This window comes from Ambystoma mexicanum, chromosome 12 (genome assembly GCF_040938575.1).
Source record: "Ambystoma mexicanum isolate Mex_15411 chromosome 12, UKY_AmexF1_1, whole genome shotgun sequence".
Classification (NCBI taxonomy): domain Eukaryota; kingdom Metazoa; phylum Chordata; class Amphibia; order Caudata; family Ambystomatidae; genus Ambystoma; species Ambystoma mexicanum.
In genome coordinates this window covers 604,190,626-604,262,714 of record NC_090936.1, presented here as the reverse complement: position 1 = coordinate 604,262,714, position 72,089 = coordinate 604,190,626, and the positions used below count along the sequence as shown (strand labels likewise).

At 45.2% G+C, this 72,089-nt stretch overlaps 1 protein-coding gene across 1 annotated transcript; it reads right to left on the bottom strand.

Moving 5' to 3' along the window:
• Positions 1-29,849: 29,849 nt before the first annotated feature.
• LOC138514623 (mucin-7-like) lies at positions 29,850-30,488 on the bottom strand. Its single transcript, XM_069630070.1, has one exon. It carries the CDS (start codon positions 30,486-30,488, stop codon positions 29,850-29,852), a length of 639 nt encoding a protein of 212 aa, XP_069486171.1.
• Positions 30,489-72,089: the final 41,601 nt, after the last annotated feature.

Here is a 72,089-nt window from a genome sequence, read left to right as displayed (position 1 = left end):
TAGGCAGTCTGAATCACATAAACTCACACAAGTAACCCAAAACAAGGGAAAACGTAAATGTGTGAGGTACATGTAAATGGTCAAGCAAGTATATTACACCCACAGTGGGCTTAGTAAAAATGATAGACCATATCCAGAATAGAATTAAAGAGTGCTGGTAATGGGGACCACACCGATAACATGACAGACATTAAATATACAGGCAGATCATAAATCAGAACCAAATGGGACTTCAGCTGGAAATGCAAACTTCGAAGTGTAGGCAGAGTGGTGCAAGCTCAATGCAGTGTTACAGCAGGTACAACTCATAAATGTACGCAGTTCCTTGAAAAATATAAATATAGCGATATTGAGGCAACATATGGACGTCAGTTAACTAAAGACAACTATCAAATGAGGTTCAAATACATATATAAAAAGCACAGTATTGAAATTACAATGCTAATATGGTCATGATGCATAAGATAAAGTGTAAGTGCGATCAGAGTTATTAGAGATCCAGATATAAAGTGCAAACACAGTGGCATGAATAGCAGTATTTCAGCAAATCTTGTAGTCAAGACGCATGAAATAAAGTGCAAGTGCAATCAGATTTATTGGAACTTCAAGATTAAAGTGCAAACACATTAGCATGAATAGCAGCATATCAGTAGATCTTAGGCACGTCATTTGATGAAAGGTTACAGGTACAATTGTAAAGACTGAACTTCAAGTATAGAATACACATATGATGACATAAATGGTGGCATATCCATAGGTTCATATACTGTCCGCACCATCAAAGAAAAATGACTGGTTGGAATCAAGATGTTAGTAGCAAGATATTAAAGTGCTAGTGCTGTCATAATGTCAGAAAGCGGGCATACCTGAGAAATCCTAAGCAATTAGATTGATAATAAGGTGCAAGTGCAGGACATATTAGTTTGGCTATGAATTTAAAATACATACATAATGGCATGCATGATAACATGTCCATAAATGCACAACAACTAAAAGGACGGTTTGTAGAAAAATAGATGCTGATCGGTATTAACAACATCATACTAGAGTGATGATACAATGAAAACCACTCTATAAAAGAGAATCAACTAATGAAAAAATAAATGCTGATAACAATTAACAGCACCATGCTAAAGTGCTAGTAAAATGGTGAACCCACTGAATTAAAAATAAAGAAGTGACCATAGCTCTACCACCGCACTCCACCAAAGAAGATATTCCCAAATGAACCACCAATCTGCAGTAATATGCTGTGATGAGCAGAGAGTAGACAGTAGAAGGACCAGACAGACAAGGTCAGAAAAAATCCAACCGAAAATCAATGAAGGTGTGTGTTCCCCATATAGTCTAGTCCAAAACAGCCAAGATTCATAAAAATAGAAACAAAAATAAACGTTAAAAGCATAAGGCCAGAACAAGGATATTCCTCCTAAATACCAACAAGTTGTATACTGAATTCTAGGAGGAGTATCATGACTACAGAAATTTAGAAATTAAAGTAGCTAGGAGTAGTTATGTTCCCAAAAACGTATGCAACTCCTCATTCACATTGTGGCCTTTGGGATACTTCGTATCGAAATGAAGCATAAATCTTGTTTGCAATTGACGTAGCTTCAAGATACGATCTCCACCTCGTTGATGGATAGGGACAGGTGCCACCGCAAAGAACGTTAATAGACGAAAATCATTTTCATGTTCTTCCTTAAAGTGTTTGGCCATCGGGTACGCAGGATCAGAATTTTTAATAGCTCTTAAGTCATGTAGGAACCTATGTTTCAGTTTGCATGTAGTATTACTGACGTACCACTTGATGCAAGGACATGAAAGAACATACACAACAAAGGTAGTGTCACAGTTCATTGAATGTTTGATCACATAATTAAGTTTAGTAATAGGGTGTATAAATGATTTCAACACTGTGGCATGTGCACAAGCCTTACATTTTGCACATTTGGTAAATCCTATCGGTGAGCCAGAGAGCCAATTAGTCATGGAAGGGCTCTTATCCATGGGAGGCAAAAAGCTGAAAACCAACCTATCCCTTAGTGACGGTACTCGCTTATAAATCAGTGTTGGACGTTTAGCTAACAAGGGGCAAAGATCCTTGTCCGATGTGATAATGCGCCAATGTCTCTCAACAATTTTGCGAACATTGTTCAAAGCATTATCAAAAGTAACAATGAGCCGAGGTTCATCATTATTGACAGTTTTGTCAATCTTAGTGCCATGCAGAAGTTCTTCCCTGGAAAGTCCATGTGCCCTCATGTAGGCCATTTCAATGGTTCTTTTGTCATAGCCCTGTGTTAGAAAGTCTGCCGCCACCGCAGCACAACAATGATCATATTGGAAAATGTCTGTGCAGTTCTGGTGAAGGCGAATTAATTCGCTGTAGGGAATGCTTTTTTTGCATGAAGGCAGATGACAGCTGCTGGCATGTAGGGACAGGCCTGTGTTAGAGAGTTTTTTGTGTAATTTCGTATGGATGCCTGAAGTATCAAGCATGACAACAACATCAAGGTATACAATTTCAGTATAGCTTGGCATTCAGTGAACCTTAAATTGGCCATATTCACATTGACGCTCTTCACAAATAATAGCCAGTCACTTTTGGTGCCCTTCCAAATTATAAAAAAGTCATCAATGTACCGCCCCCAGTAAAAGATTTGTGTAGGAAAACTTAACAAAAGTAAATCAGATAAGAAAGTTGCCTCCCACCATCCAATCGTTAAATTAGCATACGATGGGGAAAAGGTACTGCCCATGACAGTGCCCCTGACATGCCGAAAGAAAGAACATTCAAATAAGAAAACATTATTGGTCAAATAAAACAATAACATATCCAACATCATAGAACTATGCCCCAAATGATTCAATGATTGAGTGTCCAAAAAATATTTGCATGCTGTTATTCTCACATTATGGTCAATGGAGGTGTATAAGGAAACAACATCAAGATAAGCCCTTCCTCCCAGGGAGTATCAGTGATGTGTCGTAGAAAATCCTTATTATCCCGCAGTACTGAAACAAATGGAAATACATTTTCATCGATAAATTGTGCCAGGTGCTCTAATAGTGAACCACACAAAGTAATATAAAATAGCAGTTGCTAGTAAAATGATGAAGTTTTGCCACATAATTAGATTTTTGCTAAAATTTCACATGAGAACAAATGGGGATTGCAAATGAAGCTGCCATATGTCTGCTCTCTGTAGAGAGAGGCAGGAGTTGGGAGGAGAGAGAAGGGTAACTGTCCAATCCTATTTGCGAGAACCTTTCCAGGGTACTCCCCAGTATTGTAAATTTGATAGTGCCATTGCTGCTATATAAGGTGGAATGCACTATGAGGAAGAGACAGAGCTGCTCAAATTTACCATCGGGGAGAGCTGCAGGGAAGACCGAAAAGCTGACTGGGTCCTATGTGGAGATCGGGATGCTATCCTTCAGAGTGGAGTCACCAGACCCCTGCCCTATCTTTCCAGGGGGTCCTGACATGCAGCTGGTTGTCCTGAACTTTAAACAGAGGTTTTCAATGTAAGTAGACTTGAGCCCTTTGTATTCAAAGGTTGGGGGAATCTGCTGGCCTTAAATCCTTTTCCTTTATAGTGGGTGGGGTCAGCAAAGCTGTGTAGATCCTTAGCCTATTTACCTAAAAATATGAATTCCCTTTGGCAGAACACTACGGGGTGATTTTTGTTAAAATTCAAAATTAACAAAGTTCACTTCCCAGTGTGCACTGAAAAACTATAGCCTATAATTTAATTGGGTAATCCTTTTTGTCCTGTTGACCCCAACTTCTTTAAGGAAGAGGGGTTGCTTTGTTCTTAAATCAGTCCAATCTTTTTGTCCAACTTTCCCCAACATAGGCCTTTCAGTGGAAGGGGATCTGAAATCCAAAATTCTTCAATAATCCTAATTTGTCTGTCAGACTTCCCCAACCCATCCCAAAGTAGGGGGGTCTAAAAACAAACTGCTAAATCAGCCTGCAAATATTTTAAACCAAAGGTGTGGGTGAAATCATAATAGTCATGTGCATTTATCCAAATCTGATAAACCAAACTGCTAGCCTTTTAAGCACGCAGGAAAATCGAAATTGCACAGCACTCCATTTGTAAATTGTGTTCGCTGACCAGCGCTCATTATTTCTTGAAGTGGAACTTGAAGAAAGTAAAGAATTGCGATTTGTGTTCTTTTAACTCACTTGTGGGATTTATTTATGTTGAGAGAAGTTTATTGTTTTGTACAACGGATAAAGTGGTGTTTGACATTTTAGTGTGAGATCCGTAACATCTAATTCAAATAAATATAAATATATTTACTCTACCCTGGCCTGGTTCTTGTCTTGTTGGTAGCTTAGGGGTCGGAATCCAAGGGGCAGGATATGCATGTGAAATAGGACTGAATAAAAGAATCCATTAAACAGTTTGTTGCATGACACCTTGAGTGGGGAGGTAAGGAACTTGCTGTGTTGAGGGTGGCCTTTCAATAAACTGTTACATTTAACTGTGAACAGTGACCTTATAATGCTGATAACATTCATCGATCGATCAATCCCAGTCTTTGCATTCTTCATAGAAAGTTATTATATTCCATCAGCGATTTCTGATCAAGGAACATGTCATTCCATTACAGAGAGGAAATTAGTGGTTTAAATTTCAAATGCAACATTTTCACATCTGCACATTTTCAGAACCTATAGGCTGACATGTTGCTCCTTATTACTGCAACTGCAAAAGGACAGATTGGTGTCTGGCGATTGTCCCAGATAATGGTTATCACAGAGGCGTTGTTGATGATTATTGTCCAATTGCAGTTAAATAAGCCGTCAACCGGTAAGCTGTCCCCATGACAGGCACACATCGGTAAAATTTAACTATGGAAAATCGAGAATGCAAACATATAGTTCAGTACCCAATTTATATATGTAAATACACAGTACATATTTAAGTTAACTATCAATTTAAGTTAAATTAACACATACAATGTCTTTTATTTGCATCAAATTAAACATGAATCCGTCATAACATAAATCATGTAGCATACAGCACACCTAACATCCTCACTTGCATAAATATTATTTAAAACTTTGCTTACATTGCGTCTTGCATTTCCATTCTCTCTATGTGATGGATGGCCAACTACTTCAAAAGACAGATCTCAGTAATAGAAACTTAGCATTCCTACGTTAGCTTTCAATAAAGTAAATCTTATCACTGCCTTGTGGATATTCGACACATTTTGGCCATCAAATTGTTAGTGCGGTGGATTCAAGGACACATAACAATGCGACCCTTCATCCAGTGTTCACAGCGTGTCAGAGGGAGTTTTGTTTTGGGAACACATGCATCAGAATTGAACAATGTTAATGGCAAGCTGTGCAGTGAAAAACAATGAAATATTTCAAGTATCCCACATATGAAAATATTTACTTTCATTTCAACGGTATGAATGCCCCTCGTCCCACAACATGTATGTATTCTTTGAAAGATGACCCTAGGCGAGGTGCAGACATGCCCGGCTTTCTCTATACTTCAATAGGGCAATGACCCAAAAAAAGAAGAAATTAATAGTCTGGGGCAGTTTCTTTTTGCCAAAGTGGGCCACTTCTTTTCTGAAATAAACAGAATCTGAATACAAAAGCAGTTGGTTAATATATAGAGACGGCACAAATGGACAGGGAAGGGGTGGTGAGGCAATTGGCCACCAGGCTGGGTGGACTATTGCAGCCAGGGCAACACGTGCAATGAGCAACAATGAAAAGAAAAAAAGTGTACATCACTAAAATTCCAGCATTCCTGAAATGAGTGCAGTTTTGAAGGGCTTGCTGGCTTCTGTGTATATCTCTTCCAGCAATCATATGGATTCCTGCATTGATGCATGCGCGCTTGGTTGTCCTCCACATGTGTGCATCCGCAGTAAGATGTAAATGCGCAAAGGCCACATGCGTATTTTCACAATGCACATTGGCAAGACATATTCCTCTGCCCGTTATTTCAATGTTGGCTAACACTTTGGCACATAAACCTTTGATCTATTGCTATTTGAAGCCACTTAACATGATTCCTACATTCCAACAAGGTTAGACTTCATTTATTTTATTTATTTATTGGTTATTTGTAAAGCGCCTATACAAAAAATTGTGTTTTAAGGTGCCACAAGACAAAAAAGGGGGGGCAGGGAAGAAAACAATTACGGTCCTACTAGGCCCTGTGTCATTCGGATCATGCAAGAGCAGTAACAAGAAGTGCAGTTGCGAGGCAGTGAAGAGGGGGGAGGTGTAGGATGGGCAGAAGGGAAAATGCTAGGGTAGGAGAGAGGTACGGGGCAAGAGGAGGTATACAAGTGCAGGGGGGAGGAGGAGGAGAAGAAGAGGGCCAATGGGGTTAGGCAAGTGCTATGGGGAGGCCAGGTGGGCAAGTGCTAGGGGAAGCAGCGAGTGTGGAATACATGTGAAGGGTGAGGACGGGGTGGACCAGGCTCGGTAGGGATGTACACCCTGCCATGCTTGCCACGGGGAAAGGGGCCCAGAAGAGAAAATGCAGGTTGTGGGGGGGCAGGAAGACAGGGTACTGGGGTATACTGGGTGAGGACGGCCTGATGCCCTGTGGAGCTGAGAAGGGGCCAGGCAGACAGTTAATGCGACAGAGGGGGGCATCAGCAGGGGGGAATGAAGAAGAGAAAAGTTGAGTTTTGAGAATCTTCTGGAACTTAAGGAGATCAGGCAGAAGCCTGAGAGGGGCAGGGAGGCCATTACAGAGGGATGCTCCTGCCGAGGAAAGAGATGTACCCAACACTCTGTGCTTGCAATAGCTTCTGATCTGCAGAGAATTGCAGCTAGATGACCGAAGGTATCTAAGAGGGAGGTATTTAGGGGAAGAGTCAGATGTAGTGGAGTCCCTGGCCCCAGAATGCCTCGTGGATGATGCAGAAAGACTTGAACTTGACCCTCACAGCCACCATGAGCCAGTGGATATATTTTTGGGCTTGAGAGATGCAGTTCCTGGGCTTGAGGCCAAGGATACATCTTCAAGTCCTATTCTGGATTATTTGAAGAGGGTGAAGAAAGGATTTATGCAGACTGAGGAAGAGGCTGATGCAGTAGTCCAGCTTGGAGAGGAGTAGAGCTTTGGAAACATTGATGTTCTGTATGTCTGCTGCTCCAATTTTCTGCTTAGATTCTTCAAATATTGTGAGTTCATTAGAAACAGGCCTCAAAATTAGGATTGGATAAGCAGGAATTACATGCAATGCCTGGGTATCCAGCAGTAACCAGTCACCAGGAACTACCACTGCAGAACAAGGAGCTAGTTTATAGCGTTACATTAGGTGCCCCGTGTCACGATCCTACTCTCCTGCCACCCAGCACTGCTACATGCGCCTCTGCCTTTCTTTCCTTGTTTTACCGCAGCAGTTTTGGACGTATCTAATTGCATGTTCCATTCCGTCTTTTGGGTTACACCAGCAGATTCATTCTGGGACATGTATGCTGTCTAAAAGGCAGAGGGCTGGAGGAGGCATATTAAATACATTTGTTTGCAGCAAGCTACTAAGATCTGCAGAGGGCCTGATTGCATTCACCTGTTCCAAGCTACTGCAGGCTAGGCTGCAGAGAGCTGGAGAGCACTTGATTAGAAACCACTGCTGCAGGCTACTGAAGCCAGGACTGGGCTTAATTGAACACAGCTGCCAGAGTCTGCAATCAGCTCCACCCTGCTGACCTGCTGGCTGGGAGGGCCTTTATAAGCTCACTTTGAACAGAAGCAGTTGTCAGTCAACTGCTTCCACTGGGAGTTTGTGCTAGTGCTCCAGTTACCAGTTTTTGACCTTTCCTGGAAATCCTCTTTTGGCCTTTGATTCCTGTTGCTGTTGATGCTTGCAGCTCCCTTTCCAGTCTACTGCAGCCTTCTGCCCTTCTCCTCTGGGCTCCCACCTGGCGGCTCTGCCACACTTGGCTGCCTTCCGCTGTGCTCCTCTGGGCTCCCACCTGATGGCTCTGCCGCACTCTGCCGCCTTCCACCCAGCTCCTCTGGGCTCCCACCTGACTGCTCTGCCACACCCTGTTGCCTTCAGCCCTGCTCCTATGGGCTCCCACCTGGTGGCTCTGCCGCACTCTGCCGCCTTCTGCCCTGCTCCTCTGGGCTCCCACCTGGCGGCTCTGCCGCACTCAGCTGCCTTCCGCCCTGCTCCTCTGGGTTCCCACCTGACTGCTCTGCCACACTCTGTTGCCTTCCGGCCTGCTCCTCTGGGCTCCCACCTGGCGGCTCTGCCGCACTCTGCCGCCTTCCGCCCTGCTCCTTTGTGCTCCCACCTGGCAGCTCTGTCGCACTCGGCTGCCTTCCGCCCTGCTCCTCTGGGCTCCCACCTGACGGCTCTGCCACACTCCTTTGCCTTCCGCCCTGCTCCTCTGGTCTCCCACCTGGCAGTTCTGCCCTACTCCACTGCCTTCCGCCCTGCTCCTCTGGGCTCCCACCTGGCGGCTTTGCCACACTCTGCTGCCTTCCGCCCTGCTCCTCTGGGCTCCCACCTGTACCTTCCGCCCTGCTCCTCTGGTCTCCCACCTGGCAGTTCTGCCCTACTCCACTGCCTTCCGCCCTGCTCCTCTGGGCTCCCACCTGGTGGCTTTGCCACACTCTGCTGCCTTCCGCCCTGCTCCTCTGGGCTCCCACCTGTACCTTCTGCCCTGCTCCTCTGGGCTCCTACCTGATGGCTCTGCTGCACTCCGCTGCCTTCCGTCCTGCTCCTCTGGGCTCCCACCTAGCGGCTCTGCCACACTCTGCTGCCTTCCGCTCTGCTCCTCTGGGTTCCCACCTGTACCTTCTGCCCTGCTCCTCTGGGCTCCCACCTGACGGCTCTGCCGCACTCCGCTGCCTTCCGCTCAGCTCCTCTGGGCTCCAGCCTGATGGCTTTGCCACACTCCGCTGCCTTCTGGCCTTCTCCTTTGGGCTTCCCTGCCTGGCAGCCTTGCCACATTCCTCTGCCTTCTGCCCTGTACCTCTGGGCTCCTTGCCTTGCAACCTGCCTGTTCTTACTTCTGATATCCTATCCTGTCCTGTGCCTGGTTATTTCTTTCAACGCTGCTTTCTACTTGTATACATCTTGGTCCACTGTGGTGTCTCCACTTGAATCCGTTTTACAATGTGACCCTGGGTTGGTCTCCGTTCAGATCAGATAAGGGAAGACTTCTGTTGCCTTCACCTAGTCCGTTGAAGTCGTACCTGCCTCAGTATATGGCCTTTCAGTTTTACCCTTGCACTGAGTTCAACAGTTTCCTCGGCATGCCTAAGTCATGACGTTGCTGTATGACTGTTGTTAAGAGTAATCTGCTGGTACCTATCCCAAGGGCTTTCCTTAATCCATTATCATATTCCAGTACACCCTTATTTCTGATCTATCCAAGTTGCCCAGTGTACTTGCTTGTCTTTGCCTTTTCTCTGTCTCTTTGTTTACAGCCTGCTCCTGCAGTTCCTGTGAATACCTGTTTCAACTAACAGCTTGGTATGTACCTTTAATCCGTTATATGCTAACATTGTCTCCAGAATATCCCTTAATCTACTTGCATACAGTGAGAGATAGCCTCTGCCCTGTACTCTCTGCCTAGACTTGTGACACCCCAGGGGAGCAAAAAGTGACTCCTGGTAACTGTTGGTTCTAAGCTAATCAGTCTATTTTACATTTGATTTGGTTTGATTCACATACTTGAAATAATCAGACTGACATGTTATATTGATGGCAATAAATACATATATCAAAGAAAAATAGAACTTGTAAGGCCTATCCAGTGACATTACTTCACAAACAGTAATTAATTAAAAATACATTATTTAACAATTACATCTCAATTGACATACTATTCCATTTATTGTACAATGAAGACAGTTTCCGAACACTGTGCACAGGCTTGAAACTGGTGTTGTTAAACATTGTGAAGAGAGCCACACATCATTTGAATCTTGAGGTCAACCAAATTGCAAAGCATTCAATCTTGAGGTCAGAATCTTGAGGTCAGCAAATTGCAAAGCATTCAATCAACAACCTTGATGTATTTATCACAGAAACACATGCTACAATGAAAATAAACCTTCAGAAAAATGTACTTTGTCACTGAATAACATAGACCCTTTCACTATATGAATGGTATATGTTTTTGCTTATAAACTTTACCTGCTTAGCGAAAAATGTAATTGTTGAAACAAATAACATTAAAATGCATTAAAGAGGCCACAATTTAATCCATTTTTTTTCAGGATGATCTCACACCAACTCCCTGCGACACCTCTGAAGCTTATCAGGTACAGTTTTCAAACAAGTCTTTTTAAAATGTTATATGTACAAATTGTTCGACTTTATCTAAACACTAATTAAAATATTTTAATCAGACGATTAACCATATCTTTTTACACAGTTTAACTTATATTGTAAGGTCGACAATCATTAAATCAACCTTCTCAAGATGTACCTTGTGAGATCAAATATTTTAAAATTGAATTGTTTAACAATTTAATCAATGTTCTTTGAATTTGTTATGTACAAGGAATGTACTACTGAAGTGGTTGAAATTGAAGAAACACATGGACAATAGGTATACATAAGATATTGTAAAATATCAGTTATTATCCATTTTAACTGTAATGTAATATTTAATGTCCTAATGGTTTCCATAGTGACATTTTGTCATATATGTATATATGATTCTTTAAGTGGAAGAGTACATTTCAAGGTGTATACGATTTCAAAATGTTGTTTTTCAGCTTCGTCTGGTGGTTGGCAAATCCAATTTGACTGTTTCAAGGAACATTCGGAAACAAAGGGTACATTACAGAATGTTTTTTAAAATAAGTTGTTTATCAGTTATTTCACTGATCTTATATTTTCATGTTATAGTTCATATATTCTGTATGTGTGCTATAAATTAAGCATTTTATTTTCTCTTCGATTAGAGACCTAGGAAAAAGAGGAGCATAAAGACTCAGACAACTACACAAACTAATGACATCCCTTGCCAAACCGTTGTCACTTGGGAGCAGCTACATTTTAAAGCTCTTCATGGTCCTCGTAAGATTCAATGTCATGATGCAGATATCCAGTGGCTGGAACTTGAATTGAATATCAGCAGTGACCCATGGAAAGTAACCCTGGATCATTGTTACAGCACACGTAACCCAGAAGAAACAGGCAACACAGAAGATGTTTCAGAATTGCTTGCAGTACTGCTTACACAATTCAAACCCTCTAAAACAATGCTATCTAAGAAACAATGTTCCCCATTTCCCCAATAAATGTGGACAAATTGGAAATATCACACACAGAAATAACCAAAGTATCTTCGCTACTGATTGACGATTGTGCTAGTGATGCAGACTTCACTCTTCCTAGTGTTGAGGACTAATGCACCACCATGGAATTACAAACCAGTATACTTCAGGAGGATTGGCTATTAATGGATCAAGATCATGAAAATGATTAAATGTGTTCATAAATTGCATAGGAAGATTTGTGGGGAGCCATTGGTGAAGTTTACTTGTGTAGTCGAAGGCACCAACCTGAAGATTAAGGGTAGCTGTTTACACCACCATAACCCATTTTCATGGTCTGCTCAACCTATACTTGGAAAAGCACCTGCTGGAAATGTACTTTGTTCATCTGCTTTGTTGTTTAGGGGATCAACATACAGTACAATTTGAAGTTTTTCTGACTTTGTGGGACTCAAGTTACTTTAAAAAACTAGTGCTACAAATATCAGAAGGATTTCTTGCTCCCCACTATTAGCCAGGCATGGACACTCAAACAGTTGTCACTGGACAATGCTCTCATTGGCAAAAGGCTCTGGCTTGCTGGTGGTGGACAGTGTGACAGTCCAGGTTTTTCTGATAAATACTGCACTTATCACTTGCAAGACATGTGAACCAAATAGTGAGTTCAGTCATTGTAAAAGTATGTGAATGTACATCTTCTGTTGCTATGGTAAAATATGGTTTCATTAAATCCATTCAACTTCTGCAATCCAGATGAATGCAAATAGACCTGATAGCCATTGGCAGTTATGTTTCAATAGCCAAGGCCATGCAAGACAAGTTCCCAGACATAAAGCATCAATATGATGTATTGCATGTCGCCAAATTGATTTTGAAATAAATTACAGCTGCTGAAAAAAAAGGCTACAGAAAACATTTTAAATGGGTCAGAGTCTATCAGCAACTGTCTTTGGTGGAGCTCCAAAACTTGTGATGGATCTGTAGATATTCTTGAAAATAGCTTTGCAGTGTGCCCTTAATGAATTCTAGTGAACACGTGTTTCGACCCCTATTATTGGAGTAGCGCAATCATTCCAGTAGATGTGAATGTTGATTGTATATTGTTTAATAGGTGTAGGGTAACACCCATATCAAGTGGGTTTACAGCTATCCAAATACACCATGGTAGGTACCAGAGCGCATGTACAAACTGACCATAGCCCATTTGAGTCATTGTTCTAACATACACTCTTGCAAAGAAAATGAACATTTCTACGAATGTGCACATTGTCCTTTGAGCAAGGATCAGGAGTGTAGGAAAAGGAGGTTGGTTCCAGGCTCTCCTCCTCACACGGCACTTGAGAAGATTGTGTACAACAAAACACTTTCAAGAGACATGAGGAGACTCTCCGAGCTCTGCCACACTGAAGATTTGGAGATGTTCCATAATATGTGCCTAAAGTACAGACCTAAAAGGTTGCATTTTGGCATAGACTGGCTGGACTTGCACACAATGGGAACATTGGAAGGGAACAAGCAAAAACTGCAGGAATTTACGCGATGCCTTGTTACAACAAGAAGTTTACCAAAAGAAGAAAACAGTGGGTGGCAAAGCCAACCTTCCAGCAGATGGAATTTGAATTTGTGAAAGATCTGACATTGAATGTGCTGGCCATGCAAATGCATGGAATTGATCCAGATTTTGTTTCCAGGGCCCAGTCAATGCCACGGAACATTACGAAATGGGTTTGCCCAGTATTGCAAATTATCAAAACAATAAGTTATCTTAAATGTAAAAAAGATATTTTAAATCAATAACTATTAGTATACATCAATAAATTATCACTTCTCATATCTCATCCTCCAGACCGGTTGCAGTAGAAGAAAAGTATGCTGATGAAGTTCCAGGCTCCTCCTATATAATAATTGTAAAAAATGACATGTAAAAGATGGTCGATATTGACAAAAAAGCCTACAAGCCAGTTTGTAGCAAAAGCCAATATTATACATAACAATAATCAATATGTTTTAAGTTTTATGGTTTTAGTCGCATCTGATGGAATATTCTAAAAAGATTACTTGAAAGGTGAGTGAGGTTGCTGTTGACTCCAAAATAGTGGTCGATGTAGCATCACAGTCCTTCAATCGATGTATATATTCATACCATTTTTCAAAAGAAAATAAATGGACATTAGTATTATAATTTAGACCACATAAAACTATTTAAAATGTTTGTGTGCAAGTTGCTTGGCCTCACCATAAGGATGTTGGACGTGTCTGCGGTTTCCTCCATGGTAACGGTCTATAATCCATCAGGGTAGTCTACGAAAAAAGACAAATATGGTGATTTTAAAAAATGACCTTTTTGTAAAGGACTGAATGTGATTGTGTATGTTTGAACTATTCAAGTATCTCTGAAGTAGGGATACATAAAATAATCTAAAGGTCAAAATGTACCAAACACAGTACATTGTGTCATGAAGGAAACTTGTGTATTAAAATGTCTATGGAAATATTGCCCAAAAAATGTAAACTGTGCATTATGTTACCTGTTCACAGACTATTTCAATATATTGAGTGGTCATTTATAGGACATATTATACAGGCAAATTTCGAAAATGGTAAAATGCATTTAGAAATCCAGCCTCCACTACTCACGTGGGTCAGCGTGGGCTGAATTTCAGTTGGAACTGCATTGGGAAATAATTTATGAAGGAGTCTGGGGCAATGATTTTTAGTGTACTCTGACTGTTCGTACATATCGTCTGAGAAGTGCATGCTGCAGACACAGAATCAATTGCCTCTCATAGCACCCAAGACATCCTTGGCTCTGCTTTCAATTTCAGACACTGGAAATCCGCAGTTCAAGAGACATTTTCTTATTAAATTTAAATCCTTTGGAAATACATGCAGGACTGTACTTTGACTTTTAGCATGGCTGTTATTAGTGCACCCCAAAACTATACAAGAAGGCATTGCTGGATTGTCCCTATGATCAGTTAAAGAAATATAAATACATATTACTATTTTTTTTTTAAACTTTATTTTTGTATTTTAGTAAACAAATACATATTAATATTTTAAAAAGTATCACAGTGAGAAAATCAAATATCATAATCCTTTGACAATAAAGAAAAATGTACTTTATAAAAAATGGAACCTAAAGCAAACAAGCATTGAAAACATGCAATGCGAAAGATTACATTTGGCAACAATACTCTGCAATGTTATGTGCTAATTACAGAGATAAAAATGCATAAGCTGGTTGATAATGGTGTAGACATTTTTAATCAAATAAAATTAGAATAGGGTGTACATTGAGTATAAAGCAATAGAAAGTGTCCTAGCAGAGAACAATGACACTCCAGAAAACAATACTAAATGTTGACTAACCGTTACTTAGAGGAACAGATGAGTCGACTCAGCAGGCAAGGTAAAAAGTGGAGAACTGGCGATATCCGTTGTCGATCTCACAGATGTTTTCTTGTTAACTCCCACAGTGTTTATAAAGGATTACAGAAGTTGGAGTGTATGTGAATGTATGACATGTTCGTTCACACCCACCAGGCCTCTATGACAATGTTTGACATCCTCAATCCCGCCAGTGCAGCCCCCTTGCGAGCGCATGCCCACAGATGCGAACTGTCATTGATAGCGGAGGGGAGATGGAAGTGGATGAGGCAAGCATGATAGGCCCAGAACATATATAAAGGGCTTAGTCATATGTTGATTGTAGGGACAGGGGTCTTCAAAGGGAAGTCTGGAGACACCAGGTCTGGGGTGGCCATTATGGATAAGGGTCCCCATGCAAAAGAATCCTTTGTAGTGTACATGATATTTGACACCTTGACCGTTCCCACCCTCCCAGCCCCCTGGTGAGCGCACGCCCCCAGGTGCGAACAACCATTCATAGCAGAGGGGGGGTGTGGATGAGGGAAACATGATAGGCCTGAAACACAGTCAAAGGACACAGACATATGTTGATTGCAGGGACAGGGTCTTCAAAGTGAAGTCTGGAGACACCAGGTCTGGGGTTGCCATGTGGATATAGGTCCCCATGCGAAAGAACCCTTTATGGTGTAAATGGTTTTCAGCACCTTGAGGGTTGCCATCCTCCCAGTCCCCTTGCGAGCACATGCCCACAGGTGCGAACAGCCATTGATATCGAAGGCGGGATGGGTGTGGATGAGGGAAACATGATAGGCCCGGAACACAGTCAAAGGATACAGAAATATGCTGATTGCAGAGACAGGGTCTACAAAGTGGAGTCTGTAGACACCGGGTCTGGGGTGGCAATGTGGATAACGGTCCCCATGCAAAAGAACCCTTTGTGGTTTACATGGTCTTCGGCACCTTAAGCGTTGCCATCCTCCCAGCCCCATTGCAAGCACACGCCAACAGGTGCGAACAGTCATTGATATCAGAGGCGGGATGACTGTGGATGAGGGGAGCACAATAGGACAGTAAACTTGTTAAAACACACTAAACTTTTCCAATACTCTTAGATGTTTGGACGTGTTGTGGACTTACAAAAAATGTCTAACAACTGTTCAGATTAACTCCTTTTTTAATTTTTTTATTTAGTTTGGTAAAGTGGATGGCACTGACACTACAAATTATACTGCTGCAGTCGAGAACAGATTAGCCGACTCAGCAAGCAAGTTAAAATGTGGAGAGCTGGCAATATCAGTTGTCGATCTGACAGATGTTTTCTTATTAACTCCCACAGTGTTTATAAAGGATTACAGAAGTGGGAGTGTGTGTGAATGTATGAGTTTTTCGTGCACACCCACTAGGCCTCTATGACAATGTTTGACCTCCTCAATGCCGCCAGTGCAGCCCCCTTGCCAGCGCATGCCCTCAGTTGCTTACTGTCATTGATAGCAGAGGGGGGATGGATGTGGATGAGGGAAGCATGATAGGCCTGGAAGACAGTCTAAGGAAACAGACATATGTTGATTGCAGGGACGGGGTCTTCAAAGGGGAGTGTGGAGACACCAGGTCTGGGGTGGCCATGTGAAAAAGGGTCAAAATGCAAAAGAACCCTTTGTGGTGTACATGGTATTCAGCACGTTGAGCGTTCTCATCCTCCCAGCACCCTTGCGAGCGCACGCCCACAGGTGCGAACAGCCATTGACATCAGAGGCGGGATTTATGTGGATGAGGGGAGCACGATAGGCCAGTAAACATGTGAAGGCACACTAATGTTTTACGATACAAAGAATGTATAACAACTGTTCAGATTAACTCCTTTTTTATTTTTTTTATCTAGTTTGGTAAAGTGGATGGCAATGACACTACAAATTATACTGCTGCGGTTGAGGTGCTATCTGTATAAATCCACTGTATTGTCTGTGGTCACTGGGGAATTCATCGCATGCAGCTATTACTCGTTGAACATGAAATCTGCGTCTTCCACGAATCCACCATGTAAAGTAATAATATGCCACAAGTCTGTACCACCTGTGTAAGAGACAGAAATAGTTTCCTTGAATGAACCCAATAATTGCATTTCTTTTTTGTTTGCTCTACCTTGTAAAACGTAAAGCATTGTTCTGCTTTAAAAAAGTACTTTTCCATGCGAAGTACTGACACTACTTGTGATTTCAAGTAGGGATCAATTAGAAATGTGAATGCACATTCCAGCAAAACGTTTGAGAGAAGTGAAAAGAAACGTAATTGTTTTGGGGTGAATATTTGACAGCACTTTACATGCAATTCTGTTCCGCATTCTGTATGAATCTTGCTTTCCCAGCTGTGACTGTACCCAGAATAAATTGTGTTACTTCTTGCTTGGCATACACTCCTTTTTGGATTACTTTTGTAATTTTTTATTGGCGAGTTCCGAGGCAACCCACAGTACATATGCAAGACACATTTCTCTTAGATTAAGTAAAGGAGTGAATAATTGTGAGGGCCAAGTATTGAACAATCAAAGATGCAGAAAGCACATGCAAGACGGAGAAACTAAGTCTCCAGAGGCTGAGGAGAGTAATAGCACCCAATATAATTGACTCAAGTAGCACTAAACAAAAGGACAGAATGTACAAAATCATGGTCTCCTCACACGTGGTACAAGACCAGAAAACAAGTCCTATTCATAAAGCTCCTGAAGAAGATAGCAATGTAACTTCACTCCCTTTAAGGCTACAAGGAAGAAAACAGTCTGTAAGGTCAACTACAGAGAACAATCAATGGATTGGGGTCTAACTGATAAGAGATGGTAGGCTAATTAGTTAAGGAGGGCAGTTGTCTGACGTTGTTCCCTTGCACTTGGGTTTCATTGCTTGTGTGCTGCTAATGAGCCGAATGTTCAAGGTTGGAATAGAGTGCCAATCAATCATGAGGGCCGATGTAATGGTGGACCATACATTGTTGCAGAAGCCTATCCGCTGCAGTTGCTATGTTATTATCAGTATTTTGCATAGCTAGAGGTTTTTCAAGACGTGCCTACCAGATAAGGGGTAGCCAATGATGATACTAATACTTACATAAACTATAGATAAATATGCTCCCCTAACCAATCCCTCCACCTGGTAGGTGTTTACTGTTTGCCACGTAGGATGACATCATAGCTGGTGTATGTTAAGGTATTCAAACAACAAAGAGGGGAAGAGGGATATACAACCCACAAGCATACCCTCTGAGCTAAAGGGATCGACCCTTGATACTTTGAAACACAAAGCTTGTGGTTGTATTTGGTACCTTGGTATGTTAAGGTATAAAACCTTTCATGCAATTGAAATGCGTTGCAAGTGTGTGAGCTACAATCTGTTTGTTTGCCAGGTTTCCCTTCTTTATTGAACTGATAATGAAGTAGTATTTTGCCATATTCTTTGAGTCTGTCCAGTTATTTGGTCATGAGATCATTAATTTTGGTAATCCAATTCAGCACTTGGAGCGCTCTGGGTGCTACCGCACATTTGGTAACAGTACGTAGTGTTCAGGCACAGACTCTCGGATTCTTGATGTCTTCCACCATTAGCCAGAGGATTGCAGAGTTTCTTGTGGAGAGCGGAGTAATCAGGCATGTAAAACGAGACGATCAGCAGGTGCCTCTTTGAAGAAATTCCTGTCCAGACCCTATGTGCGCCCCGTGGACTAAAGGCGAAGTGGTCAATTGGGGAAGAGTCGATACCGAAGGGCTCGAGCTGAGCAACGGATGTAAGTAGAACATCGAAAGTGACAAATAAAAGGGGAGAGATTGCATTGCATGTGTAAATATATATATACTGGTGAAACAGTAACAGGATTTGTTTAAGAGAGAGAGATACCTTGATACCTATTCTCAGGGAGATACAAGGGAACGCACCACACTCCAAGTTGGGGTATTTTTAAGGGATTCCTTAGGCAAGGCCAATATGAAGGATGCGTTTCACATTCCAAAATGGGGTAAAATGGAAATTAGATACTTCTACTAGTGACAATAAGGAAGACGATTGTAAAAGAAGTTGTTGTGCACATTTGTTTGGGGTTATGAAATTATTAGTGTAAGAATTTGACTTGGTTTAAAAAGACACGTGTCTCTCTTAGTTGTGATTAAATAGTTTGTAAATGAAAAATTGTAATATTTTGACTGTTTGTCAGCTCCTAAAACAAGCAATTGGCGTCAATCATAGGAGGGTAACAGTTGAGGCAAAATATAGCAAATTAAGATTCTTAGATTGCCAATAATAAAATAAACAGGATAACGAGAACTGCCAGAACTATAACAAAGAAGCAAAATGAATATTATTGCGTAGGCTTGAAAATTGGTTGGAGAATTGTTTCTGGGAAATGGGTGGCGATTGATGGTGCTTGCCAAAATTGATTGTCTGATATAATTAATTAAAGTAATAGCAGAATAAAAGGTTTGGTATGTATTGACAGTTAAACATGTCTTGTCATCCTGGAGGACACTCCTCTTCTACACTTGTGCAAAATATTACTGAGTTACACACCTCAAATTATAAAATATCATGCTGAATGGGTAAGAGGCACTGCTGACAAAATGTTCATGCCTTGGCTCAAGAGGGTTCTCTATCAAGAACAGTATTACAACACATGACAAAATACTTACATGCTGTGTACACAGGGAAGAAGTTACAAAAAAGGTTAGCTATTTTAGAGCTATGGAAAATGTATCAGAACGAGAGAGAAGACCCACCCGAGAAGGAGTGGATTCTTAATCAGCATGTAGGGGAGAGAACAATGCCCTCTACTCCGCTTTGTCCTTCTGAAGACTATAATACAACCACTGACAAACTGGGATTTTACCCTCTGAAGGAGTTAAAGCAGCAGCAGGGTGTTTTGATCTGATATATGCACACCCCGCTTATAGTAGTGAAGATAATACAGAAGAAAGTAAGACTAAAGAACGTGAATGTACAGATGCAGTAAATATGAGTAGCAGAATGAGAGAAGGGACAGACTGATAGATATAGAAGAAGAGACCAAGAGACAAAAATGGAGAGAAAGATGAAGCTAGTGAAGAGACAATTGTACAGGATGAGTTGATGGGAGGACACATATTACTTAAATTAGACAGAAAGGGTATCGACAAAGTTAAAGAAAGAGAAGAAAGAGCGGAAAACGAGAGAAAGGAAAAGGAACGAGAAAGGGCATATAAAGATGAGAAGAAAAATAGAGGAACAATGAAAGGAAGAACGAAGAATGTATGAAGTCCAGGTAAAAGAGAGAGAAAAAATTGAGAAAAGAAGAAATGTGAGGAAATAGAAGCCCAGAGATTGAAAGAAAGAAGGTTGCAGAGAAGGCGAGAGGAAGAAGAGAAGAGGGAGAAGAGGGAGATGAGAAGAAGGGAAGCAAAAGGAAATAAGACGGAGCAGGGAAAAAAACAGAGGACAAAATAGATCACATCGTTAATAGATGTGTAATACCAGTTGGAGAATGAGAAGGAAGAGCGAAGGTGGCAACAGCACCACAGGGAGCTGCACACGATACCTAGAGTACTGACATGGGCTGATGAGCATGCAGCATAAGGCATAGGTAAAAGGATTGGGGAATTATATAGACAGATGAGGAAAAAAGAAGGCTATGAAACCAGAGGGAGAATAGAAGGTTCTCCACTCAGAGAAACAAGAGGTAGATTGGATGACATAATGATGGACACACATAGAACTTTGTCCCTAAGTAGATCTTGATGATGAGGAAAGGGATAACAGCCATACCACTTGTGGTATCATGATGTCAGACGAAGAATAGGAAGAAAACAAGAGTGTGTGAGAAGAGCGCACATGTGGCTCTTTGATAGATCCAGGCGTAGGAAAAGGGGTAAAGTGGTCAGATTAAGTAGAACCAGAAGCAAAAATAACAAAACCTATACCATATCCTGAACGACCAAAAGGACGGCTGCATAGTGTAAGGGAAATGTCCCTGCCTTATGTAAGTAGACTAAGGTCATTGCCAGGACAAGGCGAGTAGGCAAATCCGGCCCCACCTGGAAGACTGGAAGACAAGAAGGGTAGGTGGATATGATTGTAAAACAGGCTTCACACAATTCCCATTATTAGAGAAAGGGGGAGGACGACCACAATATGTACCGTAGCCACCGATAGATAAAGATAATTTAAAATGCAAGTTGCCTAGTTTTGACCACTGGAGCAGGTAGAAAGAGTGACAGGGGGAATGACATCAGCAGTGGGTGATGTAAAAGACCTACTAGCAGCTATATTAGGGGAGAAAGCTGAAGACATTTGAGGTGAGCGGGACATGCCAGTGTGAAAGCACAAATCACAAAACACGATGGAGTGCCATTTAATAATTGTAGATCAGACTTACGGAGGGGACCTAGAGTACAGTATCCTAATACGTCAGACACGGGCATGATTATGACATGGAAAATGGGGGAGAACGAAGATCCTGTTGCTTATATTCAGGAGATTCAAGAATGTTGGCGTTTTAAAATGAGAGAATTGTGGGAATAAACAGTAGCATTGTTTTATCATACTTTATGGAAGGGGCTGCCCGAGTCAGTGCAAAGACAGATGAAAAAACAGGTAGGGATGGAAGAGAAGCCATGGCTGGAAATACAGTTGACTATTATACATAATTGTTGATTGTTACAAGAGAGGAATAAGAAAAAAGCAGAGAATAGGAAGTTTGAGGAAGCAAAGATAGTTCAGAAAAAGTTGTGGAAATTTGCTATAGAAGGAGCAGTACTGACGAGGGGCGAAGGAGTGGTTACACAAGAGTTACAGCCTACACAGCCAATCAATGTAAGGTATCCTGTAAATCAGGGTGGGTACAATGTTTGGCCATGTGCTAGAGGGAATGGACCTAAAGGACGAGGAGGCAGATTTTGAAACCCTCAAGGGGGAAGAGGATTTAATGGAGGCCAGCCTCAGCAGTACTGGAATTGAGAGAACAGGACATATTGCCCGAACATACAGAAGTAGAGGGGGCAAGAAGCAAACCTGGCAATGTCCAAGAGGGGGGATGGCTATTTTCCACCTTATAGTAGAGAACAACCAGAGTATTATGGCCAAGATCACAAACAGTATCAGACGCGTGTGCCGCAAATACAGCAAACGCAGCAAATGCAGCAGATTCTGCTGCAATCACAGTCACTGCAAGGGCAACCACAGCAAGCACCTATGCAAACACAACAAGTATAGACCACAGTACACTCTGACACAACAGGTCATGTTACCCCAATGGAATGCAAATACAGGAGCCCCACAATCACCTACAACCAGGATAGAGAGTGTGACAGTGTTTGGAGGAAATCCTTTTACGGGTACAGGAATGAATTTGTATCCACAATAGGAAAGCCCACAGAGCGACCTGATGTGTTCAGTACTATCAGTGACACCAGACCCCCAAGAGGAACCGAGACTCATGTAACGATAGGAGCCAAGACATTTTAGTTTCTTGTTGACACAGGAGCAACTTGTTCCTGTGTTCTGAAGGGAAAGTATCCAATGTCTGGCATTGCAATGAATACGCAGGGCTTCTCTGGGGCAATGAGTTTGGTTCCTTTTACTGTTGAATTACCAATTTCAATAGGAGAACATGACATGTCTATGCCACTATTGTATTCCCAACAGACACCAGTTAATAAATTAGGATGTGACTTGATGACAAAACTTAACATGACAATGGGCCTCATTACTAGTCAGGCGTTAAGGGGTTAACGGTGCCGACCCTTAACGCCTGATTACAAGGTCCCTTAGCGCCATGGTGATTTTAACGCCTGCTTTTTGCAGGCGTTAAAATCCATGGCGCTAAGGGACCATGTTGCTAATTACGCCACCGTAATTTACGGTGGCGTAATTAGCGCCTTCCCCACTCGCATTATGCCCTATGGGGCAAAAATGGGAATGGGGAAGGGTAAAATGGGAAATGGGGATTTACCGCCCCACTCACCTTGGAATGGGGCGGTAAATCCGCCATCCACCATGGTGTAAACATAGTTTACAACATGGTGGTAAGGGTACGACCCAGGCGGTAACTTACCGCCTGGGTCGTAATGAGGTCCAATATAATTTACTGACAAGGGGGTAATATGTTCCACTCCAGGGATACATTACAGGAATGTAAGAGAATATATATTACCATTTACATGCCAAAAAGCATTGAGGGGTGTTCCTTTAGATCCGGAAGTATTTTTGTATGGAGTGAACATTTTGTTGTCATGGCTTCCTGGATTGACAGATAAATTGTTGAGGACACTTGACAAGTTTTTGTTTAGGACAGAAAACATATGGATGATGTGGAAGGGCAGGTTATTCCCATAGAACTAGGGGCAGCAGTGGTAAGAGAGGAAAGGGTGGTTGTTGAGGGGACGGATGATGAAGGGAGAGGATGGAGAACAGTAATAGCTCTTGATGAAGGATATAGACAAACAGACTTGACAGACGAAGAGTTGTTCAGAGATGAGCATTCAGATGATTATTTAGTATTTTTCATAAGTCTTGCATAATGGATAAAAGTTGAGAATAGGGAGAAACCACAAAGAATGGCATTGGCAAGAAAGAAACCACATTCTTTCCTGGAAGATTTAGAAAAAGTGGCAAGCATTTTATGGAGCAACAGTCCATATGACGTGGATCTATTGAGTGGAGCAGGAGCGCTTAAAATAAAGCTTAAATCAGGAGAAATTTTACCATCAGCAAAACAGTACCCTATGTCCAGAGAACCAGATGAAGGTATATTTAAAACAATGTCTGCTTTAGTACAGAAAGGAAGACTGGTACCATCAGACTCCACATGTAGCACAGCTGTGTGCCCAGTAAAGAAACCAATGGGGGTAGGGGGGTCGTGTGGATTTATTCAGGATCTACGCCCCTGAAAAAATATTGTCAAAGCAGAGTTTCCTCTAGTTCTGAACCCAGCTACAAAATTATGTAACATCCCAGCTACAGCTAAATATTTTATAGTAGTAGATTTAAAAAATGATTTCCTTTTAATTCCCCTTCATGAGGCCACCCAAGATTTGACATCCTTTTTGTATAGAAATCAGTGGTGGAAACATACAAGATTCCCACAGGGGTACAGTGAGTCCCCATCAATCTTCAGCGGGGTTCTTCAGATGGACCTAGGCAATATACAACTTGAGAGCACAATAATTCAGTGCATAGATTACATAGTAGTGTGCAGTGAGACAGAAGAAAAATGCAGAGAAGACTCAGTCCAGTTAATGACAGTATTGGCAGGAAAAGAATACATTTCAATTACAGTACATATATTAGACCACTCTTTAAAGGATTTAAAAAAGCACATACAGCTAAAGATGAGATAGTATGGACAGATGAGATGATAAAAGGATTTGAAGAATTGGATTTGAGGAATGCGCTCCCTCCCCACCTCAGAGACATTGGGCCTCATCACGAGTTGGGCTGTAGCCCTTAAATGCGGTGGTAACGGTAATACCGCCGCATTTAAGGGCTGGCCCTATCACGAGTTGGGCGCTAAATTGGCTGTTTTACCTCCAGCTTTTTTCTGGAGGTGAAAATCTCTGTTTACGGCTGTATTACAGCTGGCTGTATTAGCCCGCAGTATTAGCACCGAAAATTCCCCATTGATCCAATGGACCCATTCAGGAATGGGGATTTACCGTTAAGGCCCAACCCGTGATCTGGTGGTAATACCACCAGACTGGTCGGCGCTAGGGCTATTACAGTCGGCAGTATTACAGCCGGGAATACAGCCCAACTCATGATGAGGCCCAATGACTCCCACACTGTCTTCCGTAAAGCCATCAAGGCCAACCTTTTTGTTTGATGTGCTAGAACCTGCAATATACTGTAACTTGTAACTACCTAAATGTAAATAAGTTCTTTCTGGGGCGACTTCTTTGTAACCCTTAAGTAAGCCTCCTTAAGCTCTGATTCAGCACCTCGATGCCTGCGGGCTGTTTGCACGCTCTACAAATACAAATAAATAAATGAATAAATAAGTAAATACATTTCTTTATCCCCATGTACGCAGGTAACTCAGACTAGTTTTTGATTTTCAGGGTCTCCCTGCAAAACCAGGTCTGCTCTGACTGCTGTTTTTATGCTACCTGAATCTATCAAGGCATTCACTATTCTTCCATTAATGGAAGCCTTCCCATGGCTAAATTCAATAGGTGAATGACAAAAACATATGCTAACAGACTCGATATCGTCTTCTGGTTCCTCCCATTCATCTCCCATCAAACATCCTATTTCCATGGGTTCTTTTTTCTGATTCTTGGGGTAGCTTCTAGCTATGTGACCATCCTCTTGTAGTTTCTTATTCTCTTCGGTTTGCCTTCTTGGCCTTTGCCAAAACTCATAGTTAACACTTCTTGGTATTTGTAGTTTCTTATTTCCTTTAGGTTGTCTTCTTGGCCTCTTTCAAAGTTCATGCATTTTACCCTCTTGGCATATTCAGAGTTCACATATTTTGCTTTTCATTTATTCAACTTTCTTTCGGGTTCGCAGTTACTTTCTTGTCTTAGGTTCCCTTTCAACTCAGAACATTTCACAGAGACTTTGGAATGTGCGATTTCACCTCGCAGGACCACTCTACTACGTTTGTTCCTTTTACGATTCAGCAATTGTCTTTTTCATTACATGTTTTATCGGCACACGTGCAACCTTCAACTTTTAAGTTACAGTTACTTTTGGCTTTTAACATAAACCAGACTTTTGTTGTCTTCGATATCTCACCAGTTGTGTTAATCAGTCTTCTTTCATCAGTTCCCTTCATGCAGCAGTCAAGGCCGTTTCCAACGCCTCCTCTGCTCCTCCCCAACTCTGTCATTTACCCAGGAGGGTCGCGGGCCTCTTTCAAGTACCTTGAAGGTTTCCTTCTTCGGCTCACTTGGATTCAGTCTTTGAACGCTTACGGCTTCTCGAAAGTGTGGGATTATCACCTGGCTCTTTCTCGATCTTCGTAACTGTAGATCAGCCCCTTGGCCTTCGACTTCCATTGCCTGGTTCACATCAGCCCCGAAAGAGCTGTTCCTTCTCGTACCCAGCCTCGCTCTCCATGTGCCTGTGCATGCCACATTTTATTCGCCTGAAAGGGCGTTTTAACAAGTGGTAGTAGGATTACATGCTTGTACATAGTTAGGATTATGTGCCTGACTCTGCCTGGCCTTATTACAGGGACAGGGCAATTGCAAGTCAGTAGGAGTGATCTGCCCGATTTCATTCTGCATCTTCCTCGGCCCAGTAGTGTTGTCAATGTAACAAAGGGAGACATTATGGGAGCTGTAGTTTCTCATAAAATAAGCAGGTATAGGGGTAAAAGGGGTTGTGGAAAAAAGGGGATACCATGTCTCACCATCAGGGGCTTTTCCCCCACTCCCTGAGGACCCCTACCCAGGTGATCCTCCCTCACTTGTCCACCCCCAGGGGCAGGATCTAAAAGTGATGGCCCTTCCCTGGCCATCTCTGTATGGGATCTCCAGAGATTAGGTCGTGAAACACCCTCTGGTTTTTCACATTACCAACAGCCGGCTGCATCTGAACGTGTCAATCCAGAGTCCCTACAGCAACCTCAACACTTCCCAGGGGAGAGCATTTATATATTTCACTAATCCAAGTGCACTTAAGGTAGAAGGTCAGAAGTTTTGGATTCATCTTTCAGATTTCAGATGGGCACCAGCACCAACTCGCATATGCAAGTGAAAAACCTTAGTGGAAACCAACCCAAAGACTAAAAAGATGAGTACTCTTACAACATTTGTGACATATTTCAAATTAGGGCATCCTTTTGGATGAATGGACAATGATGTTTCTTCGGTCACTCAAGGAGCAGCATACAGGAACAAGAATGTTATGATGTATATTGTTTTTCTCTTTTTTCTTTTATTTTTGTCTATGTATAACGAGATTGTGCGGGTGGGGGATGGAGAGGGTAGGTATGAAAATGTTGATACGGTAGCAGTCATTGACATAAGGTCTCATGATGTGCCAGTGCCCAGGAGGAGATGGGCCACTGAGCAACAAAGAGCTGTCGAAAATGAAGGTGCTCTTTCAGACAGTAACGTAAATGTGCATTACCCTGATTCATCTATATAAATAAAAATGTAAATGTTTGTTTGTTCAAAATCTTAAATCTCTGAAAGTTCCTCACCGATTGCTTTGAAATTTTGACACAACGTTTCATTCGAATAAGCACATGTTTTTATATACCTACTGTGCATATATGTCACACCTGTGACAGGTAAAAACATGCTTTTTCTGAAAAACAGCGCTATCTGTTGGATGTAAAAGCAACACACGCTATGCTAAATATATATATATTTTTTCATTTTGGTTTTATTGATTTTGAACAAAAGAATTCCCAGTATATAGTACGTAATTACTAGCTCATGGTTACATTACAAGAGCAGAGTTTATGGCTTTGTTACACTTTAAAACATCTTTATACATGTCTCCATTCTCTGGCTGTAACAATGAATAGAACTTTACCCTCACCCTCCCCCCTCAGCCCCGTTGGTTGAGCAAACATCTTATGAACATTGTGTGTGTGTGGGAAAAAGTGGTCATAGTTCTACTGTTGTGGGGGTTTCTCAACTGCGAGATCGGAACCGTCTCCCTGCGTCATCTTTTGGTTCCTCTGACTTACATTAAGTCCTTGGGAGTTCATCAGATTGAGGGTCTGAAGTTGTTGAGAGGTGTTTATTTTTAAAGTCCATCCATAGGGCCTCACATTGCAATGCTTTATTGTGCAGAGAGGCTGTGATCATCATTTCCATTGTGCAGATGTTGAATGCCACATTGATCCATTCATTTTTTCACGGGACTGTTGTGGATTTCCATTTCATTACTAGTAAGGCACGAGCCGCTAGCATTAGTTGGGAGGCCAGTCCTTTAGTTCTGATCCCGTCGTCCTCGTTTCTCTCTGATCCAAATAGAAGCAAGTGAGGGTCGGGGACCCTTTGCATGCCATCTATTTCTTTGATCCAACCCAGGACCTCCTCCCAGAATACGTTTATGAACGGGCAACTACACCACATGTGCCAGTAATCGGCTACCTCCCCACATTCCCTCCAGCATCTTGGACTCGTTGTTTGGAACATTTTGGAGAGCCTGAGCGGATCATATTGCCATCTGTGTAGTAGCTTAATGGCGTGTAGCTTATATTGGCTAGATATGGACGTTTTGGACGCCGCTTTACACATTGGGCCTCATTACGAGGTTGCCGGTAAGCGAAAAACGATGACGGTAAAGGATTACTGGCATCGCTTACCGCTCCGGTGCATTATGACCCGGCAACCCGCTATTAGCAGCACCCTAAAGAACGGTGCCTCTAATAGCGGCATGGGTGCGTACACGCGCCCCTTCGTGGAGCAAATATCAGCATGCCGGTAATAGGAGGAAATCCCAACCCACGCGGACATGCAAATACCGGCATCGCGAAGCCGGTAATGCCCAGGAGATAGCCAACACCAAAGTAGGCTTCCATGCACTGGCTGGCATGCCCAATTCTGTTGGTGTCCTGGACTGCACCCATGTCGAATTGGTAGTCCCCCATGCCATAGAGGCATGTACCGCAATCACAAGCAATACCACTCCATCAATGTGCAAATGGTATGCGACTCCAGCAAGATCTTCACACATTGCTGCGCCCGATTTCCCAGATCAACACATGATGCCATGGTACTGCGCAACTCCACGCTAACCTGTCACATGGAGCGACATGCTGGACCACTTGCCTGGCTGCTTGGTGAGTTGCACAACTGGCCCATGGCAGTGCTTTGGGGTACTGATGCGTAGGCATGCATACTCCACCTGGGTGGGAAAGGGGGGGATGCATACTACACCTGGTTGTGAAAGTGGGGGATGCATACTCCACCTCTGTGGGAAAGGGGAGGGATGCATACTCCACCTGGTTGTGAAAGGGGGGGATGCATACTCCACCTGGGTGGGAAAGGGGGGATGCATACCCCACCTGGGTGGCAGTTGTCGGTGATTGGAGAATGCATGCAGAGCTAAACACTCCAGACCTGAACCCCCCAAACGGAACATGACACATCACTGGCACAAACTTCACAAATAAGAGGCACAACCAGGGCACCATGGTGATGGTAAGCAATGCATGACGGTACAGGATGGCAACTGTGCCAATGTGGCTAGTGTGACCATGCATAGTGTAGAATAAACTGCATGAATGGGAGGCTAAACATTGTCGTACTACCACAGTACATTCGCCTCCGCATGCATTATTACACCCTGCATCATCTATTGAACGCCATCCAGACTACCACACCTCATAACAGTATAGAATGCATCTAGGTGACAATTTTGCATACATACAGGGACATGTGCATGTCCACACCAAATAGCTGCCGCCATGACTGTGCTTCCTGAAGGTGGCAGCTCAGAGTGACACACATCTATTTGTATTTGCTTGCAGGTGATGGAGGATATCCCTTGAGGCTGTGGCTACTTACCCCTGTGCGGAACCCGCAGAACAGCCATGAAGAGGAGTACAATTGTGTGCACACCTGTACCGGTGTTGTGATTGAGCAGACCTTTGGCCTGTTGAAGGCGCGTTTCCGCTGCCTAAGCAGGTCTGGTGGGGCACTCCTATATAGGCCTGAGAAGGTGGCAAAGATCACCATGGCCTGTGTCATGCTGCACACATGTGCGTCCGGAGAAATGTACCACTGCCACCTGACATTGACATGCATGCACCGGGTGAGGATGATGAGGATGGAGACGGAGGTGAAGTAGCCCCCTTGCCAGTATGCGATGCACGGGATGGCCATGCTGTACGCCAAGCACTAATTCACGAATACTTCTGAACCACAGGGACTATGATAGACATGCGTCAGTGACACACTGGCTCCATGTGGACATGCACACTTGGATTGTTGGGAGTTGGCCACTGAACACCATCACACATTAAAAGGATATGCACAAAATGAACAATGTCCAGCCATTGAATTTTTTGGCACACAACGGGTGTATTTTTTCAACACAAAAATGTGCACACTCCCCCCAACCCACAGTGAACTCCCTAACTCACGCTACAAGCCCCAAAAACCCCCAGTGAACTCCCTAACCCACCCTACAAGCCCCAAAAAACCCCAGTGAACTCCCTAACCCACCCCACAAACCCCAAATGTCCCCAAATGTACTCAAAGAAATGGTTCCCTTCACCCACAACCACATGTCCCACTCCCATTGTCTGGGCACTCTACTTCCTGGCCTTTTTGTTGTCCGGGGGTGGCATCTCTGAGTGCCGTGTACTCCTCCGGGTCATCCGCACAGGGCTTGCGGGGACTGAGGATGCAGGTGTTGTAGCAGAGGATGTATCTGAGGTAGGTTCCACGCCTGCTCCAAGGCGTGGCCGCTGCTTATGGAGCAGGATGGACGTTAGGACTTGGGGTACTGCCCCCAGACAGTCCCTCATGAGGACAGCCGACGCATTCACGGCAGCAGTGTTCGCAGCGATGGCCGCTGTGGTCTCCCCAATGGCAGTTGTGGTCCCTGCAATGGCAGCAGCAATGGCCCTCCTAGTGTCCTCCCCATCGGCAATATACTGCCGCATGAGATCCAGCATTGCCTCCTGTCGTGCCTCCACCCTCGACAGGCATGCCTCAAAGGTGTTGGTGGGAGCTGGAGTGGTAGGAGGTGGAGTGGTGGGAGCTGGAGTGGTAGGAGCTGGTGTGGTAGGGGCTGGAGTGGTGGGGGCTGGAGTGGTGGTAGCTGGAGTGGTGGATGGTGCATGCACAGGGCCTACATCCTGGGTGCTGTCCTCCTCGAAGGGGCACACGTCTGAATCCCTGAGGTCCGAGTCATGGAGGCAGGGATCATCACTGCTGTAGGCATCCATTTGGGGTGGAAGGGACACCCCTCCAACTGTTGTGGGTGTGTGCTGCTGGTCCTGATGTGTGTCAGCCACACTGGCAGCAGGTGTTGTTTGCTGGCTTTCCACCCGGTCAGGCACACTGGATGTGGGTCTGGCCTGTTTGTCTGGCTGGGGGGTGGTGGTGGCGGTGACCCTTGTCCTATGGCGTGATGTGCATGCCCTTGCGCTCCTCTCCTGACTGGCATCTTCCTCATCGGTGCTTGGGGGTTAGAAGAGATGCAGGTCAGCAGTGATGGTGTCACATGCCAGCGCCATTCAATTGTGCTGTTCAATATTCATACATTCATGCATCCATGTCTTACAGGTGTGTCGCACTTGGTGTTGTGAGGGGGCATATTGGTAATCAATGCATGGCAGGTGGCATGCCGTTGATATGGGGTTTGTGTGTTGGGTTACATGGGCACGGTCATGGTATGTTGCCCTTATGTTGGTTATGGGATTGGCACTCATCATGCATTTCTGTGTGGCAGGGTTTGGCATGCAATCTTGACTTGGATATGTTGATGTGGGTGTAGGGACATGCATTGCCTTGCCTGGTCTCACTTCCACGTCACTTGTGCTACGTCATGGTTTCCTCTACAGGGATGTGCAGGGTCACTCACCTCCTTCTGGGGATGATGCGGCACCCATCTCCATCTCTCCGAATCCCTCAATTGACTCAGGATATATGAATGTGCTGGCAGTCTCCTCCCAGGGCATCAATTTAGCAGGTGAGTGGGGACCCCCACCTTTCGCCATGGCCGCCCTCCTGTTGCTTGACAGGATGTTTCTCACCCTCATGTGGAGGTCATCCCACTTCTTGCGGCAGTCACGCACAGTACGTGGGGTGGTCCCCACGGCCGACACCTTCCGGGCAACCTCCTGCCAGATTTCCTTTTTCCTCATCTGAGCAGCATGCTTCATGTCATTGGTCTTGATTATGTCTGCATGTGCAGCAAGAGTGTCCGCCAGCTCTGCGTCTGAGAAACATTGTTTCCGCTGCTGGGGGGTTGTCTTCCTGGTGGCTTTGGACATCTTCAGGGTTTTCCAACACAGCACAACACAAATAGACTGGTGGTTTTGGAGGATTGCAATGGATTGTGTTTTTAAAGATGACCGCCGGCCAATTTCCCGTTCCGACACGATGACTTTATTTCCGGGTCTGGTTTTGCGAGCCCAGTATTAGCATGGTGGTATTACCGGGTCAGTATTTAGGGGTTCCTCCTAGGTAGTGCCGGTATCGGTGGTTCCCGTGATGCCACTATCGGGGGGTTGGAGGGCCTTTAGCGGCATGGCGGTATGGCCATTACCGGCATGGGGGTTCACGCGTGCTCGCGCACTCATAATCAGCCGCTATTAGCGGGTTCACACAAGCATGGACCCGCACTAACCGGCATGCCGGTAATGAGGCCGTTTTTACCGGACTACTCGTAATGAGGCCCATTGTTTCCCACTGATCAGGGCTTATCTCATCTCCTATGCCTCTTTCCCATCTGTTTCTCAGAAGTTCCGTGGACCCATCTCCTGCTTCTATTAGTTCTTTGTACATTGCAGATATCAGGCCCTTTATTTCAGACCTGGAGTCTAGAAGTTTTTCAAGCGGGGTAAGGTCTCTTTTCAGTTTATCCTTCCATTCAGATTTATGTATTGGAAGGTGGACAATGGGCCTATTCCTAGGGCCTCAGTCAGTTCCGGGAGCGGGATGAAAGAGTCTTTTTTCTGCAATTGCCCCACACTTTCCAGGCCCGCCTTATACAAAGATTGGAATCTTCCTACGTTGGGTATGTGGTCGTTTATGCCAGGGGACCATAGGTGGCTGAGCGGAGATGGCCAGGTGGTAATCTTGCGCATCTCTTTGCCTATTTGCCATACACTCCATATGGTGCTTAATATTGGATGGCCTTTGAGTCTACGTTGAAGCCTTTTTTGTGGGGTCCATAGCCACTCTGATACCGTAGCTGGTGATAAGTAATGGTTGTCCATGTGGATCCATTGGGGGTTTTTGTGGCCACGTAGGTGAGGGATTAGAATGCGTAATTGGGTGGCTCTGTAATATATTTTTAGGTCCGGGAGCCCTACTCCACATTTGTCTTTGGGAAGCTTTAGAGTGTTGTATGAGATCCTCACCTTCTTCCCCTGCCAGGGGAACCTTACCATAAATTTTAGCCTCAAGAAAGAACCCATTTGGTATCTCAACAGGTAGCATTAGGAAGGGATACAGGAATCAGGGGAGACACACCATTTTAATAGCGTTAATTCGTCCTAACCAGGAAATTTGTGAGCTTGTTCCATCTATTTAGATGAGCAGAGAATCGCTGGAGAAGGGGAGGGAAATTAGCTTTGTATAGGTCCGTCAGGGTTTTAGTAATCTGTATACCTAAATATTTCAATGTGGAATGCTCAATCTTGGGGCCTAATGGGAGGAATTTAGTTTCGTTTTCTTCTTTCGATCCCTGTAGGGGAAATAGTATCGATTTAGTCCTATTCTCAATAAACCTGGAGAGTTGACCATATTCTTCTAACAGATGGAGGGCATGGGGGATGGATACGGAAGTGTTAGTTATGTGTAGCAGTATATCATCTGCGTAGAGTGCTACCTTATATTCTGTTGCTCCCAACTGCATACCTTCTACCATGGGGTCAGTACTCATGTTTTGGGCCAGGGGTTCTAGGGAAAATGCAAAGAGAATTGCGGAGAGGGGACAACCCTGCCAGGTTCCGCGTTCCAATTCGAACCATCTGGAGTATTCTCCATTTACGAATATTGATGCTTTGGGGGATGTGTATATCGCCTGTATTCCCTTCCTAAATCTTGGCCCTATTCCTACCTTTCTCAAGAGCGCCCTCAGGAATTCCCACTCCACTCTGTCGAAAGACTTCTCTGCATCTATCGATAAAAGGGCAGGGTCACCGGCAGGGAATGAGATGCATGGACGAGGTGGAGTGTTTTGCGCATAGTGTCCACCCCTTGCCTACCCAATATGAATCCAACTTGGTCAGAGTGTATAAGATGATGCATTAGTGTCTCATATCTAGCCTAGGGAGATAGAGCTATATGATCAACAATATTTAGGGTTTCTTCCTTCTTTGGGGATCACCGTTATCAGTGCTCTGGTAAAGGAGTCTGGGGCCTCTCCCGCCTCTAATATCTCATTAAATAATTCTGTTATGAATGGTGTTAGCTGTGCACTAAAGGTTTTGTAAAAACTGGCTGTGTAGCCATCTTCCCCCGGGGAACCTTTTTATTGCGTCTTGGACTTCCTGCTCAGATATTGGGGAGTCTAGAAGCTCGGATTCTGGGTGTGATATTTTAGGCATGTCGATTGAGGATAGGTAGAGATCTGTGTCTGATTGGCTAGGGTTCGTTTTGGAGGTGTATAGGGTCTCAAAAAAGTTGGCAAAACTCTCTGGGATGGTGTGGGGAGTGTGAGCCGTGGAGGGGTTTTCTTCAATTATTTCTTCTACTTTTCGCTCTGCCCTTTGTTCTCTAATTCTGGCGGCCAATAGTGCGTCGGCCTTATCCCCTTTTTCGTAAAATTTCTGCTTGAGAAATCAAGTTTACGCACTACTTGTTCATGTTCCAACAGTCATAATTCCTCCCTTTTCCGCTGTGCTGAGTTTATTTTTTATCAGGATCTACCCCTGGGTTCTTTCTTATGTCCCCTTCCAATTGACATATATCAGCTCTGAGTCTGTGTTCTATGATCTTTCGCTCCCTCTTCTTAGAGGACCCTTCTCATATTAAAATGCCCCTTCAGGTGGCTTTCCCAGCTTCCCATATTGTTTGCTTGGATACCTCACCATTATTGTTCAATTTGAAATATTCATTAATTTCAGTCTCCATTTCTGTCTTAAAAACGGCATCTTTCCAAAGACTCTCATTACACCGCCATTTCCCTCCCGTGTCAGGTATGCCTACCCATTTAATGTCTACCAGGACCATATCGTGATCCGACCATGTTATCGGGATAATTTCTGAGCGCGTTGTAGTATCAAGGAGATCCTTTGTAAGGTAGATGTAGTCGATTCGGGTGAATGTGTTGTTCGGTTTAGAGTAAAAAGTATAGCCTCTATCATTGGGGTGCATGATCCTCCACACATCCTTCAGTTCGTACATGTCCATCATGTCTAATAATTCAGTGTGGTCGCCTTTATTCTGGTTTCTCATTTCGGGATTACCTGGTTTCCAGTCTTTGGCCGGGTCTGCACACTGATTAAATTCACCTCCCAGAACAACATGACCTGAGGCTTCTAACATTATTTTAGGGATTGTTTTCTCAAGGAATTTAGCATGTCCGGTGTTGGGGGAGTATATCACTGCAATCGTTACATTTACCTTTGCAATTTCCCCAGTTATCAAAAGAGCCTGCCCTCCCACATCAGACCATGTCTTGTCCACCTCAAAGTTAATTCCCTTCTTAATCAGGATTCCCACGCCTCCTTTCCTGAGTGGCCCAGAGCCCCAGAACTCCATTCCCTCCCGTTTCCTGATAATGCATCGTTCCTCGCCTTTAGCGAACTTTGTCTCCTGTAAGAGAAGGATGTCAATTTTGGATCTTCAGAATTCTCTAGCTACCAATGACCTTTTGGTTGGTGAGTTCAGGCCTTTCACATTAAGTGTCTCTACTCTAAGGGACTCCTTTCCCTTCAGCTCATCAGTTGATGTCATTGTTAGTACTTGTTGGGTAGTTGCTTATGTTCCATGCCCAGTAGATTGTTTGTTCATTGAGTCCCACAGTGTCTTGAGTGCTCTGAATTAACACAGATGTTGCTGCAACTTTTTCCCATCTTCTGTCCCCATGCCCCCATTTCCCTCCCTTCCCAAGTTGGTGGCGTTCGATGGAACCAGGATGATAACATTGGTCTTGCATCAAACCACCTGTGGGGACCGTTACTTCACGCCCCTTTACTTAATATAACATCTCAGTCTTAATTGAGCCCCCTCTATCCTCCTCCCTCATGCCCGTGTCCTGACCTTGTTATAAACCAAAACATGTTTCTCCAGTCAAGTCACTTTATTTTACATTGGAATAATTGTCATCTTACCTAATTTACGGATGGTCAGTTGTCTCCCCATGGGGAGGTGTTACCTCTTCGGTATTTCCTCGAGCCCTTCACATGTTTTCTCCTGGGACCTTGTATCCGCCATCCTCTGTCTTCTCGTCTTGGTCCTTCCCAGTTGTCTTCTTCTGTGCGCGGTCCAAGTAGGTCAGAGATGCATGCCTTGATTTATTTTTCTGAGCTCAGCTTCATTTTATTGTCTTCATATTCGAAGGAGAGGGAGAAGGGATAACCCCACCTGTATCTTATATTCTTTTCCTTCAAATGCTTTGTAAGGGGTCCGCACATCCATCCGCGTGCAAGCGTCATAGATGATAGATCTTGGTATATTGAGATCTGGGCACCTCCCAGAGTGATCGTGCCACTGCTCCTCGCCCTTTCAAAGACCCTGGTCTTATCCTGAAAGTGGTGGAATTGGGCGAGTACAGATCTTGGTCCGCCCGGGGGGCCACCGGCTCTGTGTATGCTCTCCGTTTTGAGTTCGTCAATCGCCTCATCAGTGACTAGAAGTTTGATGATGTCATGTTGGGTATTCCTCAAGTCGCTCTCTGTCTCTCCTTCTCGTTCTGGGATACCGAAAATTTGCAGGTTGTTCCGTCTTTCCCGGTTTTCCAAGTCATCAAGCTTAAGTTTGAAGTCTTCTTCCCATCGTTCTAGTTCTGTCATCCTTTGATCAAGCTGTGCCTCCAGGGTATCTATGGAAGCTTGATTATTCTCTACACCTTCCAGCCTTTCTTCCATGTTATCTAGGTGATGTGTAATCTTGTCTATTTTACAGCCAATGTTGGCCCACATATTCTTTATTTCTCCTAGTAAAGCAGCGATGTCCCCTTTGGTGGCCGCTGATTCACTTGTCGTATTGTCTGTTTTTGCCATGTTGAGGTCGCTGGTTTCAGAGGGCGAAGAGGTGTAGGCAAATAGAGCTAGTTTCTCTTTTATGCACATAGGGTCTCTAGGATCTCGGGGGTGGTGTTGGTGCTATGAGGCAGGCCCAAGATATGTGTTCAGTTCTGGGCCAGTATTATGTATCTTGCAGGCAAGGCGTTGTGTCTCCCCGCGTTCTGCCGGCCTGATTCCTTGGTTTCGCTTTACTTTGTGCACCACAGTTTTAGTTTGGGAGGAACTGTACCTCAGTGTCTTTTTAATCACTTTTCCTGTTGTGCTCACTGTATGGCGGGGCGGCCTTCCTCTGTTCCACTGACGCTAAGTGAAGCCAAATTGCGGGGTCGTACTGGGTGGGCGTCTCAGAGGGTGATTTCGGGTTGGTCTCCAGTCCTGGTCATGGTTCAGGATCTATGGTGGGACCTCTTGACTTGTGTTCAGAGTAGGATTAGAATGTCAGTTGGCAGTTGCTTGGAGTTATGCGTTGCTGCGGGTAGCCTGGGCTCCAAGGATGAGTGCTGTTAGAATATAGGGTTGTTTCTTTTCAACACGTGATGTGGCTGTTGGTTTGAAGTAGTTATTTCTTCTGTAGCCCTTCACCCTATTTGTGGGCTTTTGTCTCCCTGAAGGTGAGTCTGGGCTCACTGTCGGTGATGGGCATCCTGGGATTCAGTATGATCCGGTGGGTGAGCGCGGGGCAGGGTGTTGTGTGGAAGGATTTTTGTCCTGCTCGAGGTTCTTCACCTGCTTAGGGGTGTTCTGCTCCACAAGGGACAGCTCTGATTCCCCCTTTGGTCCACGGTGCTGGTTCTCTGTGCACTGATGCATGTGGGTTTTGTCGGGCAGGTGAGGCCACGTCCTCTGGTACCTATTGGATGAGGAAGTCGGATCTTGATAGAAGGCTCCCTGCACAGCTCCGCTGTGTGTTGCGTGTCCGTGACTCCACCGGGGCTGGGAGCAGATGGGTCCCCGTTCAGTGGGCACCGATTGCAGTAAGGCGGGCTGTCTGACGGGGGTGCTGGGGGCTTTTCATGTGCGACTGTCTTTAATTGTTGTTAGGCGGGTCGCTTGTGGGGTGAGGAGCGGTGCCTGTGAGGGGCCCGCTATTCTGTTTGTGTCAGCTTCGTTGGGGTTTGAGGGGTCGGGAAGTCTTTGTGCCGGTGGGCTATTCCAGTTCGCCGTGGCGCAGAGGGGCCAGGTTCCAACAGCCGGTCCACCTCACACCACGCATCACCCACCTTCGGGTCTGTCCCGCCACAGGCTCACTGCTCACAACGCCGGTCACTAGTAGTGGAGAGCCGCACGTTCCCAGCAAGCTGTGCCCTCCTCTTCAAGGCTCCCAGTTGCGGGACCTTCTCTAGCTTCTTCACTGTTCGCCGCGCGTCGCTGCCTGAGGGCCCACCAGACTACTTAGCACGCATATGTTGACTTCAGTTTGGCCTTGTCTTCACAGAGGGATTTCTCTGCAAAAACCTCTGCCGTTTTTGCTCTGGATTTTCACCACATGGGGGGGGGGACCTTCCGACAGCATTGCTTCAATTCTTGTCACGGGGGGACCTTTAGTGGGGGCTCAGTCCACTTTGGGGGCCGTGGCAGCGGAGCTCATGCACAGAGCATGCCTGTCTATGCGCCTCCTGGTGGACAGTCTATGGTAAATATTTTAATGAAAAACAGCGCCATCTGTTGGACGTAAAAGCATCACACGCTATACTAAATATTTCACGATTCCATTTCAATGTTTCCGAATGGCTCAAATACGTGCCAAGGAAGCAGCAGAGCGACGTGCAGCCAGGCTTCAGGATGCATGGTTGCGAGCATGGCGATTGTGTTCTGCAGCTTCAGAGCTGCTTCGTTCTCAAAAGTATGAATGCAACAGGCTGAGAGTGGCTGAAAGACATCAACGAGAAACAGCAGATCAGCGTCAAACACGATTCTGTGCTCAGCAATCACGTGATTACAATCGCATTGCATTCCGGTACAACCCAGGTGATGATTATAGTTTGAGCCGGCATGTTCTCATCGGCACCATAACTGAAGTGTGTCATTATTGCAAGGCTCTGAAATTTAATGGAGAAACAAAAGGAATGTGTTGCGCCGCCGGGAAAATTAAACTGCCTCAACTTGGAGAACCGCCAGAGCCATTAAAAACTACCCACGAGCATTGTGAAACTAAACATATTAGAAATGTGCACTTCCTCTTTTGTTTCTTTTCCATTTAACCAGACTGAGCCACAGCAACACATGGCTGGGGAGAGCTAGTATAACATATGCTACAACCACATGAGAGAGGTGGAAAAGGAGAGGTCTACAGATTCCTGTTATATCTGTCCCCTCATCCCACACGCTACTAGCACTAACAGACTGTTAATTCTAAGAGAAATGATGCCTCAGATAGCACAATATTTAGTGCATCTAGCCTTAAGCATTACCTGTTTCAAGGAAAATCAGCACCAGCTACTATCACACCAATCGATGAAAATGAGTGCGTTAAAAAGGACGGCAGGGAGCAGGATTATGTGAGGTGCAGCCTATGTTCTCAGTTGAATTTGGAAGGTTCTGTGGTTTCGCACAATAAATGGGAGAAGAGGGTGATGAGTTGCAGAGCAGGAGGATTGTGGGGGATCACAGAAGAAGCAGTGGCACATATTAATGAAAACTGTCTTGGGATTTGGAATGTGCACATTAAAAAACAGACCTGGCTGAAGTACAAAGAAAAACCTGTTAAGATCCAGTTGCTTACACGCTTATCCTTGTGTTTCAGGAGTGATGGCACTGTGCCAGTAGGCACCGATCAGAACTGTAGTAAATCATATGAATTGCAGACTTTGTGGGTGGACTTCCGTGATCATTGATGTATACTGGACATGTGGAGACTTTACCTATTTTCAGTTCCCACCAGATTGGAGAGGAGTGTGTAGTACTTCTATGTTGCATTTGCCAGTATTTATAGTGCCTGATGCTCATCTTACTCTTGTTAATGTGCCACCCTAAATTACACCTGTGCCCCCTTCCCTACAACATGCTTAGAGATTAGTGACTTTTGAAGGACACAAAATGTTAACGACCTTCCAGAGACAAACGCTCCAACTATTTTTCATTGACAACTTCAGAGTCATTAAAGAATATTCCAGAGCAGTACAAGATGTTCAGCAAGATGGAAGTGTTTTTCACCTCCCTCCTACCTCCTAGTGTTCAGGTTGCTGTGTATGTCCAATGGCTTCAAGTGACTCAATATGAACTGCTCCAAATGGATAACCATACCGAACATGGGTGCAATGCCATCAAGGAGGAAATTAGAGCGATTCGATTGATGACACTCCAAAATCGGTATATACTCAACCTCCTTGCTGCCATGGAGGAAGGGTGTGTCAGAAGATCGGCAGCTCTTGCTGCACCTACATTCCTCCTAATGACCTAGATAATGACTCCTAAACCCATGCCATTGAAGCATTGCATAATCTTCGTATTGCCATGGAAAGGGAGGCTTGAATACAAAGCCAAACATGTCTGGAATCTTTGTTTTCTTGGGTACCATCTTGGTTGGACCTAACTGTCAAAATGGTAGTGCCCATTTTTGTTTTCTTGCTTGGGATATTTTGCTCCTGTCACAGTCTTCTGAGGTGCTGTCTGGCAAGGCTACATAGAACAGCTATTATGATGTTGGTTACTTTGAACACAGGTAAGGCCAATCCCATCATACAACATGTCGGCATAGAACAGATTCAGGGATCAGTACGAGTTTAATTGGTGCTCCAGGTACTCTTTTGTATACTCCACCTAATTTTGATAGTTATACTGAGAATTGGGTAGATTGTGGAAGAGATGGAGGGTGTCTGTTTTTATCTTGTACCCCCGGAGGAGTAAGCTCATTGTGAGGAGAACATGCTTGATGTTTGCAGGGTGTGAGGTCCCAAGGATGACTTTATCATGCAGAGGGATGCAAATAGATTAGTTAATGGATTAACTCAAGGGGGAGTGTTGTGATGCACATACAGCATCCCAATAGGGGAAAGATGTTTATGCTAGGTAAGTTGTATTAGTCCATGGCGCGGTTTGGTTAAATGCAGTAACGTTGCAGTTAGCATGTGTTCAATGTAGTTTGGAGATTTGGTGCATATGTTACTTTGTATCTAGTTTTGAATACATTTATTTTGCATCATGTAGCAACATAATGAACAACAATATAATCGCAATATCATCATTCGGGGTACAGCTTTTTGGCACTAGAATGGAGTTGCGAGGAGCTCCGTGAGACCACATGAAAACGGGATTGTGTTTAGTGAATGTATTCAATGGGGTTCGAGAATATAAGAATATAGGGGATGTTTAGGTTCTTTGTATAGGGTGTAGCCAATGGGGATTGTCGGATGACATAACTATTATGTGTAATTATGTAAATTAATTGATTTTGTGTATAAACGAGGTGGAGTCATTAATTTTCAGCTTTACGAAACTGACTAGCCCACCCCGACCCCTCTTCTGTTTCCAAGTAATACATTTGCTTTTCAGGCAATGTTGTTACGCTCACCTGGACCCCACAGGGGTGTCGATCGGACCCGGACAGCTGCGGTCTCCGTCAACGTGATGCGTAGTGCAGAGATGACTGTCTGGACTGGCCCGCCTAGTCTTGTCTGCTGGACCCGAAGAAGTATTTTCCTACAAGTGGAGACAGGGATTAGCCACCTGTGGGTTTTAGTGATGGCCTCCCAACTGTTCTCGCTCTCCCCCACTAATCACCTCTGATATCCCCTTAGTAACCTCACCTTATGTTTGTAAAAGATGAGCTCTCCATCCTGCGTGTCTTGCAGGGGCGCGTAGATACCAGTTACTTCACTGGTTTGAAGGCATTGGGAGAGTTCCGGTAAGCATTGACTCTGAAGTCCCAGGCGGGATTGAGAAGTATCAAGTTCAAAGAGTTCAATGTGCCCAATGTTCACTCTTGTCCCCTTCCTTCCTTAAGTTGCAACTGAGTTCGTGAGAAGAAGGTCTCGTAGCTGCTGCTGGCGTTCAGGTAAGAGGCTGTGTTACCCAACGCTGTCTGGTAACTATTGCATGCGTTAACGTGTTGTTTTTCTCCCTCTTTACAGATGCGGCATATGAGGATATGGAGAATAATACCGCCGGTGGTAAATCAGGTAGTCTATGGTGGTAAGAGGTATTTGTTGATTCCCTTGGCTCACCTTGTTATTCTTGTGCCCCTAGGTGCCGGAGTTTGGCGAAGAAATGATGGAGACAGTGCCGGATCGAAAGATGCTGTGAGAACTCGTGAGTATGGCGCCGTGCTGGAGCTGGCGAAGCGACGCGTGCAGGACTGATGTACTTTCCAGGTCGGGAGATGAAATGGATCCGGAATCAGGTGAGGAATTTGAAATAAGTTTGTTTTCTAACCTTGTCCTTTTCTTCCTCTTTATTCTAGGAGCTCTGGATTCGAGGCGGGCGTGGCAGAAGACTGGATGCTGGCTGCAGGCTCGCGGGCGTGGCAGAAGACTGGATGCAGGCTGCACGCACGGTGAGAGTCACGCTGCTGGATGCAGAATAACACGAAGCATGTGCTGCTGTTCGGGCGTGGTTTAAATAGCCTTCAAAGTAGTCCCAGGAAAGAAGGTCCCCAGGACCACACCCGAGTAAAAAATAGTCCCTGTAGTAAAATAGTCCCATCCAGGCCTCACGTTGGCTTGGATTTATTTGCAGCATGGTCTGCATGAGGTAAGTAATGTCTATGAGCCTGGCGCCTATGGCGCCAGGACTGATTTTTATTATGAGCCTGGTGCCTACGGCACCAGGACTGAACCCAGACAACCCCTAGCTGAGGCTGCTGGGGTTTTTGTAAATGTCTGGATGCCTGCTCCCGGGGCTGATGGGCTTGATCCGGATGCCCGGGGGTAGGCATCATGACAAATGTGCATTCACTATCTTTTTGAGTTTTATCGTATCAGGCTTGGGGTCTACCCTGCTAAACCTCTGAGGCCCATCTTGGTAAGCAAAGAAGAGGCAGGTGGAGATACGCCTTGCACTGCCTCCCATGATTGGCAGCCAAGACCCTCCATATGTTCATGAGGGTCACATTAAAATGTTCACAAAGTGAATTGATGGCAAGGTAGTAGATGAGGAAGTGCTAATCGTTGCCACCACTGGTGTGCCAGCGACGCTGACAGCTCATTATACTGCTCAGAAACGAGGTTCCCCTGTCAGAGATCCCCTTGAAAGGGACCCTTACCATGATCAAATCTGCACCCCGGGCTTAGTCATTGTGTTGGTATGGATCAATATGAGTGCCACACTTCAGGGTACCCCAACGCATAATCCACGATCTCTAGAAAAAACTGCTCTTGGGGAAATACCCTTTTTGATGCTTCACATTGTGACGCTCACTAATGCCGTCAGAAAAGCTGTGGCATGCTCACGGCATTACTGGGGGTCAAACCTCATCTACAGATTTGAAATTTGCCAGGGATCTCCCTCTCCATGGAGCTCCATATCAAATATGTACCATGTGGGCACATATTGTCTGTGTGCACCGCCTCCGAGGTAACGATTTCTAATTTGAACCAAGTGCATGGTCAATCACTCTCCCTCATTTGCATGGGGTGTACACCATACGTCTGGCACTATCTGCATATAATATGTTTGTCACTAAGTCTGCCTCTCACATGTCTGGCTCTATGTCTGCCTATCACATGTCTGGTACTATGTCTGCATACCATACATCTGGCACTGTCTCCATACCAAATATCTTTCACTATGTCTGCCAATCATATGTCTGGAACTATGTATCCATATCATATGTCTGACATTATCTGCATATCATAAAACTGGCATAATGCCTCCATATCATATGTCTGGCACGATCTGCATATCATATGTCTGGCACTATCTCAGCTCACCCAACATATAACCTTTGGTTGCTGCCTAAGTGAGAGGCGAGTTTCATATTCGAGGAGGTCTATGACCATCTGTCTCCAGCACTTTGCATTAACCCTCTATTTGGTTATTATTTGCCTGCATTAAATGACAAAGTTAAATGAGTCCATACAAGTTTTTGTTTTTTTAAATCTCTTTATTATTTTTTAAACGAACAACAGATATAACATACAAACACATAACATAACTGGCATATTGGCATTTCTATGGATTTCTTCTATGGGTTCATTATCCTGGAGCTCTCTGACGACCTTGCCATCTTCGTCTATAACGGCTTATGTTGGCAGGTTGGACCCTCCGGCCTGTACTGTCTTGGTTGATTAACTCTGCACCACTGTCTTGTGTCCATTGTTATTCTTGCGCCTCCTCGGGGCCTCCTCCTCCTTCTTCCTCCCCCTCTTGCCGAATAAGTCCTGTACGAGGGAGTTCCATGCAGCTATTTTCTGTGCCATTTCTCCTTCCCCCCTTTGCACTGCTCTTATCCACACCGCAGTTTCCACTAGTGTACACTTGCGGAGGTCCGACCATCATGAATCTACGGTCGGGCCTTCTCTTGATTTCCAGGACATCGCTACCCTTCTTTTGGCTAATATACATATCAAGTCCTTCATTTTTGCTAGGTGCATCCCATGTCTGCCTCCTCTCGGGAAGAGGCCCAGCAAGTACACCTCTAGGTGCTCCGCCTGTATTTGGAGTCCACTTTCTGTTATTTTGGCTCGGATCACTTCCCAGAATGTTTGTATAATTGGGCAAAACATGTGGACCATGTCTGCTTCATCGGCTGAGAATCGGGGACAACTTCCAGAATCACCCCCATATATCATGTTCATCCTCTTGGATGTGAGGTACCCCCTGTGTGTTATGTACAGCTGTGCCTGTCTGAACCTTGCGTTCCTAGACACTTTTTTTCGGATATTTTAACACCCTGCTCCATTCTTGGTCACCAAAGGGCCTGTGAACTTCCTCTTCCCAGCGCTGTTTTATGTGTAGCTCTTTTGCATTGTTGGCTCTTAGCATCTGTTCATATAACCTGGAGGTTGTGTGTGTTCCCTCGGCTATATCGTACCATGTGTCTAGCTCCCCTGTGGTGTCCTCTTGGTCTTCCCTTTCCGGCCATCTTTTCTTGATTTTAAGGATTATTCTGTTATAGAGGATGAATTGGCCTTGGTGTATATCATATTCTTCCACCAATTCCTGGAAGTCTGCCCACCTCTCCTGCCTCCTCAGGTCCCCGATTTGTGCAACGCCTTTGGCTTCCCACTGGGTTCGGTATATTGTTAACGTGTTTGTGTCCATGCCCACAAGGCCCGCAAGAGGGATTTGTGCTGACTGGGGGTCCTGTGTCCCTTGTAATTTCCACGCTCTGTTCCATAACCCCACTGCGAGGTTAAGCAGGCGTGGTAGGTCCCGAGCAGGGATTTGTCCAGCCATAATATTTCTCTCAAGTAGTATGTTTTTAGTGTTGGTTGAAAGATGATTGTCTCGATTGTCTCTTCTTCACCCAGCCACTTGACTGCGAATTGCAGCTGCCCCGCTAAATAATACTTTTCAATGTCCGGCAGCCTAATGCCCCCTTCTTCAGAGCCTCTCTGCAGAGCCTTCAGTGCAATCCTGCTTCTCCCCCCTGCCCATAGAAAGTTCCCTGCTATTGTATTCAATTTGGTGAAGAAGGCCTTGGGAATACTGTGTGGGATATTTGTGATGTAGTATAGCAGGTGTGGGAGTACCACCATTTTCAAGAGGGCCGCCCTACCCATCATCCCCAGTGGCAGTGTTCCCCAGACAGAATGTCATAGACCTTTGTGTTTTTTGGAGGGCTACCTGCGTGTTATGTTGATGAGAATCTGCGGCGTTATGGTGTATCTCTATTCCCAGATATCGGAAGGAGTAGGGTGCCCAAGTTAAACCCAGGTCCGGGAGCTCTGCCGGGGGAACCCGCTTCAGGCCAGCCAGGGGAAAGATCAGGGACTTCTCTTTGTTAATTGCTATACCGGAAAGTCTTGTGTATGCCCCGATTGCTCCTAGGAGGCAGGGCAGACTAGTGCACGGATTTCCCACAAAAAGCAGCATGTCGTCTGCATATAGCGAGATTTGATGCAGCACTCCATCCAAGTCTATCCCTGTGTCTCCATATTATGCCCTGAGAAAAACCACCAGTTGTTTGAGGGCCAAAATATACAGCATTGGTGACAGTGGACACCCCTGTTTAGTTCCCCTATGGATTCTCCATTCTTCCGAGATATATCGCCCCATCTTTACCCTCGCTCTGGGGTCCCTGTACAATAATCTAATCCATCTGAGGAACCCCTCCCCAATGCCAAAATGGGCAAGGACCCTCAGCAGCCACCCCCAGTTCACAGAGTCAAATGCTTTGACGGCGTCCAGAGACACTATCGTGCACTCCCCATGTCTCTGGTTTGTTTTATCTATCACATGGTGTAATCTACGGAGGTTCCATGACGTGTTCCGTCCCGGGACATAGCCTGTTTGATCAGAGTGTATCAAGGTGGGGATCACTTGTTTTAGGCGGTTGGCAAGAACTGCCGTGAGTATTTTGGCGTCTTGGTTAATGAGGGAAATCGGCCTGTATGCCGCGCATTTCGTGGGTGGTTTTCCTGGTTTGAGGATCGGTACAATTATTGATTCCGACATGCTAGTCGGTAGTTGTGCGCTTTCATATGCATCTTGATATGTCTCTAATAGTTTTGGGGTGATGGTACTTTTGAAGGTTTTATAGAACTCTACCGGGAGTTCGTCCGGACCCGGGGATTTCCGGTGGGGAGCTCAGCGATTACGTTCTCTATCTCCTCCACCGTGAGTGGGGCATCGAGTACTTGAGCTTGCTCTTCTGCTAATTTTGGCAACCTTATCTCTGCTAACGCGTCTGTTATGTTCTCCGGGTCAATTTCCGGATTAGGGGCATACAAAGGCAAATGACTGATTAATGTGTTCTTGATTCCTAATCTCCATCCCTGTTTTGTCTTCTAGGGCTGTTATGGGGTCTCTTTTGATTTCTTGCTTAGTGAGCCATGCCAGGAGCCTACTAGGCTTATCCCCTTCTGCATGCAATCGTTGTAGATACCTCCCGTAGTTCAACCTTCCCAGTTTTTCCCATAACTCTCTACATCTTGTCCTCAACTCCATCAGCTCCCTAGGTTCCTCTCCTGCCGCCTCTGCTCTACGTTCCTCTGTTTCTATCTGCCTTTCCAGTTTGTTGAGTTCTTCTATGGCTGCACCTTTCAGTCCCCCCATCCTGCTGATAGCCGCCCCCGTATCACAACTTTAAATGCATCCCAGAGTGTGGCGTTACTTTCTACACTTCCCTCATTATGTTCGAAGTAGTCTTCTATCACCTCCTGAAGGTGTTCCTCAAACTCTCCCTTTCCCAAAGCCCGGAGTCGCCATGTTGGTATCAGGGCTTTCCTGTGTGTATGTGCCCATGTTGCTAGTATTGGGGCGTGGTCTGAAAGTGTGTGGGCTTTGATGTTAATCCCGGTAAATTCCTGCAGTGACTCAGTGCCCGTGAATATATAGTCTATTTGTGTAAATGTTCCTTGGGGTGCGCTATAGTGTGTGTACCCTCTTCTCCCACCATGTACCTGTCTCCAAGCATCCACCAGCTGTAGACGGTCGAGGGTTCTATGCAGCTCGTTGGCACCGAGTGCTGGTTTCTTCTGCTTGTCGTCCGACCTATCCAGTAGCGGGTCCAATGTGCAATTAAAGTTTCCGCCCCAGATAAACGTTGCTCCTCTGTACTGGGCTAGATTGGGTGCCAGCTTCTTGAAAAATTCTGTCGCATCGTGGTTCAGAGCGTAGGAGTTAACTAAGCACACCTCTTTGTTCTCCAACATGCCATGCACTAGCACCAGTCTACCTTCTGGGTCAGTTTCCTGTTTCATGAGCTGGAATGGCACTCCTTGGGCAATCCATATTAGTACTCCTCGCACATAATTTGAGTATGTGGCACTGTATACCTGTGCTCCCCATTTCTGATCGACTTTGGCCTGTTTCGTTGGTGTCAGATGCGTCTCCTGGATCATATCTATCTTGACCTTCATCTTCTTCAACCAGGTGTAGACTCGCAGCCTTTTGCCGTATGCATTTAGTCCTCTCACGTTCCAGGTTGCTATTATTAACTCATCCAGGCCCATGTGTACTTATTTGATCCGGCTCTGTCGTCCCATAGCCTCTCGCCTGTCCTCCGTCTCTTGCGGCTGCTCTTAGTGGTGCTACTTGAAGTCATCCCTACCGGGCTCCCTCTCCCTGTGTCTGGGCGGTCGTGTCTCCAGATTTGTTGCTGTGGGCTGCACCAGTCACTTCGTGCTGGAATTGTCCCATTATAGTTTTTATTATTTGCTCTGCTGCCAATGCCTTTTACAAACCATTCACTCAAGTCAATAACTCAAACTGTAACTACATAAACCAAAACTTCCAAACTAACGCCCAGCCACCCTCCCCCTGCTCGGGCCTCGCTGCTTCTCTTGCTCTGTCCGCCGAAGTAAAACAGGCTCGCTGCTGCGTGATGCCTCCAAACTGGCATCCGAACTTGTGAAACGTTCATTTTGGGGTTGTGGTTTTCCTTAGCCATCTCAGCTGGATTGAAGCAGGTTGCTCCTTCATGCTCTGCATCTGGCTTAGTGGCCTTACTTTATGTTGACGTCTTGTTTCTAAATTCGATGTTTTCACTCACCAGGGCTGGCCCTCATTATTATTCTGGTTCCTTTGTCTCTGCTGGGGAATGCCCTGCTGGTCCATCCATGCATGAACATCCTCAGTCGAGTCAAAGAACCATGATTTCCCTTGATGGAGTACCTTAAGTTTGGCGGGGTGTAGGAGCATGTATCACACTCCTGCCGTCCTGAGGCGCTCTTTCATCGGACCAAATTTTGCTCTCTGTTTTTGGACCATGACTGTATAATCTGGGTAGATAGTAATTTTGGAGGTGTTCCTTGTAATCACTCCCCCTTCTCTTGAGAATGATAGTATCTTCTCCCTATCCTTGAAATTCATGATCCTGGCGATCATCGCTCTCGGAGGGGCGCCTGGCTGAGGTCTTTTGGTCAGTGCTCTGTGCGTCCTCTCCACCGTGAAGCCCTGGGAAAGAGTTCCTGCTCCAATCTCTTGGAGCAGCATGTTTTCAATATATTTGGTGGGATCTCTGCCTTCTTTGCCCTCCGGAAGCCCAACTATGCGAATATTGTTCCTTTGTGCTCTGCCTTCTGCATCTTGCGCCCTTTGTTCAAGGATCTTTACCTTTTGTATCACCTCTGACATTTGTGTTTGCATGACCGCCAAATCTGTGGTGTTTTGCTGCACTTGCTGCTCTGTTGTTGTTACTCTGTCCGTCAGATTTCTGGTGTCCTGGCGGAGAAGACCCACATCTACCATGACAGTGTCCAGTTTATTTTCTAAGGATGCCTTGAGGGTGCCTATCGCTGCGTCCATTTTGGCCTCAAGGGATGCTTTCAAAGCAGCTATTGCTTCTAGGATCGGTCCTTCATTTGTATTTCCTGCCTATTGTGTTGTGCTTGAGGAAGCCATTGCTGTGTCCAGCTGGACAGGTTGTTTGTTTCCGGGTGTTTTAGTGAAGGCTTCTATGCGGGTTTGTTTAGATTTTCCCTCTGTTTTCTGATTTGGCATTATATCTATGAAACTCGCCATTGTACTGCTAGATGGTCAGCGGATCCGGGTCTGTTGTTGCCCTGGTCCTATTAGTCTCTCAGTATCTCGAATTCTGTTCCTGGGCTTCCCCGCTATGGATTCGTAACCGTCCTGTTAGTTGTTGTGCGCCCTCTTTATCTGCCGGGGGAGCTTGCTGTGCTGAATGTTGTGCCTTGGCTTGTTTCGTACCGACCCTCCTTTAGTGCACTTCACTAGTTCTTGTGTGGCTCTGGCCTCTCAGACCTACAGGATGGGTGGCGGTCCTGTTTCATGTTTTGTTTGCGTGGATTAGCTCGTAGTCAATATTGCTCCAGGTGCGCCAGTTCTCGTTCCTTGTATACTCTGTTTCTCCCAGTCTATATCTGGTCTGCCTGCTGGGCGCCGTGCGATCTGCCCCGCATGTGCTTTCCGTTCGCCGCCAGTCCCGGCGCTACTGGGTCCGCCTCCCCTTATATTGTCTGCCCCTCTCGGTTCTCCATGCCTCTGGATATGTTGTCTCCGCCGGACGCGTGCGTTCCTGGTTGGCTATCTTGACCTGCTTTATAATCCTTGCCGGCGGAGTGGCTCCAGAGGGAGATGGGGCCTGTATGGTCGAGCTCGGGTGCCCTCTCCCCACTAGGTTTCTTCAAACCCCATACCTTTATGGTGTCTGCATCGACTCCGGGGCTCCCTTTCCGGGTCCGCTTCTGCTCGTCTTTGGTCAGCCACGATGGTGTTTCTGCCGGTTAACTTAACCCACCCTGGCTTATTGATCTTACAGGCGGGGTGGCTCCGGATGGAAATGGGATCCACGTGTGCCCGCGCCCGTGTCTGAGTGAAGCTCAAGTGCGTTCTCTACACTGGGCTTTCCAGCTCCGTACCTCTGTAGTGCCCGTTCCTCAGACCACCTATGTTCGTCTTCGGTCACCTCTCCAGGAGGGCTCCTACTGTGCAGGCTGTTGTCTGTCCTCTGCCAGCCGCACCTCGCACGTGGTTATGAAGCACTGACTTTCTCTCCAGCGGTTCGGCCGTTTGCACCCGCCATTTTGTTTCCTGCGGGCACCGTCTTCTTTCGCCATTTTCTCAATTCCTGCTCTGATTTCCTTCGGGAGACTCAGCCAGTGATCTACGGATGTTCCGACGTCTGTTTCTGTTAGTTTTATGTGCTTTTTAGTGGTTTTTCGTCAGTTTTAGCTGGATTTGCTTCAGGATCTCGAAGGAGCTTCTCGATCGTGCCTCCTAATGCATGGCCGCCAAGCCACGCCCCCCGAGTTCATACAAGTTACAGTAATAATACAAAGAATAATGAATTTAACAAGATTAAGAATAGTAAAGTGTCAAACCCACAGGAAGACACAAAATATGTTAATGAATACAGATTTTTCTCTGCATTTGTATGCAGGCATATTTGACCACAGCTAGTACATAATTGCCAATGTGCATTGTACCTCGTTAGCACATCACTGCCACTTTCCAGCTGTGATGAACCACTAAATGAAGCTAACAAACACAATGTGAAAGATGTTTTATTTAAGTTGTCAAAATTGAATTTCTTTACTAATGGTGTTAGAGGGGTGTTTGTGGTCATGAAAGTCTCTTAGTATTTTGGGGGGAAACGTACTCCATTTCCCAGTATGCAGTGTTTTGTTATTAGAATATTTCTCTTTCGCTTATGGCCGATTTGTAGCTTTGACTTCAGTCACCAGAATGCGGCATCATAGCGCTCATTCTCCTAGAGTCTCTAATGAATGCTTTAGTACTTTAATTTCTGTGGTGAAGTGACACCCACTAGTGACATCAAACACTTAATAAAAATACGTATTTGTTGTATGCAGAGCCATGGGGAGCAGAAACCCACCATCCAAACCAGCATCCAAAGCAGAGGACAACAACCTCTAGCCAAACAGCTCCAAGCAAAAGGATGGAGCCTGAGAGTTCATCAGCACCCTTCCCTGGACCTTGCGATCAGGGTCTGTGCCTGAGAGTGATGGGGAACGAGCAAACAGGGACCAAACCAATGAGGCCAGCAAGAAAAGATCACAGGACTTTCCACCAATGGGGGAGAAGCTGTGGACACCTGTTAGAGGCGAGATAGAAGCAGCAGCAGAAGCCTTTGGGGGAACTGGCCCAGAGATTGATTGATTGAACTGAGGTACTCTGACCTTTCTGTGACTTGTCATGGGTGGAGGACAACAAAGGAGAACCCAAGCTGTGGCAAAGGTCCTGAGACCTCGAGGACATGCTGGGGAATCGGCGTAGAGCCCCAGAGAGCGGGTTGCCCGGGAATACAAGATGCTGACGATGCTGCCACGATAATACATAGGAAGTTCTGCGAGAAGTAGAGAGATGTGACAAAGCTCTGGGGAGTAGGAGCAAGTAAAAGCCCGAGAGGCGTGAGCACCCAAGTGAGGCCTGGCGCGCATCCTAGGATATGTAATCAAGCACCGAAGTATTTAAAAACATTCGGAAATAAAAAGAGCCTGAAATAGGCACTCATGGAAATATAGTGAAACTGTTATAAGACGTTCTACGATAGAAATAGCCCTGATGCTGCATTCTGGGAAATGTATGGAGAGTACCAAAGTGTTTAAGAAACATTAGGAGTTTGGCTGTGTGGCTCAAAACTGCAGTAAAGTGGATGTAATTGGTGACAGTCATTTTACCACCTCTGTACTACGAGGTTTGGAGGTGAGTTAAAGGAGTTCCCTAAAGAAAAAATGCCTGAGGTCAACCCTCTACTTTACCTTCCCACATTGGCAGGATTGCCACAGTGGAATTACCACTCTTTTTCAATCTGCCAAAATCCCTATGAAGACCTATGGGGAATTACATCAGCATGCCACCACTCATACTCACATGGTAATTCCATGGAATTATGGCAGAATGGTAATTGAATTCTGTGGATTTATCACAGAATTATCACCAAACTCGTAATGATCCCCATTGTATGATAAAGAGAGTTTTGAAGGTGCATTCTGAGAACCATAGAACAATAGTAAAAGGATGCCTTTAGGGATACATAAAATGCCTAAGTATCCAAAAAACATTATGCAATCTGGAGACGCTTGGCAGTGGATGCTGGATAATAGAGTGAAGTTCCCAAAGAACCACGAGAGACTTTAAATAGGAAGAATTGCCATTCTAACAATATAATAACAAAATTCTGTTCTGACAAATTAACTGTAAAACTACTAAAAATACTCTATAGGATTTTGTGAGCACCTTTCAAGGGTTTGCCCCTAATTTCGTTTGAATGTAGCATTAGCTCTCTCTTGCATACTCTAATTGACCATTTGGTACTTTGACAACTTTTCCCAAAATGACACACCAGAGCTCTCTTGCTCTCATAGTTTCTTATGTACGTGTTTGTTCTCAGTAGAGGGGCTTCCAGACCTTTGCTGAAATGTTTACGAACTTGGAAATTCACCCTACATCACCCAGAGTAATCCGGATGTGGACCCCTTGCTCACTGTGCTTAGAGAGGCACAGCTTAATTTGACTGAAGAAGCCCGACTAGGCTGAAATACGTGTCTGGGGTTGCTGTGGGTACTCTTGTTCAGTGAAGAATTGCCTAGCATCTCAGTGCTGGACTGCCCAGGTGGGATCAGACTGATATGCATTTGGGTTTTTTTCTTTGTGAAAGGTACAGGGAGCTAAAACGTGGTTGTACACCCACCTGATTGGCAACCCACCAGAGAACAGGTTATTTGGCTGTGTTGATTCTCGGTAGAGGGGCTGCCAGAGCGTTGTTGAAATATTTTGGAACTTTTGGTTTCACCCTACATTACCCAGGTTAATCCAGATGCTGACCCTTTGCTCACTGTGTCTTAGAGAGGTTCAGCTTCACCTCACTGATGAGGCCTGACTAGGCCGGAACACATGTTTGGGGTTGCTGTTAGTACTTTTGTTCAGAGAATAATTGCCTATCATTTCAGTGCCACCAGACTGATATGCAAATGGATATTTCTTCTCTGTGAAAGGTACAGTGAGCTAAAACGTGGTTGCAGACTCTTCGGAGTGGGAACCCACACAGAGAACAGGTTTTTGGCTGTGTTAATTCTCTGCAAAGGGGCTCTAAGACCTTTGTTGAAATGTTTAGGAACTTGTGGTTTCAACCTAAGTTACCCAGGGTAATCCAGACATGGGCCACTTGCCTACTGTGCTTAGAGAGGAACTGCTTCACCTCACTGATGAGGCCCAACTATGCTGAAACACATGGCTGGGGTTGCTGTTGGTACTCTTGTTCAGAGAAGAATTGCCGAAAATGTTGGTGCTAGGCTGCCCCAGTCGGTGGGACCAGACCGAATGCAAATGGATATTTCTTATCTGTGAAAGGTACAGTGAGCTAAAACGTGGTTGTAGACCCTCGCGAGGTGGGAACCAACCCAGAGAACAGGCTATTTGGCTGTGTTAGTTCTCGGTAGAAGGGCTCACAGAGCTCTGTTGCAACGCTTTGGTACATTGACTACATTTCCCAGACTGCAGTGCTAGTGAGCTCTTTCTTTCATGCTCTTTAATGGCTGCTTTATGTATTTTGACTACATTTCCCAGAATGCAGCATCAGAGCTCTTTCTCTCTCCCTCTTATAATTGTATATGAATGCTTTGGTATCTTGATTACTTGTTTTAAAATGCAGCTTCAGGTCCAAATTGTACACTTACACCTCCAGGGTCTCCCTTCCACTAGGTGCTGCCCTTGTACTCTCTCTCTCTTTCTATGCTTTACTTGCAACTTTTCAGCATCAGTTGTTTTGCTTGCTTTCACAACATACTGTTTCCTGACCCCGATATCAGCCATGTCTCTCCAGCACTTACTAGCAGCCCACCACCAATCCTTCCTGCCTTTTTTCCTACATGCTGGGCACCCTATTGTTTCCCAAATGTGCATCTTACACATTCACAAAAACAGTTATTTCCAAACTCAAAAATGCTGCTTAAACTGGAATTCACAAGTTTTCTTTGAAATGTGTTCTTTTTTTGTCAGACTACCACATAAATACCCTGTCATTTTTGGGCCCCGTGCTTTGTGGTTTTTCACAGGTTATATTTATAAAGATGTTATATGCTTGTCAAACTGCTTAATCTCCAAATAAATGCTTATGTTGTGCTGACAACAGTTATTAGGAAATTAAACACTGGGATCACGGGTAACAACTTTTGATTTTCACTACAGGGGCAGAAATACCCCCACCTCCGGCCTGAATATAAGCAAGTGACCAACCCAACCCATCCCCTTGTCAAAAAGCTTATAGCGCTTGTTTTTTTTTGTTTTTTTTCACAAGGAACTGAAACGAGTTATACGGTGAACCATCAGTTTTTTAATAAATAACATCTCAGCAACGGATTCTCAACCAGCTGAGCTACCTCAGTAACCTTCTGCTGTCTATGGATCCCTTAATGTACTAAAAATCACAGTATTTTCCGTGCACCACTGCCATGGAAGTGATTTAAAGTGGAATTGATGTACAATGTGGAGTTTAGGAAGAAGATGCATGACAGGAATTGCACCATTTTTAAACGATTATTTTGAACATTCCATTAGAGCATGGTTCAACTGCTTGCTCGGATCTCCACCCCCTCCTCCAAACTCCAGCCCTATCCTGGTCCTTGTGGCATCCCCTTTACATTTTTTCCATTTCCACCACTGCATACCTCCCAGACATCCTCTACATTTGTGGGAAGCACCATGACGTGTTCTTCCTCACCCAATTGGTCTGTTTTGATTTGTGATCCGCCTTACTTCACAGCGCTCACCGTTTCCGTCGTCTAGTGGTTTAGGAAATAAGAGATAGAATTGCAAGCCAACATCTTCGATATCATTATTATTTCTCGCTGGGGATGTTGGACAAAGGTCGCAGTTTTCTGTCCTAAGTTATGAAAAAGAAGCTACCTTTAGTTCTTTTTCCAACCGGATATGAATTCAAAAAATGTCTCTTTCTACGGATGTTGCTCGATGGAAGACCTTCATAACCACCCACCGTCTCCCCTAACTACAACATCCCCAATAAGTGATCAACTGTGTTGCAAAGTTGGTTGTCTTTGTCTCTGAGTAATAATATATATATATATACCAACATAACCCACCATTGTGGGCCATCCCTCAAGCCAGCTCTTAAAAGGCTCAAGATCATTGTTCAGATAAGGCTCACTGGTGTCCGCCGTGATAGGTCCACTGGCTTCAACATGAGTCTCTTCCTCCCTTTTCAGCAATTTGTGGAAATGAGGAAAATCTGTTGAAATAGTCTCAGGTCAAGGGCTTCTGACCACTAGGGCTACCTTCCCAGCAACGTCAGCTCCATCAACCTAAAAGAGGAATTTGGCTGGAGGATTTCCCCTTCGTGAGCATTTAGGGTATTCTAATCGCCAATTCTTGCTCATGGGTGGAAACTGCCTAGATTGGCAATATCAGTGGTGTCTTTTCATCCCACTTGAACTGGGGGGGTCGAATGCTCTACTGGCTCTGTGTCCTCAGTCCTTTGGAGTGACAGGAAGGCCGCGACTCTGGTCCTGTGCATTGTCTGGGATACTCCTGGAAATGCTGCGGACGTCATTCACAATTCCAAATATCGTGCACGGCTCCAAAATAGGAAGGAGAGATGTCTTTGCCATTTTCCCAGCATGGAAACTGGAGCATTGGTAATACGTCCCCATCAGGCCCAGGTCGACATATTTCCCGTGTTTTGTCGTGGGCTGTGTAATGCCATATCACTTAACTCTCTGCGATTATGAAACATCATTGATAGCCTTTTTGGAGGAATAGGGGTCTTGACACCGGTCCCATGCATTCCCCAGTATTTCCCTCCCTGATTTGTTTCTTCCCTGAATGCATGCATAGGGACATTTTACTCCTCACTGATGAGGCCCAACGTGGCCGAAACATGTTTGGAGATGCTTGTGGTCTCGTGCAGAAAGGATGTGACATAGCAGTTCAGGCTGGCCTGCCCCTTTTAGGGTTGGACTAAGCCTGAATTTGATATGTTTCTTTCCTTTTGTAATGGCTTGGCAGGCAAAGAGTGATGGTCTGGAGGGTTGCCCAGAGCAATGCCAGAGGTTAAGATTAATTCAAAACCTTCCAGCCATCACCTCTTTTGTTTTGCTGTAGTCACTGTGAGTGGGACGGGTATACCTAGATGTGGGTCCCGTGCCTGACTGGCCTAGAGACCCAAGCTACACCTCACTGATGAGGCCCAACGAGGCCGAAACATGTTTGCGGATGCTAGTGGTCTCGTGCAGTATGGTTGTGACCTAGCAGTTCGGGCTGGACTGCCCCTTTTGGGCTGGGACCTAGCCTGATTTGCATATGGTTTATCCTCTTCTGTAATGGCTTGGCAGGTGAAGAACAAGGGCCTGGAGAGTTGCCCAGAGCAATGCCAGAGGTTAAGATTAATTCAAAACCTTCCAGCCATCACCTCTTTTGTTTTACTGACCTTTCAGCAGCATCTTCTGAGGTTAGGTGATGATGTTTTCTAACCCATTTCCATCAGTACTGTGGCACTCAGCCTAGGAATAGGTCCACAACAATCTTCTCTATAATGTATTAGATGGAAATATTGCGCTGTCACTTCACTGCTAAATCCTTGGCGGTATTGCACAAATGGCAGGTGTTTCAAAGAGACACAACCTCAGGATTCTAAACTCTTGCCATTCTCGCATATTCTTCTTGATGTCTCTGTTAGTATCCCCTGTCTTGTTTGTGGTGACAAGGAGTAGACCAAAAGCGACTATCCCTCACCCTCTGGTGATAAACAAGTTAACATGTCACTCAAGGCCAGTGCCTTGCCCTCCTGTCCAACATTTACAAATTAGAAGCATAATTCATTGAGGCAACCATACCACCCTTATCCCTGACAGGTGCATTAGGAAAGGGATACAATGTAAATTGAAAGTGGCAAGAATAAGTGATAGGGGGTACATGTACACGGCCAACAGACATGAAGCAAATTACATGAATCATGAAGATACATTAATAATTGTCATGATCTCTGCTTCCAAAAGGTCAGGGTTTTCCCAACTCCCTTGGAAGCAGATCCATAACCCAGGTTCCGAGTGCCAACCAGTCCCAATTGGGACCTTTTGGACCCAGTCCTGGCGCCAGTGGCACCAGGCTCATAAATATGCCCAGTCCCAGCGCTGGAAGCGCCGGGCTCATAATGCTTGGGTGGACTTACCTGCAGCAGACCATGCTGCTTACTTGCCTGCCAGTTGAGCCTCTGATCCTCTTCTGTTTGGAACTACTTTTCCTGTTGGGTGGGGCAGGAGCCACTCCCTAGATTCAGAACACTGGAACTCTTCTGGAAAGCAGGAACTCTTTTCTTACCTAGGCGTGGCTGTGGAAGGAGAGACCTAAGCACTACAGGAGGCTATTTAAACCACACCCGATGGATGAATCTTGCTTTGCGTTATTCTGCATCCTCTGCAGCAGAACGCTCATCGTGTCTTCTGCATCTGATCCTGGGCCTAAGGAAAAAGGCTTACCATCCTGAATCCAGTCTTCAGCAACACCTATAAAGACAAGAAAGAACAGGTTAGCATTACGGTCTTCAATGCAAGCTCTTCACTTACCTGGTCCATCGGCTGTCACCAACGCCTCGCGCTGCATTCCGGCATCTGAAAGACAAAGGCTTACCTACTCTTCGTGCGCTCCGGAGGTCTTCACACTGCATTCCGGCATCTGAAAGACAAAAGCCTACCAACTCTTCGCACGCTCCGGAGGCCTTCGGCACTGCATCCCGCATCTGAAAGACAAAACAAGGTGCGTTTAAAGACATTGGGGAACTTTAATACTCACGTGCCATTACTCCTTTCCACATCTAACCCAGTGGGTATTCCGGCACCCTGCAGCCGCTCCGAACTTGTACCTGCAAAATAAAAAGACAGTTAGAGCGCATCGTGAAGCAGGCAACAAGCGCTTACTTACGTGCTTCCAGGCGCTTCTATTCATCACACGGGCTCCATCTTCAACTCACTTCAGCCCGTCATCCGCCATCGCCGGAACCCTGCAAAAAAAAAAGAGACATCATTACTAAAGACTTTAAAGACATTAGAATTACTCGAAACTTACCGTTCGTGCAGTAAACGACGGACAGCAGTCCTCTGAAGTCAAGAGGCCTGCTCCCCTTATCCAGTGAAGAAACTGGTTACAGCACCCTGCCCCGAGGCAGATGGAGAGCACAGCGTTCACTTACCTAAGGTGAGAGCGTTAACCTTTGGGGTTCTACAGGAGAAGAGAAAGGGAAGAAGAGAGAGACATTCAATAACCCAGTTCCTTAATCCCATATTTTCTATCTGCAGACATCTTACCCTTCGAGTCAGACATACAGTGCACAGAGGTCCAGCCCAAAGAGCCAGCCGTGTGTTACACATCACCTTTGAAGATACGGTATACGCCCAGTCAAGACCGGCGCCTCTACGGGAATCAGGTGAGCGTTACAGAACGCAAAGCCTACCACAAAACTCCCGTCCAGGCGCTATGGAAACCTCGGATACCGACCAGCTAGCCCAGTTACTTGGGGAACTAAGGGCAGAAGTGCATGCAACCCGTCAGGAAACGAACGCTCTAAGAAGGGAACTGATTATTTCCAAGGAGCGAACAGATGATCTCGCTAGACAATTGCTACATCACAAGCCGGACAGACCCCGTTACCCGCATCTGGGGGAAATCTTCCTTCTACATCCTCTATGAATCCAGTGCAGATCAACCTACCTGGGAATGTACCTCTGGCTCCGCCCGAACGATTTTCTGGTGACCCAAAGAGGTTTGCAGTATTTATCAACCAGTGCCGGTTGCATTTCTTATGCCGTCCAGCAGCCTTTCCAACTGATCAAGCTAAAGTAGCTTTCGTGCTTTCGTACCTTAGTGGCAATGCGGCAGACTGGTCGATCCCTCTAGTAAATCAAGATGATCCGGTCCTCCATGATTTTCAAGCTTTTCAGCTCAGTATGGAAAAACTGTTCGCAAGACATTCACAGGGGCAGGCCTTGGACAATGAGCTTCTTTCGTTGCGACAAGGTAATCAAGACCTTTTGGCTTATATTGCGTCTTTCAACAGACTGATAGTGGAAACTCAATGGCCTGAGGACAAAAGGATTACGCTGTTTTACAGAGGTCTATGTGGAGAGCTCAAAGATGTGTTAGCCCAAGTAGTGAATCCCCCACAAGATTGTTCGGACTATATAGACTTAGTCGTTCAAATAGATCACAGACTGCAGAACAGGAAGGCCGATCGTTCCAAGTTTGATGCTCGAGTATTTTCCAAACCGCCAACTCCTTCCAAAGGAGTAGACTCCGGGGAACCCATGCAAATAGGGGGTCTGAAAGGTCCTCTAACACAAAAGGAGCGGGAAAGGAGAAAACAGCTCCAATTATGCCTCTATTGTGGAAACTCAGGGCACTTTCTTCGAGACTGTCCGGTGAAACCTGCCAAGAAGGCAGTAGGAGCTGCAGTTACCAAAGTTACAAACTCTGAGCAGGGAAACGACCTCGCCCGACAAGAATAGAGGTCCTCTTGCCGAGCGTGAAAACCAGTTCCGTGACCTCGCATTTTGTGATACCTATGGTCCTCATTAGCCCTGATACTCCGGATCGATTACATGCAATGGAAGCTTACGTCGACAGCGGTGCCATCGGCAATTATGTGGATCATGAAATGGTTTTGAGGATGAATCTAACTCTTTGTCCCAAGGCTGTAAAGGACGTCATTACTACGGTGGATGGTACGGAGATAGCCTCCGGGCCAGTAACGCATACCACTCAAGAGGTGACGCTAGTAAGTCAAGATGGACACCATGAGAAGATCGTGTTCGATGTGATCAAGGCCCCTCAGTTTCAGATTATTCTAGGAATACCTTGGTTAGAGAAACACAATCCTCTGATCGATTGGCGAGCAAGAACGGTCCAGTTTCCAGAATGTGTCTCTACTTGTCACCCTCCACCTGGTGTTGCACTGGCAGCAATTTCTTCAGAGACTCCCCAGTTACCTCCCGAATACCTAGAATACCAAGATGTTTTCCGGAAGGATCAGGCTAACTCTCTACCTCCTCATAGGTCTTATGACTGCCAGATAGACCTGATACCTGGATCTACTCCTCCTTGTAGTAGAATTTATGCCCTCACCGAGCCTGAGAACCTTCACCTTCGACAATACCTTGATCAATACCTGGCAAATGGGTTTATTCGTCCTTCCAAGTCCCCTGCTTCTTCAGCTTTGTTCTTCGTTCCAAAAAAGGAAGGAGACCTTAGAACTTGTATAGATTATCGCTCCCTGAACCAGATCACCGTTAAGAATAGATATCCGTTACCTTTGATCCCTGAACTCCTGGACCAAGTCAGAAAAGCATGCATATATACAAAGCTGGATCTTAGAGGAGCTTACCACTTGGTACGAGTAAAAGAGGGCGATGAATGGAAGACGGCCTTCCGCACCAAGTATGGGCTATTTGAATATCAGGTCATGCCCTTCGGACTTTGCAATGCCCCGGCCGCCTTTCAATATTTTATGAACGATGTCCTCAGAGAGCTCATAGATGTGTGTGTTGTTGTTTACATTGACGACATCCTCGTTTATTCTTCATCGGAATCTGAACATCGGAAACACGTGAAAATGGTCCTCGAAAGATTGCGTCAACACAAACTTTTCGCTAAGTTGGAAAAATGTGTTTTCAACGTGACTGAAGTTGAATTCTTGGGATTCATATTATCACCTGGCGGAGTGCGTATGGATTCAAAGAAGGTCGATGCAGTTCTCAGATGGCCATCACCATCCTCCGTAAAAGGTGTGCGAAGCATGTTAGGCTTCGCTAACTTTTACCGCAGGTTTATCCCCGAATTCTCTCGAATAGTCCAGCCCATCACTGCCTTGTTAAAGAAAAACAAACGTTTTGAATGGTCTACCGAGGCGGAACAAGCCTTCCAGGATTTGAAGACTAAATTTATCTCTGCACCAATCTTAAAACACCCTCGCCCCGAACTCCCCTACATCGTGGAAACTGATGCTTCAAGCCTTGCCATGGGGGCAGTTCTATCACAAAAGGACCCGGTAACCAATCAGTTGCATCCCGTGGCATTTTGGTCCCGCAAATTCTCGCCTCCTGAAATCAATTACACGATTACTGACAAGGAACTTCTGGCTATCAAGTCTGCCTTTAAGGCTTGGCGGCATTATCTGCTGGGGGCCCGACACACCGTTACTGTGATTACGGATCACCGAAACCTGCAATATTTGAAAACCGCAAAAGCCCAATCCTCTAGACAACTCCGTTGGGCATTATTCTTTGCCAAGTTTGACTTCATAATTACCTATCGACCTGGTACAAAGAACGGTAAAGCTGATGCCCTTTCTCGGATGGGAGTGGAAGAACACTTGATCAACCCTAAACCTGTACCAATCATTCCCGAACAAAGAATTCTGGGTGTAATCGCCACAGAATCCATAGAGGAAGTTAAGGATAAAGCCAGGCAACTTGTAACTCCAGCAGACATACAGAATTGGCATCTGCAGGGAAAGGACTTTGCAGTAAAGGACAACTTATTGTATTTCCAAGAACGATTATACCTACCCAGCACAGATTTACAGAAAAAAGTAATCTCTTGTTATCACGATTCTTTAATGGAAGGACATCCCGGTATGGCCAAGACCTCAGAAAAGATCAAGCGCTACTTCTGGTGGCCGTCTTGGAAAAAAGATATCAGAGACTTTATAATGTCCTGTGGAGTATGCGCCCAAAACAAGAGTCAAAAGGAAAGACCAGCAGGCCTCTTACGCCCTATTGACATCCCACCTCGCCCTTGTCATACGCTTTCTATGGACTTCATCACCGATCTACCTCCATGCTCCGGATACAATACGATTCTAGTAATCGTGGACTTATTCTCCAAGATGGCGCATTTCATTCCGCTCAAAGGCTTGCCAACAGCAGCAACTCTGGCCCGAGAATTTCTCGAAAACATCGTCCAACTGCACGGTTTTCCGTCGGTTCTAATTTCGGATCGAGGTAGTCAATTTATTTCTCATTTTTGGCGAAGTTGCTGTCGGTCGGCTCAAATTGATGTGAAACTATCGACCAGTCACCACCCTCAGACCGACGGACAAACCGAGAGGACCAATCAAACTCTGGAACAGTATTTACGCTGCATGCTGCAACAAACTGAAAAAACTTGGAAAGACATCCTTTGGATAGCCGAATATGCCTACAATAACTCTGTCCATTCGGGAACTGGGAAAACCCCGTTTTTTCTTTTGTACGGCAGTCACCCTCGAACCTCGGAGTTGGATCCCCTCCAAGATCTTGAAACACCAGCAGTAGACTACCTGCATTCTACAATCACCCAAGCCTTTAAGGAAGCTGTTTCTCACCTTCAAAGGGCTAAAGAACAATACAAGAAAGGAGCAGATCAACATCGGAAGGAAGCCCCTCAATATCAAGTAGGGGATCAAGACTGGTTATCCACCAAATATCTACCTCTAAAAGGGCCACGCACATTCAACCCAAGATACCTTGGTCCCTATTCCATCACTACCATAGTAAACCCAGTAGCGGTCAAGTTGGACTTACCCCCGCACATGAAGATACATCCGGTCTTCCACGTCTCTCTATTAAAACCCGTGCAACCTCAAACCCGACTAACTAAATCTCCAAAACCTATCCTAGTTGATGGAGAACTCGAGTTTGAAGTCAAAAGCATTCTGGACTCCAAGATCTCCAAATCTAAACTATTTTACCTAATTGACTGGAAAGGCTACGGCCCCCAAGAGAGATCCTGGGAACCTGCTGAATATGTCCACGCTCCTCGCCTAATCAAAAGATTTCACCGAACATTTCCTGACAAGCCAAAACCCCCGGAGAAGCCCGGTTTGGGAGGGGCCTTGAGGGGGGGTACTGTCATGATCTCTGCTTCCAAAAGGTCAGGGTTTTCCCAACTCCCTTGGAAGCAGATCCATAACCCAGGTTCCGAGTGCCAACCAGTCCCAATTGGGACCTTTTGGACCCAGTCCTGGCGCCAGTGGCACCAGGCTCATAAATATGCCCAGTCCCAGCGCTGGAAGCGCCGGGCTCATAATGCTTGGGTGGACTTACCTGCAGCAGACCATGCTGCTTACTTGCCTGCCAGTTGAGCCTCTGATCCTCTTCTGTTTGGAACTACTTTTCCTGTTGGGTGGGGCAGGAGCCACTCCCTAGATTCAGAACACTGGAACTCTTCTGGAAAGCAGGAACTCTTTTCTTACCTAGGCGTGGCTGTGGAAGGAGAGACCTAAGCACTACAGGAGGCTATTTAAACCACACCCGATGGATGAATCTTGCTTTGCGTTATTCTGCATCCTCTGCAGCAGAACGCTCATCGTGTCTTCTGCATCTGATCCTGGGCCTAAGGAAAAAGGCTTACCATCCTGAATCCAGTCTTCAGCAACACCTATAAAGACAAGAAAGAACAGGTTAGCATTACGGTCTTCAATGACAGCTCTTCACTTACCTGGTCCATCGGCTGTCACCAACGCCTCGCGCTGCAATCCGGCATCTGAAAGACAAAAGCCTACCAACTCTTCGCACGCTCCGGAGGCCTTCGGCGCTGCATCCCGCATCTGAAAGACAAAACAAGGTGTGTTTAAAGACATTGGGGAACTTTAATACTCACGTGCCATTACTCCTTTCCACATCTAACCCAGTGGGTATTCCGGCACCCTGCAGCCGCTCCGAACTTGTACCTGCAAAATAAAAAGACAGTTAGAGCGCATCGTGAAGCAGGCAACAAGCGCTTACTTACGTGCTTCCAGGCGCTTCTATTCATCACACGGGCTCCATCTTCAACTCACTTCAGCCCGTCATCCGCCATCGCCGGAACCCTGCAAAAAAAAAAGAGACATCATTACTAAAGACTTTAAAGACATTAGAATTACTCGAAACTTACCGTTCGTGCAGTAAACGACGGACAGCAGTCCTCTGAAGTCAAGAGGCCTGCTCCCCTTATCCAGTGAAGAAACTGGTTACAGCACCCTGCCCCGAGGCAGATGGAGAGCACAGCGTTCACTTGCCTAAGGTGAGAGCGTTAACCTTTGGGGTTCTACAGGAGAAGAGAAAGGGAAGAAGAGAGAGACATTCAATAACCCAGTTCCTTAATCCCATATTTTCTATCTGCAGACATCTTACCCTTCGAGTCAGACATACAGTGCACAGAGGTCCAGCCCAAAGAGCCAGCCGTGTGTTACACATCACCTTTGAAGATACGGTATACGCCCAGTCAAGACCGGCGCCTCTACGGGAATCAGGTGAGCGTTACAATAATAAATTAAAAGAATGCATTTAGACATGAAGAATATTACACTGCACACATTCATGTAGAAAAACACATATATGATGAAATGCATATATTTGTGCAAAACATGAATAACATATGGATGTATTTCGTTAACACAGAAATGCGACAGCAAATGTGTCCATCTCATTTCTTTATTTATTTGCATTTTTATGTTTACATTAACATTTTTAGCAAAACTGTATCCTGTAAAAGAAAAATATTCATCTGAATTCTATGTATGATAAACATCCCTTCTGTAACTGCTTGATCCTTATGTTAGACATGATGACTGGTAAATTAATGTCACAATTTCCTTTACATCAGTTTTTGTAATATGTTCCAATAAAATCAGACCATCGCAATTATCAATGAGCGTTTAGTTCCTCCTAATAGAAATCTCCACCAGCCTTCCATTGTTACGGTTTGGAACTTCTCCACAAAGTGACCAAAGTATTCAGTATGTTTCAAAGTGAAAGCCGAGCAGGAGGAAAAGAGGTGACAGAGGGTTTCCTTAACTTCTGCCCTTTTACAGAACCTGCACGTTGGATCACATTATTCTCCCTTGGATCTTACTGCTATGATTTCATTAGATCTACACAGATGGAATTGGATCCTCATGATAGCTGATCACATTTTTGGATTTGGGCATTTCCGAAGATAGGGTTGGATCTCACCTTGTTTCCTTGACTCTTTTGCCAACTGCATATACAGTTTTAATTTGGAAACTTCGTCCTGATTCTGTAGCCAATCTAACTCCCTCAGTTTTTTTTTCACTCTGCCTGGGTTTTTCAAGAGATCTTTCATCAAACAGCTTGTTTCTTCGAGCGACACAGTACATTTATTTCCCCATGCATTTAGGTAGTTATTGTTGCCTTTCAATAGTTTGTCTTTGATCCCTTCTATCAAGTAAGGAGGATTCAGATAGTTGCATTTTCTGAAATGTCTGAGTGCCTTTCAATCCCATTTAAAATGGACACCAAAGCATGCATTACAAATAAATACAGTCCTTAAGCCTCAGGGTAGTTAGAATTGCTGAAGCCACAGAAATAGTACTTTAAGCAGGATTGAGAAAATAGAAAAAGGGAGGGTCTGCTCAACCAAATCCAGACACGCAAACTTGGCAGCATTAAATAGTAGAATAAACAGTTTTTGCAGTGTTTCTCAAGAGCTTTTTTATAAATGAAATTGGCAGTAAGTGAGAAAAAGATAAGCTAGACAAATGAGCCAATGGGGATGAGACAGCAAGCCTTATGTCCTTGTGAGAGTTGGCTAAAGCCCACGTCATCTCAAAACTGCCTCCATCCAGCCTTTGAGTTACAAAACATGTCCTGTGTTCATTAAACATTGGAATAACACGTGTTATGCTGGTTAGCATATTACAAGCTCATTGGAAGAGGAAATAGTGATGCATTTAAGGAAGCATGCATAGCCAATGAGAGAGGGTGACGTATTTTATTCATGAAAACCTGAGCAATTAGGTTGTAGGATTTATGTTAGAAGGACTGGTGTGACATGTATTTTTGGTTATAAATATATGTTAGACATAGAAGAACTTTGAGATTTTCTTTTGTCAGTTAAATGACCCTGGTTGTCAGGAAATGCTCCAGCCAAATAAAATGGAAAATAAAAGTCTCTTTGTTGCAAACTGTGTGTTTCTATCCAAGGATGGCTGTATTGGGTTATGTCTGAGAAATGACCCTATCTCTACAGTGGCTTGGTAGGCCAGCTGCACATCTCCTGTTAGTAATGGAGCAATGCATTTGCCCTGTTGTTCCCCTGGCCTTCTTGCAATGCACGCCCCACCCCACAAATCATGTACAAAGGAAATTTGTTCATCTTCCTCAGGATACTTTTGCAGCCATGAGGCCCCTCTGTTGTCATCTGCCGGTCCCATGGGCTTCTTGGAAGCTTGGGATCTGTGCCCTCCAGTTGGTCTCTGCATTTCGAACCTGAATGGTAACATCTTGGTGTAAACTCCAATAGCCCATCAGACAGGGCCTTGATCAAAGTGTTCATAATAGCAAATGTTTGTCCCTAAAGACTGCAGTTTTTATGGGAATTATTGTCAGATACCGCTTTTGCCTTTATACTACTTCCGAGGGTAGGAAAAATCATATGGCCCTGATGATCCTATTACTAACAGTTTGGGCCTCATTACGACCATGGAGGTAGCCATGCCGTTATTTGCGGCATGGCTACCCCCGTACCGGGTACCGGGTCCGCGTTCCCTGAATGGGGAAATACCGGGCTATTCCGACCTTGGAGGGCCCGGTATTTCCCCATTCAGGGAACCTGGACCCGGTACATCCCCATTCCCATTTGAGCCCTTATAGGGCTCAAATGGGAATGGGGAGGATGTGAACAACGGGCCCATTAATGACAGGCCCGTTGTTTGCATCCGGGTCGGCTCACGGTACCTGCTAAGGAGGCCTGCTTTTACCAGGCATCCTTAGCGTGTCCCGCAAGGAGACGACCTAATGAGGCGGTAGGGGATTAACGGGGCCGGCAGCTCTACTGGCCCCGTTAACCCCCTACCGCCAGGGTCGTAATGAGGCCCCATGCGTGGCAAGTGGCCAAATAAGTTTACAAAAGTGTTACAGTTTAGATTAGAACTTGCCAGAATGGAATTTCTTAACTAGTATCATCAGAATGCTGGTGATGCAGTTCACTTTGCATTCTGTGGTTTTCATGGCAGTGGTTCTTAAGTCTTTCTTGCCTACCTGAGTCTTTGGGTTGATATGCCCCGAGGCAGTGGGACAGCCCTGTCGGTAACAGCCCGCGCCCAAGTGCTGCTTATCAGTGAAGCTGGTTTTCAATGTTGATGGCGTCATCAGCATGAAAACAGACTTCACTGTTAAGCAGCGCCGGGCCACGGAATAAAGGTACATTTCTTTTTTTAAGACACCATTAGCCTCCGTGTAGGTAACTACATGGTTGCCTAGTGGTGAAGTGGGTCAGGGGAAGCGAAGAGGTGCTGGCTGCTCGGAACGCGGGCTTGTCCCATACAGTACAGCCCAAGTTCCAAGTCTCCTGATTGGCCAGAGCCCCCACCACGGGTCCTAATGCTAATATCTTGCTGCTTCCTACAGGATTCAGAAACCCTCCAGCCAACAACTAAAGTTCTTTGGCTCACAGCTCCACATGAGGCCGACCCAACCAGCGTCAGAGTGCCCCGACTCATGGTATTCTCTGCTATTATCCTTTTGGGCTTCATCAGATATCACCTCAGTGTCATATCTGTCAGGTCTCCACTGCTTCCTTTCTAATCTCCTGCCTCTCCGGCATCTACCAGATTGTGGGGAGTCCCAGGAGCTGTTATTCCTGATTTTAGCTCACCGTTATTCCCCAACATTCTCGGTTTCTTTTTTTCCACATATTTACAAGATTTACATAACAACAAAACAGAAAGAACCACACACCCATCCCACCACCCAGACCCCCCCAACGATATAATCACAGAATTAGCACAAATCCAAAAATCTGACCCAGATATCCTCGAAAAACTTGATTTTCTCCTGATGTTTATATATCGCTCTCTCCATTCCAGCCAGTTCAGACATTACATTTCATGAATCCATACACTCTCCTCAGGACAAATCCTTGACTTCCATTTTTGTAAGATTATTTTCTTAGCCATCAAAGAACCCCTAAAGAGTCACTTCTTCTGTGCCACAGTCAATTTATCTACAAGCTCATCATCGTCCACGATTAGCGTCTGAAAATCATAATCCAGGGATAATCCCAACACACTGTAAAGATCTGGGTCAACTTCTCCCAAAAATGTCTCGCTCTGATGCATTCCCACAACATGTGTTCCAGTGTCATTCTCTTTTTATGACCTGTAGTCACATGATTTAGGGAAGTCAGATTATGAAATCTTAGGCCGCCTTCTTGGATATCATCGTTCAGTCTCTGTGGAGATGTCTGCATGCTATACTCGGTCCTCCTGAGTAAACAAAGTAACTGCCTGTGTTTCCTCTTCCACTCATCTCTTGCAGGATAGGTCTCTTTTTATAGTCGGTAGATGGAAGGACTTCATCACACAGCGTAACCACTAAGAACACCATCATCAGTTTACATTATGCCCAGTTACCATACTGTGGTTTGAGGAGCTTTTTGTGATATCACTGTGAAACCCCCGCGACCAGTATTTTAATTTAGATTTGTAGGTGTCGTATTGGTGTGTGAAAGACAGAGACTAAGCGATCCCCCACTCCGTTTGTTTGTAAGGAAATGTGTATTTTCCACACACCTTCTTGCAATCACATGTGTTGGTGATCCAAATCAGGGCATATCTATAATCTGAAAATGTTTGTTTCTTGCAGCTTACGTCATGTGTAAGCGATTACACACGACGCGAGCTGCAAGAAACATTTTCAGATTATATGTATGCTCCAATTTGAAAAAGGCATAGTCAATGCTGAAACACGTGTAATCGGAAAGGGCCAATAAACAAAACAAATTGGATCACCAACACATGTGATTGTAGAACTTTGTTCACAAATAATTGTGGCGCAGCAAGAAGGTGTGTGGAAAACACACATTTCCAGTTACCATACTGCATTGTACCCACTTAGCAGATCATTCCATTATGCCGATGAGCACACTGTTGCTGTTTTCCAGCATAGCCACTTGGGACAGAATTACTAGTTTACATTATGTCCGCTCAGCACAGACATTTCAATATCTCTTGAAGACTGTTGCCACATCATAGCTAGTTTCCAATTCGTTCAGTTAACCCACCACTGTCAGGAAGTACATGGGAGTGGGGGCAGACTGGGTGCTTGCTTGTGTGGGTTAGAGTGAAGTTGGGCATGGGACGGGGTGAGTGGTGTGTGATGCACATGCTGCTGGCTTCCCTGGGATGCGTGCAGCACCAGGTCCAACAGGGATTGCCCATCTCTTCATCTGCCATTGACTTTAAATGCCTGGGCGACAGATGTCATGTGATGCAAGAGATCATAAACGAAAGAAAAGTGTGGGGCTGAGAAAAATGATGTCAAAAACAGAACCAAGGGATGGATAGCAGGTGGTTAGGGCAGAGGTCACATGATTTAGCTTCCCTTGCACCAGGTGACCACCCGCCTTTAACTCCACATGTTTCCCCTGATAGTGCTTCATCTCTTCTGCAATACTTGGATCTGCTGACTGTAATTAATTGGTTATTTATAATGCGCTTAATAAGTCCGGACCGGGGATGGAACCTGTGTTGCTCAGAGTCGTCTTGTTTCCAAGGCGAGTGTCTTGCCCCTTAGCTATCCTTCCGAGACTGTCTTTCCTCTGCCCAGTAATCCACAGTCACTCACTTCTGTAGCTTCGGCCCATCCCTTTGTATTCTTTGCGCAAACATCCATTTTCTCTCTCGTGTACTTCTTTCGCACATCCACTACACATTTTCTTTCAATTGTGCTCCTTTCTCTCTAGCACAGAATTTCTTTCACGTTTATTTTCGACGCCCCGTTCAAAGATTACTTCCCCCCTCAGTTCCTTGCTGTCACATTAACATTCAGGGCTGGACTGGCCTATAGGGAACTCTGGAGATTTCCCTGTGGGCCTCTGCAGCCTGGGCCTCTTTTGTGTGGTATTTTTACATTTTCTCATAGGAAAAGCATTGGGTTTGCTGAAAATGTGTAATTTGGGGCCACTTTGAACATACTTTCCAGGGCCTCTTTTAGTTCCCAGTCCACCCCTGTTAACATTGTAGTTCAGTGATGTTCCTCATTGCATCCCACACGTGTTTTACTTCTGTGCCGCTCTCCCCTTATACCCACGTTTCATTTTGCCACCTTCTATTCCTCCCCAGAATAGTTCCTCCTTCTTCAGATCGCCTTCTTCCCTGCCCTTGTGGCTGCAGTAGAAATTGACACCATCTGAACTGTCTCTCCGTCACACTCGGCCCGATGATCCCTGCCGCTGCCACCTGCCTGCATGCACCATTTAGCAGCCGTTTACAGAAACCAGTATACGTCATTCTTTTACTAAATGTGTCGGGAAGAGTGGACATTTTGAGAAAACGGGACTGTTCCCCCATACCGGGACATCTGGTCACCCTGCTGCAGTCATGGGATTAGGCAGTTTCATGCTCTGATCCAGACATGCCCCGGACCCAGGCCAAACATCCTTTCATAAGCACCTGCATGTGGGTGATTCTGTCGCCTGTGCTCCCTGTTGACTTCTCATCCCAGACAGGATGCTTTCATATTTACCCCTGAAGATATGACTCTAAATCCTGTTGCTTTGCATCCAACTGTTTCTGACAGTTCTGCTGCAAAATGGACTATGTCGAACAAATAATTTAAAAAAAAGATTATGGGGGGCGCTCAATCCCCGCTACAATGACTCAGGTTGACTAACACAGAGCCACCACAGGTGTGTTCTTAAAGTGACAAGACTGCAGTATCTGGTTATACTCAAAATGAGTGTGCTGTTACAGTGGTAATATCGGCTAGAGTAATGAATGGGTTACATGATATGATATGTTATTTATAACGCGCTTAATACCCAGAGGTTTCTAAGTGCTGACTCGGGGATCGAACTTGTGTTGCTCCGTGTCGTCTTGCTTCCAAGGCGAGCATGTTGCCACTGAGCTATCCTCCCAAGGTTGTTGTGACAAATCAACTTCGGCCCGGGGCACCAGTGGTCCAGGGATGAATATCGGTTTCTAATCCATCAATCAGCCCCACACCTCTAGTACACCAGAAAGGATCCAAACAGATTGGAAACACAAGTAAATTATAAACCTCCTTTTCCAGTTTTGATAATGTGGTCGGAACGGCAGACTTATATCTGCAAGGTCATGGATCATTTGTTAGTTGCAACACTGCTAAAAAAACCTATTACCCAATGATAAAAGGGACTGTCCAGTCAAGGTTGTATACAAATATCTACTTTATTATTATTACAACAGACAGTTCTAGCACACTACAAAATACAACCCGCCTTGTAAAGGAACACAGTGGACAGACAGTTTCACGAAGGAAAAGAATGCACTCTGGATACTGACAGGAGGGTAGTTGGTAAAGCAATCAGCCTTGCTTCCCTCTTGTAAATCCTGGCCTTCCTTCACTAGTGGAGGCTGTAAGGCACACTGTACCTTCGGCCAAGGTCCAAAACAGTCCTTCTTACTCCTTTCAAAGTCTTTGGATGATCTCTCAAAATAGGGCCTCAGCCCTCTTTCGAAGCCAAATGGGCTCCAGTGATTGGTGCAGTTTAAGCCTACCTTAATTAACCAACCTGGGTTCCCACCAACAATCTTCTGTTATGAGTGAGGTCATGACCAGAGTGCTTTGCAACATGAAATGTAAGGGGTGACAACATGTACTACTAAGTCCCACCCATCTTCCTGTCTGTTGTAGGTCAAAGTGTCTCTCTGGTTAATTGAGCTCTCTGTGGCTCCTGATCAAAGTGCAGGTCTCCCTTGAAGTTTGTGGCGAGAACAGAATTTCTGTCTCCATAAATTCACATACTTCTTCCCTCTGAAAGTTAGTCTCCCTGAAGGGGTTGCTTACTGTAACAATTGTCTCAGACATGCTATTCACTGCCCTTCATACACAAGGTTTGGAGCTAGCTTCAAGTTGATACATTGCATATCAAAGAGTTGTGGGGTTTCCTGTCCCCTTTTGTCAGTTCTGCGATCAGGCCTATCACAGGCCTGTTGCATTTAACTCTCGTCAGTATGCACTGCCACCACACAGAACTTTGACAATGAAACAGGGCGTATCCAGGGAGCCTTTGATATTTTAATTAGGTTGGCCACGGCTGGAGGAAGGTGTTGGCTTGTGAAAACAAGAAGAA

What these genes read in the sequence shown, in the direction of transcription:
- LOC138514623 (XM_069630070.1), bottom strand. Translation starts at nt 30,488, where the DNA reads ATGGATGCCTACAGCAGTGATGATCCCTGCCTCCATGACTCGGACCTC.